This window comes from Nuphar pumila, chromosome 8, assembly GCF_984573655.1.
Source record: "Nuphar pumila chromosome 8, dmNupPumi1.hap1.1, whole genome shotgun sequence".
Classification (NCBI taxonomy): Eukaryota; Viridiplantae; Streptophyta; class Magnoliopsida; order Nymphaeales; family Nymphaeaceae; genus Nuphar; species Nuphar pumila.
This window is the reverse complement of record NC_143256.1, coordinates 6,981,918-7,054,006: the sequence shown is the minus strand read 5'-3', so window position 1 is coordinate 7,054,006 and position 72,089 is coordinate 6,981,918. Positions and strand designations below refer to the sequence as shown.

Sequence of the window (72,089 nt, the reverse complement as noted above, 5' to 3'; positions counted from 1 at the left end):
GTTATAAGTGAATCAAATTTAACAACCCAGTATAATCCTCGCCAAGTTCTAATTAGTTACAAGTGAACATATACAAAGAGTTTTGTTTGAAACAACAAGTACATGAAACAAAATCAACACATGAAGCTACTCACCAAGATTCAGAGCATTATCCTCTTCATTGTCTCGATCTGCCCCTCCATCCATGCCTCCATCAGCTCATCTACGCTGATCATCTCTAACATCCTACAAGAGAACCAAAATGTTAGTATTGATAAACAAAATATAATAAAATAAATTATATGCAATACACCTAATCTAAAGCAATCAAAGTAACATGGCTAAATGACACATAGACTAGCAATAAAGTGAAGGACATTAACAGAATTAAGAGGTTGTCAAAAAAATGTCATAGTTTTTGAAATCATGCTTATACATGTTCTAAGGTTGTTAAAAAACTTTCATAGTGATTCAATCATGCATATATGTGTTATAAGGTAGTAAAAAAAATTTCATAGTGATTCAATCATGAATATATGTGTTCTAAGGTTGTCAAAAAAAATTTATAGTGATTCAATCATGCATATATCTGTTCTAAGGCTCTAAAAAAATTTCATACTGATTCAATCATTTATATATCTGTTTTAAGGCTGACAAAAAAAAATCATAGTGATTTAATCATGCAGATATGTGTTTTAAGGTTGTCAAAAAAATGTCATAGTGATTCAAGCATGCATATATGTGTTTTAAGGATGTCAATAAAAGTTCATAGTGACTTAATCATGCATATATGTGTTCTAAGGTTGCCAAATAAAATTTATAGTGATTCAATCATACATATATGTGGTCTAAGGTTGTCAAAATTTTTTTATAGTGATTCAACCATGCATATATGTGTTATAAGGTTATCAACAAATTTTTATAGTGATTCAATCATGCATATATATGCTCTAATATTGTCAAAAAAATTTGTAGTGATTCAATCATGCATATATGTGTTCTAAGGTTGTCAAAAATTTTTTATAGTGATCAAATATGCATATATGTGTTCTAAGGTTGTCAAAAAAATTCATAGTGATTCAATCATGCATATATGTGTTCTAAGGTTGTCATAAATTTTTTATAGTGATTCAGTCATGCATATATGTGTTCTAAAGGTGTCAAAATTTTTTATAGTGATTCAATCATGCATATATGTGTTCTAAAGTTGTCAAATAAAATTTATAGTGATTCAATCATACATATATGTGGTTTAAGGTTGTCAAAAAAAATTCATAGTGATTCAATTACGCATATATGTGTTCTAAGGTTATCAAAAAAAAAATTACAGTGATTCAATCATGCATATATATGTTCTAATGCTGTCAATTTTTTTTTGTAGTGATTCAATCATGCATATGTGTGTTCTAAGGTTGTCAAAAAAAATTCATAGTGATGAAATCATGCTTATATGTGTTCTAAGGTTGTCAAAAAACTTTCATAGTGATTCAATCATGCATATATATGTTATAAAGCAGCCACAAAATTTTATAGTGATTTAATCATGCATATATGTGTTCTAAGGTTGTAAAACAAAATTATACTGATTCAATTATGCATATCTGTGTTCTAAGTCTGTCTTAAAAATTCATAGTGATTCAATCATGCATATACGTGTTCTAAGGCTATCAATTTTTTTTTATAGTGATTCAATCATGCATACATGTGTTCTAATGCTATCAATAAAATTTCATAGTGATTCAATCATGCATATATGTGTTCTAAGGCTGTCAAATAAATGTTATAGTGATTCAATCATGCATATATGTGTTCTAAGGTTATCAAATAAAATTTATAGTGATTCAATCATACATGTATGTGGTCTAAGGTTGTCAAAAAAAATTCATAGTGATGAAATCATGCTTATATGTGTTCTAAGGTTGTAAAAAAACTTTCATAGTGATTCAATCATGTATATATGTGTTATAAGGCAATCAAAAAATTTTATAGTGATTCAATCATGCATATATGTGTTCTAAGGTTGTCAATTTTTTTTATATTGATTCAATCATTTATATATGTGTTCTAAGTCTGTCTTAAAAATTCATAGTGATTCAATCATGCATATACGTGTTCTAAGGCTATCAATTTTTTTTTATAGTGATTCAATCATGCATACATGTGTTCTAATGCTATGAATAAAATTTCATAGTAATTCAATCATGCATATATATATTCTAACATTGTCAATTTTTTTTTATAGTGATTCAATCATGCATACATGTGTTCTAATGCTATCAATAAAATTTTATAGTGATTCAATCATGCATATATGTACTCCAACATTGTAAATTTTTTTTTATAGTGATTCAATCATGCATAGATGTGTTCTAAGGCTGTCAAATAAATTTAATAGTAATTCAATAATGCATATATGTGTTGAGGTTCTGAGTTGATAGGCATATACGCATTGAAATCTAACGACATGAAACTAATGACATAAAACTTTAAATATGTATTGAAGTAAATGTTATACGTATCTGACGGGCACCGACGGTCATGTTAAAGACAGACAAAGTTCCTCTGTCCTGAAAAAAGTTGCACAACTCATTATGGATAGGGTTCAAAATGACTTTATGTAAAAAGTCACGTATTGTGTCTTAAAGAAGCTAGCAGACACCATCCCAAGAAATAGCAGAGTCAATCAGACGGGGAGAGTTGATGCTGGCGGGAGAACTCTGAGAGCCCTGGCTAGAGGAGGCAACGACTGTTGTGGTGTTCATATTACTCCCAAACCCGAACACACAACCTTTTTTGGGTTCACCGGTTGCAGTCACCTATACTGCAGGATCAAAAAGTGGATGCTGAGTGGAGTCATCACCATATCGCTCTACCATCTGTTGCTCGTATGACTCCTACAAAGTAGTGATTACAATATGAATTAATAATTAAGAATTATAATGTTTATGACAATGTAATTTATGGTAACTTATATATTACAATGTTTATTAATAGAATAAATATATACTATTGTCACTCTTGCCTTCTCTGATACGAACTCTCCCGTGCTCTTATATTTATGTGTTTCAACAAGCACATCTTTGTAAGGCATAGAGTTTCCTTTTTTTGCTTCCTACAAGGTTAAATGATAAAAAAATCAATTAGAAAGTATGCAGAAATACTTATAAATTTGACTATATATATTGATGAGTTACCATTTTCTTCTAGTGGCTCCCAAAAGTCCTAGAACCACCTGTGTGTAGATGGGCATCGGGTATCTTTGCTCGGTTCTGTGCAACCTTTGTTGAGCGATTTCAAAATTCATGGTTCGCCCACTTGTCGCACATTGTATTCCAATAATCTGTCCTGATAGTAGAAGGGTCATGACCCTTCCAGTGCAGTGAATCATCTATCCAACCAATTACTTTTATTGCTGCAGTCTTCATATTGTGAAGCATGTCAGCAAATCAACTGACAATCACCTTCTGCCATACAAGCCTCGCATCCTGCTCCTTCTTCGCAGCCACGAAGTGATTCGAAGCCTACGAATAATTTCAAAAAGTTAGTACACATGACTATAATAAAAAATTAAATATAAAACACATTAGCTATGATAAACGATTATATACCATAAATGATGACCATATTCTATCCAACACCTCTTTCAGTCTTTTCATTGAGCGATTGGTCCTAGAAGATGCTGAACTAGTGACTTCTTAATTTCTTGAATCACTTGTTGTGGATCAAACCTCGCGTTGCATATTAATTGATACACATTAATAATCAACTATCGATATACACTATTTATAAGATAAGTATTGGACAAGTGATAATGAAATACTTATGGTCGACTATCGATATATACTATTTTAATGAGTCATCGTGTATCAGACTAAGAAGACCCAGCATCCGTACGACTCTCTTGGACTGTTGTACAAAAATAGGAAAATCCATGTACACATTCTATCTACATGTTGAGTAAATAGCTTTAACCATTATGAAACTATACATACCAATCAGCGTTGACTCGTGATGTGTATGAGTAGCTGGTGTAGGTGAGGTCATGTGCAGGCAAGACATTATCTATAGAATAATGAGTTAAGAATTCACACAATGCATATTTAAACTAATCAAGTATATAATTATTTAAATGATATACTATTGAAGCATTACGTGAAGACGAAGGCTGAGACTGACTATCACTGAGCTAGGATCCTATAAAGACGATTAACAAGTAACAATTTTTATATCAACATAAAAGCAAAAACATAATGAATACCTATATTTAAATATAACACAAAGACATCTACCTAATGTTGTCCCATGGCCTCCACTTGGTCCTCGACCACTACGACCTCCACGAACCATATTCTAACAAATAAAAATGTTATTTGGATCTGTTACATAACTCTTGATCTTAGCATAGACATGACATATACATGAAATATAAAGATTTAAAGGTCCTAAATGAATCCGTTTTATAACTATGCATGAACTGTGCATGTACATGCTAAGTATGCATGGAATGTAGCATGATATGCAAGATATAATGTTAAAATAGATGGTGCATATGAGAAAGTGATGTGATATATATTACAAGATGTATTTCACTAGTTCAAGTACGCTTCTTTATCACTTGTTTGACTTTCATATTCTTCTTCCTCCTCCTCTTCTTCGTCCGCTTCGTCCTCTTTGTCTTCTTCTTCATTGGGCAACCATTCACTTGGTATATCATTTAGATCACATTCTTTCATATGTGTGCTATTGGAAAGTAGAGATATGACATGCAGACCATATGTGACATCGTGACCATAAGAGAAGTCATACATATCATCTGATTGATAGTAATCACCATCTTCAATAATCTCGTCTTCCTGTAACTGATCATACTCGGGGTATAATTTAGACTTCACCTTGCAAACCACCCATTATTCATTTTTATCTGACTTCCTTGTATTCGGATATGAAGTATAGTAAACTTGTTGAGCTTGCAATGCTAATATGAATGGTTCATATGTTGCAAACCTTGATTTATGATTCACCTCCACAATGCCTGAGGCTTTGTCGACTCTTGTTGTTGTGGGATCAAACCAATGATACTTGAATAAAATTACCATCTTATTTATGCCTAAGTAAGTCCACTCTATTATTTCTTCAATAATACCATAGTAGTCAAGTTCATTTTCACCATAACTGCTACCCTTGACATACATGCCACTATTCATCATTGACTTGTTTACACCATAGTCTTTGTATGAAATCGATAACCATTTACGATGTACCCATTGTAATATTGCACAACTTTGGTCAGACCATTTTATAAATCACATATTCCTTGGTCATTAACATCATCATGGCGGACCTACAAGCATTAATAATGACTGTAAACACGATCAATTAAGTAACATATTGTTGTTTACATGGAAAGAATGTATGTCATCATCCTTACCAACTCTTTCAACCATGCTCCAAACTTATTTTCACGTTCTTTCTGTACTTCTTAATCAGTGAGATGTGAAAGTTTTCTTTACAACTCCAGATCAAATTGTCTACACTTAACAAATAATTATATTACCAAACCATGTACGTACGTAGAGAACTTAGTGTAACATATTATATATACTTACTTGATATAGGGGTCGATCTCTGAGCAATTAAAAAAGGATATAGATTTGTGTTGCATCTTGCTCTCGATCTTCTAAGAGTCTTGACCGGCAACTGCCAAAGGCATGCCCAAGTGGTTTAAATATCGATAGTTTGTCAGCCACAGTAACTTGTTCTCCATCATTATTACAAGGTGAGCAAGTATAATGTGTTGCAATGTGATGTTCAAAGTACATAGATGAGAAATTTGAAATCTCTTCTAAAGTATATGCCTCATAAATTAAACCCTCTACTCTTGCTTTATTTTGAACCTTTTTTTTGAGATCAAACATGTATCTGTCAATAATATACATCTCGTAATACAATAAATTCCCAATAGCATTAGAGAGAAAATATATAAATAAAAATATACCATTCAAATGGGTACATCCATCGATATTGCACAGGACCACCAACCCTAAGTTCATATGGCAAGTGTATGATCACATGTTCGATAACATAAAAAAATGCTGGCGGAAATATCTTCTTTAGCTGACAAATAGTAGTAACGACAGGATCCTTGAGATTCTTTACCTCAATTACTACAACTTCTGATGCACACAATATTCTAAAAAATCAACTCAACTCGGATAATACCCCCTATATAGGTTTGTCTAACATATCATAGAATACTAGGAGAATCAACCGTTGCATGATGACTTGATAATCATGGCTCTTCAACCCATATAATTGTCCTTCGTCTATCTTCACAGCCTGGGCAATGTTAGAGACGTATCCATCTAGAAATCTCAACTGTGTCAACCACTGACATACCTGCTTTACTTGATCTGGTCCAAGCACATACCTTGACTTTGGTTTCAGTACTTTGCCATTGTACTCTTGAAGTTCTAATTCTGGTCTTTTATATATTACTTTTAAATCCATACGGGCCTTCAAATTATCCTTCATTTTTCCTTTGACATTCATTACCGTATTGAACACATTATCAAACACAATTTTCTCTACATGCATCACATCCAAATTATGTCATATCAATAAGGTCGTCCAATATGGTAGTTCCCAAAATATAGATTTCTTTGTCTAATTGTGATCCTTTCCAAATTCAAGGAAGAGCATCGCACTACGGGCATCTGTCAGTCCATATAGAAAGTATCACAATCGTTTTAAAATTTCTATGCCAGACAACCATGTAGGTGGACCTATTTCAGTTGTGCCTGCTCGAAACACATTCCTTTATCATCAGAACGAATGGTCGCTAGGTAGAAATCGATGATGACAATCAAACCAACACAGCTTCATTCCATGTGTCAATCTAAAAGATTTTGTATCCTCCATGCAGTACGGACATGCCAACCTCTTATGTGTGCTCTAACCAGATAACATATCATATGCAGGGAAGTCACTAATTATCCATAGAACAACCTTCATATTGAAATTTTGTATTTTGTGGGCATCGTACATGAGAACACCGTCATCCCACAATATTTTCAGTTTATCAATCAATGACCTTAAATATACATCAAGATTTTATCCTGAAGACATCAGACCAGGGATCAATAGAGACAGAAAAAGATTTTGATGCTTCATACACAAACTTGGAGGAAGGTTGTATAGGGTGACAAATAACGACCAACACGAGTATGGGGTTGATCTACCCCCAAATAGATTAAATCCATCTATACATAAACTGAGTTAACATTTCTCGCTTCCATTGTGAAGGTTTGATGAGTACGATCAAAGTGCTTCCAAGCTTCCGCGTCAACAAGATGTGTGATCTTGTCTTCATCATGTTGAACTTTATTTGCATGACATTTCATGTGTTTAGCTGTCCTCGAAGACATATACAGTCATTGTAATATAGGGGTGAGAGAGAAGTAGTAGAGTGACTTGTATGACACTTCTTTTGACCTCGTGCTAGCATTGCCCCTTGTCTTTGGCTTGAACCATGGATGCCCACATGATGGACATGATCTGCTATTTTCTTGATCTTTGAAATACAACATGCAGTGATTTGGACAAGCATTTATCTTTTGATACCCCATACCTAGCACATTGACTATAACCTTCGCACAGTAGAAATTTTGTAGCAATTTCTCATCTTTGAGCAACATACTCTTTACAATAGAGCACAAACAGTCAAACCATGATTGACTCAAATTATACTTTGACTTCAAATTCAGTAGTTGAAGAACTGCAAACAAGATAGTGTGACTCTCACAACCATTCCACAGTGGCTCATCAACATCTCTAAGCAAGTCATAAAATTTACTAGCTGCATCGTTTGTTGCTTCTTCCTCTACCCTAGTTGGTAAATTACTAGGACCCATAGCAGAACCCAGTTCTGGTCTTGCGGCATCAAATATCAAATCCAGATATGGATTATTGTGCACCACATCCACCCGTGCACCAAAATTGTTCCAAAATTCTTCACCATGAAGCATCCAATTCTGATAACCACTGATAAAACCCTTCATGTATAGGTGATGTCTAACGCCATGAGGTTCTACAAATTGATTATTCTTACACATCATGCAGAGGAACCTGATCCGACTGGTGGGATCCACTATACTGACACTTACCATTGTAAATTCAATAAAACTGTCAACACCATCCATATATTAAAGTGACACCTCATTATCAACTATCCTACGGTACATTCATTCACGGTTTGCAGTCATTTTGTCCTATGATGTTACAGATATTATCTTAACCAGATAAAAGAAAAATTATAATAATGCTATGATGAAGAAAATATCTAATTTATCATGCATTGATGGTGAATATAATGATTTGATATATATATATATATATATATATATATATATATATATATATATATATATATATATATATATATATATATATATATATATGATGTCATTCACCTCCAAGAAAACTACTGTCAAGCAAAAGTAGTTTTCCACACATTCAGATGAAATTACAAAGTAGGTTCTATTTTTCGAAGTTAATGGGAATGAAATGATTGATTTCTCCTTGTTGGTTTGTTATAATTTGCATATTGTAGGTCATAAAGTCTTCAATTTGCTTGTTACTTGTATTGAGTTGGTTAACACTTTGTTGTGATTTATAAATATATTAGAAATTCTTGTTTGGTGATTGCTGGTGAGCAATTTCTTTGTTTCAGTTAATGCATAAATTTTCTTTCCCTCTCTACCACAAACATGCTTAATATAAAATGCAATTCCATGAACTATTATGCATGCATTGATAATTTAATATTTTCATGTATAACACCATCACATCATATTTATACACTTCACAAGGATATTTAGAAAGATGAAATCACATTCACAAACATGATACATTCATTTTAAGCATGTTTTTATGATACAATTTCACATGAAATGCATACTCAAATAAAAAATAACTTCATGCAAGCATGGATAGTCATGTCAAACATTGCAATACATTCAATCATTCATATCACAATAATATCAAACATGTACTGGCAACAAATACACTCCAATATCCCGCTAACTACAACCATGACTAGCATGGTCTCTGAACTACAAAAATAGAAGCACTTCTATTCCCATACATTCAAATCATGCTCAGCATGATCTCCAAACTCCAACAAAACAGTCCTAGATATCCACAACTAAATGAGTGTGTGAGCAGGAAAGTGTTGCATCCAAGAAAGTAAATAACCTGTGATACACTTGCATCACTTACTCACCACAGGTATTTACCCGATTTGCATGCTTTTGCCTTTGCATTTTTTTTATTTCTTTTTGCATGGCATTTTTTAGTCGCATGCGATGCTTAGCACTAAGCATCACACAATTAGCTCAGCTATGCACCTGCAAAGCATAAATATACAAAACAATATAATATATTTCTACGTTGTGCCTGTGGTGCGAATTCAGTGTACGTACAAACTAACTTTGAGAATCTATCATACAACTCAGTGATCCTACATAATTTGAATTCAAAGTAGGATTTTATTTTTGGATTCCATTTGAAATTCAAATTTGAACTTCATCCAATTTCAATTCAATCTCGAAGTGAATTCAAATTTGAATTTAAATTCAAAATTCATATTCGAATACTATGCCAAATCTGATATTTGGATTCAATTTTGAACTTAAACTTAAATATTGAAATTTAGGTTTGATGTTAACTAAAATTTAAACGTTAAAATCAAATTAGAATTTCAAATTCAAGTTCAAAGTTAAAATTTAAATGTAGGGTCAACTTACTTTTAATAAAGTATTAAATATCATAAATAAAGTATTTAAATGCTATATAGATTTAAATAGAATTAAGAAATAAAAAAATGCAATTGCATTAAAATTTTAAATTTCTCAATTTCATCTAAACATTACATTCTTTTAATATTAAAATTTTATATAATTTATTCTTTTCATAAGTAATTAAAATTTTGAATAACACAACTCAACTTTTTATTGAAAACATACAATTTTTATTGAAGGGAAACATGCAATAAATATATGGAAAACACATCTGTCTTTCCAAAATCTAGTGTTGGAGCCATCTTTAACACTAATATAAATTGCATCCAGGAAATCAGTAAGTAGTTTTTCCCAACCCTTCCATACGCCTGAACCCCGAACCCATTTGGCACAACCTATCCAGCCCAAAACCATCTCTTCAAGCAATACTTTTGTTTGAAAACCGTCACCCATAGCTTGTCTTGAGTAATGACCAGCCATAGCCATTTCATAAACAACAAGTTATTCTATCTCCCCATCTCAGAAATTTCAATCCACCCTCTTCCTTACAAGAAATAAAGGTTTCCCACAAGATTAAATATATCTTTTCTTTTTTGTTCTTTCCTAACCAGATGAAGTTTTAGATGCTCTATTGATCTATTTTTTTGGTCTTACATGGGATTTGAAAATTTTGCAAGAAATGTAACTTACATAGGGACTCTGTTTTCCCTAGATGTGCACTAATGCAAGCCAGAAGAACAAGGAGATACCCTTCGACGGTCGTGGAGAGGTGGCAGAGATGTAGACGTCCGGTGTCGGTGGTGGAGGCACAGGGTGCAACTTGCTAACAGGCAAAATTTGGGGCTCAGCTAGGTCCACGAGCGACAACAGCTCAAAGATGGCTCCCGGTGAGGGATTTACCTCCGATGATAGATACCCGAACAAGGTAGGAACGCAGGTGGCGACGGGAGACCCAGGCGGCGGCGACAAGTCATGGCACCACTTCTGGTCAGCGCTCGAATGAAAAGAGGAAAGCAACGACATGACAAAGAGGAGAGAAGAAGAAAAAAGGGGAAGAAGAAAAAAGAAGGGGAAGAAGAAAAAAGAAGGTAAGGAAGGGATGGGGTCCGCCAGTGGAGGTCGGCGATGACCCAATTCTGTTTGGTCTTTGGTCGAGGAAAGGAAAAGAGGAGGAGAAAAGGAATCTGGCGATTGCGTGTGACGGGGAAGAAAGGAAATAGAGGAGGAGGCGGTGGTGGTTACAGCAGCGACACGACTCCAGTCGATTTGGGGGTAATCAGAGAGAGAGAGAGAGAGAGAGAGAGAGAGAGAGAGAGAGAGAGAGAGAGAGAGAGAGAGAGAGAGAGAGAGAGAGAGAGAATTTCGTGCCCTAGATGGTCCATTTTATATCGAAAAGTAGCGATGAAAAAATTCTGTCTTAAAATTCATCGCTAATTAGTGACGGGGTAGTGACAAAAAAATTCTATCGCTCATCCGTCGCGAAGTTGTGACAGAGTTTGAGATGGAATGTTTTTGTCGCTAATCCATCGTTAATTAGTGATGTAATTTTGGATAAATTTTTTCCATCGCTAATTCTATAACTAATTCCAATTTTAGGGACAACTAGTTTTCTCTAGCTAATCTGTCACAAATTTGCGATGGATTATTTCTGTCATAAATTATTGTCGCTAATTAGCATTTTTCTTGTAGTGGACGTTTCTTTTATAAATGACATTTTTGTGGGTTGAACATATAACCTGCTTTGTCACAAAGAGAGTATCGATGGTGAGGAAAGAGGCTTCAATAACTACATGACCAGCGACGGTGAATCAGGCGTATATTTTTTAAACTGAGTTACGAGTTTCTTCAAAATTTGTCTCTTTTATGTTGTATATTTGATTTGTTTTGTATACTGTAGAAATGAATTGCAATATAATGCGACAAATCATTTATTGAATATTTTGCTAATGTCAGTGGAACATCCACAAAAAAGGTGCTCGAAAACTCAGCAAAAAGCTCTAAGAGAACATCAAGCAGTTGCAAGATGAATTTGCAGACGAAAACACTGATAGTGCAGAAAGCTTCGAGGCAGAGCTGACGAAGTTGCAGAATGTATGGGATCTCATCTTCATCGATATGTTTCTACAAGCTGAGAAGATGGAACCACAGGATTGTAACATATTTGTCATTGTTATATTCTGCGTAAACTTTGATATACTTCATGATAAATATGCCACAGTCATGGTCCCCTCGTTTGTTTTAGATTGAGCACATATAAGACTTCTCATGCATTCATGCATGCGGGCTAGTGTAGAAAGCTTTGAGGCAGAGCTGACAAAGCTGCATAAGGTATGGATTGTAATAGGCAGAGAAGATGGAGTCCACACGACTGTAGCATATTTCTCATGAAGTATATCAATGAAAAGTGTAAGAGAGGTTAAATATATTAGCGTTTTAGACCTGGACAATATATTCTTTTTTTAATAAGTGTAAAACACTAGTGCCAATAAACAAATCGTTGTAATGTTTAACCTTCATTAATGAAAATCATAAAAGTGATTAGCGTTGTGTATAGTGGAAATTATGATTTGCTTTTACGGTATTTCCATCGCGATTTATATAATGATTTACAGTACAAATTATGATTTATACGTATGAAGGATACATGCTATCGCGATTTGCTTGACACCGATTGACTTGCAACCAATTATAATTCATTATGTAACATAACATTCTATGATTATATAATTCTTTCTATAATAGATTGCGAATTGTTTTTCATAGAGGAAGTGTCCAATCACGACATGTACCTCCATGGACATAAAGTGAAAAAGATTTGTCCTATCACGATTTGCTTTTATGGGCTTTGTCTATGTCAACGATATGTCTTTGTGAACAAAATCAATTTGTATTTATAAAGTTACCTCGATTTGTATCATTGAATGATTCTCAATTTGCACTTTACTAAGTCTAAACATCGTGTCGCTTTGTTTATTGTTTTTCTTTTCTGTCATTTATGAATCAGTCATTGTGTAAATCGTTTCATGGCCAAACCATTGGTCATGATGTATTGTAACTAGATACTCATATTTTTGGTAAATGAATATGGTTATAAATAACGTCAATTTGTATTTAAGAAGCTACCGCGACAATGATATATTTTTGTTTGTCTTTGTGAACGATATCGATATGTAATATCACGATTTACTCATATCGATTTGCAATTGTTACTAAAATATTGTTTTTGTATAAAACGTAAATCAATGTCATGTTGTAAATCGATATGTATCATTGAATTTACCTCGATTTTTATCATTGAATTTCACGTCGATTTGTATTTTGGGGTTTAGGTGGGGGAGTGATTGAACAACGATGTGTATATATGAAGGCTAGATGAGACAACGATTTGTCTGTGCACTTTTACTGCAACGTGTACTCATGCACAATGCGATTTTTATTTAGTTGTAGCCAAGTTGATGTCATTGTGTAAATCGCGATAGGACACTATATAGTATAATAATTTATAATCACCATAGAGGCGATTTACTAATGATGTAAAAATTAAGCTACAACGATCATGCACAAGTAGTAAATCTAACAACTTTTTACTTTTAAGATAGTTTATTTATAGAACAACTTTTTGCACAACGATTTAACTACAATATATGTATAACGATTTATATATGTGAAGGCTAGATGAGACAATGATTTTTACTAATGGTATAAGCACTAAACAATGACAATTTACCTACGATATCAAAATTGTAGCTCTGTAGGTTAGATGAGACAACAATTTATACATGTGAATGATACATATTACAATGATTTATACATGTGAAAGATACATTATTAAACAGAATTTACACGCGATTCCTGTGTTTTATAGCTCACTTTCGAATTGAACTAAGTCTGTCATGAAACAGAATAATATAAGACACTACATTAAGTTTTACAAGAAATGCAAACATCCTCCTAACATTGATTACATACCAAAAGATTTGTCAAACTGAAGTTATCGTTCCAGAACAACTGGTTGGGAGGATTGAAGGTTTCAACGTTATAGTGCACGTTTGTAGGGTATTGCTACATGTTGAAAAGTTAGATATTGATAAGCTGCACATAATGCAATTTACATGGAAAGCAATATAATGTATTACATACATGTTCATGCAAAGGGCTTGGTTGCTTTTGCTTAGAGGTTGGTTGTTTCTTAGACCTTTTCTTGCCAACCAATTCTAGTGCACCCTTTATCCTCTGGCGATTGCGATCAGAGGCAGGTTTCTTTTTGATACCCTTCGCTAAGTGAATTTTTCCATCATAATCTATAATGTTGACTCCTTACTTGTTGAAAATGATGTTTACGTTTCGACGCAATTTCTTATGCGGGTTAAGGAAAACATGATTTTAACCTCTACTATTCGCTCCCATTTTCTTAGACTAGTCTTCATGAGCTGCAACAGAGTGATGGTGAATTAACTGAACATTTTCAAGTAACTCCCTTGACACTTTTCTCATGCATACATAGGCTTCTACACTTTTTGATGCCAAATCTGCAACATGCATAAGTGACCTACATAGTTGTTGGTAACGGGAGGCTATATGGCACTTCTTATCAACACCAGATTGACTAACATTATCTGTATCCAGCAGTTTAATCTTTGCTTGTCCCGTCCATCTTCGCATTAAATATGACTCAGGTATTTCTTATATTTTCTCTTGATTAAGTGCCTTTAATGCATGACAACATAAAATACCTTTGAATTCATACATTTTGCATGTACATTCAACTATTCTGTTGTCAACATTATACGTAACATGTGTTTCTTGCCTTTTTGGATGCTCTTTGCCCTCTCATACAATATGGTATTTGTGCATATTCTCGGTTTGCATGCGTCCTTCTATGTTGCAATTCATGACTTGTATAACCTCCTTCTTAATCCATTCAAATACAGTTAGTGTATACAAATCTGCAGGTCACATTAATATTTTCATGCCCAAAGTTACAGGGCATGTATTGAAACATTTCACATCTTGTTCAAGCTCATTCTGTCTAAGACCGTCTAAAAATGATTCATATTGTTTCATGAAGCGAAACATTGCTAAACATGAATACAGGGTTTTCTTGAGTGTAGCATGCATAGATTCAGCTCTTTGTGTGCTTATCATACCTGCACAAAAGTATTATCTTCCATATGCCAATGCCCACTTCTCTTTTTTTATATATAAATTTTGTAACCACACACAGTCTTTAAGGTCGTACATTTGAATCATTTCCTCCCAATCAGACATAAAGGTGACCTCGTCTACACCCTCAAGTACACAACTTGTAAACTTTTTGTCAAACCCTGTCTTCTGATTAAATATGTGTCCTATGTTCTTTGTTGCATTTTGAAAGATATGCCACAAACATAGGCGATGATGTACATCTGGCCATACATGAGACACTGCAGTCGCAACTGCGTGATCACCATCTGTAAGTACAGCTTCAGGTTTCTTCTCATTCATTGCCTGTGTAAATACTCTAAACAACCACTCAAAGCTTTTCTTAGTCTGGTCATACAAAAAAGTGCCACCTAATATACAACTCTATGAGTGATGATTTACTTCGACAAACTACGCAAATGATCACTATTCAGTATTAATCTTCATTGTCGTATAAAAAACAAGCACATCATTGAAGCATTCATAATCTATACTTGACTTTGAATCTGCCCAAAACATATTCACAACATATCCATCTTCATCCAGTTGCATTGCACTAAAGAAACAAGGATCAATGCTTGATTTGTTCTGTAAGTAATCAATCAAAGAACATATTTCTCCATTTTTCATATTATCTGTCCTCTTCCTTCTTAAGTGGTTTCATAGATTCATAGGTGTGAATGGTATATTCTCGTGACCACCATCTATGTGTGCACATAAATTATATGTCTTTCTTAGTGCAATGCCGACACTATCAACTATTTCAGCAATTACAGCATACGCTTCAGTTATTTTACGATGTGACCTTAACATAGGAGTCATAAATGAAGCTGCTAATTCATGGTTATGATCACTGATTAAAGTATGAACTACATATTTCTCATTCAGAAGTCTTCTTAATACCATTTTTGCTGGACATCCACATCTTGAATTTGGCTTGCCCCTTGTTGGATTTCCACTTAACTTCTTCCAACCTTTCTTAGAACAATCATATGTCTTTCTCACCACGGCACCCTGTGCATTTTTTGACCAAGAATACCTTCTAACATTGAAGCCAAGTTTTAAGGCATAATCATTGTAAAATTTATATGCAACTTCCTCATTATTAAACTGCATTCCTTCTACGGGAACAGAGTCAAGTGTACTATCATGTACATTCCCAGTGCCTGCACTTTTATCAAGTGTATTGTCATGATCGTCTACCTCATTATCGAATTGCATTTCTTCTGCTGGAACATTCAAGTCAAGAGTGAATCCAATGCCTGCACCCTTCTTATCATATACATCATTAGTGCACATGTTCACTTCTTCAGGTGCATCATTAGTATAGATGTTCACTTCTCCATAACTTTCCAATGATTAAGATAGATCATCTTCACTACAACTAGATGATAAGCTCACCACTATCATAAGCAAGATATCAATTTGCGTTAGCCAGCACATACATTTACTATGATTTATTTAAGATGCATATAACTATGAATACTGATAAGGTTAAGGTTAAGTCAAAGAAATGAATGAATGAATCACAGTATAAAAGCAACACTGATTTGTTATTTGCTTATACTATGCATCGAGTTGTTATTTACCATGCCAATAAAATAAACGATTTGTCATATATGTGTGTTGATGATAGCGATTAACGTGACAACGATTTAATTATATCTATGATGCGTCATACTATGAAACTTTGGAAGAGGGTGATTGAGTATAGGTTGAGGAAGGTTGTCATGATATCAGAGAATCAATTTGGTTTTATGCCTGGAAGATCAACTATGGAAGCTATACATCTTAGACAACTTATTGAGAAATATAGAGAGAGGAACAAAGATTTGCATATGGTTTTTATTGATTTCGATAAGGCATACGATAGAGTACCTAGGGATGTTCTTTGGTGGACAATGATGAAGAAAGGTGTTTCTCTCAAGTACATTAGTATAATTAAAGATATGTACGAAGGGGTAGTAACCAATGTCCGCACTCGTGGAGGGGTGACAACCAATTTTCCTATAACGGTTGGGTTACATCAAGGATCTGCATTAAGCCCTTTCTTATTTTCTATAGTGATGAATGAGCTTACGAGATCAATTCAAGAAACTGTGCCGTGGTGTATGTTGTTTGCTGATGATATTGTTTTGATTAATGAGTCTAGAGCTGGGGTTAATGCTAAGTTAAAATTATGAAGACATGCATTGAAAGCAAGAGGTTTTAAGTTGAGTAAGAGTAAGACAAAATATATGGAATGTCAGTTTAGTAAGCAACGAAGTAGTGATGGGAGTGTAGTAAAGCTTGGTTAGCAGAAAATACCGGTGGATGACTGTTTCAAATATTTGGGATCTATCATTCAAAAGTATGGAGAAATTGATGGAGATGTAAGTCATAGGATAAAGGTTGGGTGGATGAAATGGAAAAGTGCAACTAGAGTGTTGTGCGATCGTAGAATGCCATTGCGGTTGAAGGGAAAGTTTTATAGGATGACAATTAGGCCCGCTTTACTATATGGTATGAAATGTTGGACTGCCAAGAGACATTATATTCAAAAAATGAGTGTAGCTGAGATGCGTATGCTTAGATGGATGTGTGGAAATACAATAAAAGATAAGATTCAAAACAAGGAGTTACGTAAGAAGGTAGGCGTTGCATCCATTGAAAATAATATGAGAGAGGGTCGTTTACGGTGGTTTGGACATATTCGACGAAGGCCTAATGATGCTCCAGTTAGAAGGATGGAGAAATGAGAAAATATATTAGTTAAAAGAGGTCGGGGTAGGCCTAAGAAGACTTGGATGGAGATGATAGAAAAGGATATGAATGCTTTGAACCTCACCGAGGACATGGCATTGGATAGAAATGATTGGAAGAGAAGGATTCATGTGGAAGACCCAGAATGATTTTCTTTTTTGGTTCATATCGCCGACCCCAATTGTTTTGGGATGAAGGAGTAGTTGTTGTACGATGATGTGAAGCAATTTCAATAGAAATCGCTAAATGAGCAACGATTTGAATATGAAAATTGCCACTATAAGCGCGCAACAATGTATTTTCAAACACACACATTTTAAATTTTTTTCTATAAATATCTTACAAATTGATACTAAAAAACACATAATATCTTACAAATCAATATACATATCGCATAATATATTACAAATCGATACGATAATTCAGCATAATAGCTTATAAATTGACACTACAAAACACATAATATCTTACAAATCGATCTACATATCACATAATATATTACAAATCGATACGGAAATTTAGCATAATAGCTTACAAATCGATATTAACAAACAAAACATTATCTCACAAATCGGTAGTATGTTACTACAACCGCGATTTGCATTATATTGCATATACTGAGTGAATGGACGATACCGGATGGGGTAGAGGCCCTTTCTCGCATCTGTAAACAACCATTCTTATTAATAGGTCCCAACATCTTACAAATATCTTTAATTTTCTAACCATCAAAAAGACAACATTCACCTGCAATAACAAAGCAACTTTTTAATGGCACTCACGATGACATACATTCTTCAACAATAGCATGATGACATGAAAAGGTACTCACGATGCCTTAATGGCACTTGTTGGAATGTTTGTGCGTCATTGCTTTTTTCCATACTGCCTAACAAAAACGAAGAAGAAGAGAATACTGTAAAAAGAGATGACCGACAAATGCCCCTATGACGCCCACCAATGATCAAATCGATTTATAGTTATCTCCATGAGGTAGGAACAAACTCGGGAATGTTTTGTAACACAAGGCAGGAACGAGAAGCCGGCAATGTGTTGTAACACAAGCTAAAAACCAAGGCGGGAACTTGGACTCGAGACGACGACAAAGGGTGCTCCGGCGGCAGCAGACGACTGTAAAGGGTGTAAAGGGTGCGTCGTCAAAGGGAGATCCTGTTACAATAGATGGTGCATCGTCAAAGGGTGATCCACTGGTAACATAGGAGTTTACTGCTTAGAGCGAAAACAAAACGTTTGAACTTTTTGAAGAGTTAAGATCATCCTCCCTTTTTTGGATGGACGACATTTTTGTCCTTTTCTCGAATCATCATTTCATGACAAGAATGGCGGGAAAGAGTACTTAAGTCTTTGCAACCGCACTGGACTCCGATGCTAAGTGATGCCGACACACATGGGGATACGAGCCCCACATGCTTTTATACATGGCGCTCATTTGGACCCCCGAACATGCACTGTAGCAAACCCTGCATCTTCGGGGGAGAACACACAACACCCTCCCTAAGTTTTGGTTTGAACACCAAATAATATACAAAATCTTGTTTTGATCAGTTGTAATACCTATTTTTTTAGTTATAGAAGATAAACTATATTGTTAAAACTTCTGCACACACGTGTGTGTGTGTGGTTCAATGAGGGTCATTCCTGTTAAAACTTTTGCACATATGTGTGTGTGTGGTTCAATCAAATGTCATTACTATTAAAAAGTTCTGCACACGTGTGTGTGTGTGGTTTAATCAGATGTCATTACTGTTAAAACTTTTGCACACATGTGTGTGTGGTTCAATCAGGGTCATTCCTGTTAAAACTTCTGAACACATGGGTGTGTATGTGTGTGTGTGTGGTTCAATCAGATGTCATTACTGTTAAAACTTTTGCACACATGGGTGTGGGTGTGTGGTTCAATCAGGGTCATTCCTGTTAAAACTTTTGCACACGTGTGTGTGTGGTTCAATCAGATGTCATTACTGTTAAAACCTTTGCACACGTGTGGGTGTGTGTGGTTTAATCAGGGTCATTCTTGTTAAAGTTCACATGGGTGTGTGTGTGGTTCAATCAGATGTCATTCCTGTTAAAACTTCTCACATGTGCTACGGTTGATAACTGACAAGACTTTGTTTGAAACCTGCTTATGGTTACCATTCTTTTTGCTATACTTCCATCTGCTTATGCATATGATTTGCGGGTTCCATTGTACCCTGGTCACCATTAGTATTTTCGACATTCCATCTAGGGCAGAATGCAGGTTTCAACTTGTGTACAATGTAAAGCTTGGTAGATATGGCCCTGTAGGAGTCATGGTAATATGGCAGATGATGTCACTCGAACTCCTTAAGAGCCTAGGATGATGCAATTGATGCAAACTAGTATGCAAGGAAAATGCAGCAAATCCTTGAAGTGCATTGTGGTCTCTATAATAATTTGAGCAAACCTCAATTGCATTAGAAGGCACACTTTTGTGTATGATGCATCTTCAAAGTAGGCTTTGACCTTATGTCATACCAATTAGTTCATGTGACAGCAAATTTTAGAGAATTTTAAAATTTAAATTCATTCCTTTCTCTAAATAATTTGAGTGAAGGGATCACTTTTGAAGTTGCACTTGCCTTGTTGACCCAACTACAAAGATGATGTGCTCATGTGCCAGCAAATGCAATTATTCAGCTTCAATGTATATAATAGGTGAAGTATTGTGTTTCCTGCCTTTACTTTTTGACAAGCATTGTGTAACCCTTCTTAGTGTCGTTTAGGCTTTAGCTTGTGCTCTGCTGATTCTTCCAACAACTTGTCCTGCTACAGAGGTGGCATATGCCTACATTTTCTTGGCATATATTTCTTTAAACATCATATAAAAATCCATCTCTCTAAAGCACATTTATTGTGATTTATCAGTATGAGAGTTTTTTTTTCTGGATCCTTTGGTCATGAAAGGATAAGCAGAAGAGGGCTCATATGCGAGCCTACGGTTCGGGTGAACCATCATGGTGCTACATAAGTGCATGCTATGTCATTAGGTGTGCATTGGTTGTGATGGTGTTGTAATGCATTAATGCATGCACATGGGTTGCTCAGCATTGGGCATGTAAATAAAAAAGATCGTAGGGTACGACACATACACCTAAAATTTTACAAAATTAATATGCATGCACACATAACCATAATTAATGTCTGACTGGTTTAAAGATACTAGAGCACACTGAATGAGTGTACATATATAATATAAATTTGATGTCCTATCTGGGGTGGGAATCTTTAGGCACATGCCACCTAAAATTGAGCATTTATCTATTTTTCTACAACACTTAGTCAAAATTTCAAAAGTCTTTGAATTTAACTAAGTGTAAAAGTACATGATATTACATCCTTACTCCCTTAAAAGAATTTCGTTCATGAAATTAGAACGTACCGAAAAGGTATGGGTAGTGCTCACGCATATTGGCTTCGGGCTCTCAGGTGCACTCGTCCAGTCCGTGATGCTGCCAACGCACCTTTACGAACAGAATTGCCCTATTGTGTAGTGTCCTCTCCTAACGATCCACATTCTCCACCGACCTCTCCTTTGTCATCAAATCAGGCTGTACCTCGACCACCTCATAGTGGATCACATGTGAGGGGTCAGACACATACTTTCTCAACATCAAGATGTGAAAGACATTATGAATCTCAAAAAAACAAGGAGAAAATGTCACATGGTACGCGGTCTCCCCAACACGCTCAAGGATCTCGAAGGGTCTGAAATATTGAGAACTTAACTTCCTCTTCTTTCCGAACCAAAATATACTCTTTGTAGGAGAGATCCGAACAAACACGTGATCGCCCACATCAAAATTGATCTCCCTATGCCATTGATTGGCATAACTCTTCTGCCTGCTCTATGCTGCGATCAACCTCTACTAGATCAACCTCACCTGGTCTGAGTAGTATTGGATGACCTCTAGAGACTCCATTGCTCTCACTCCAACCTTATTTCAGCACACCAGAGATCAACATGGTCTGCCATTCAGAGCTTCATATGGGGCCATACCAATACTGACATGGTAACTGTTGTTGTACAAAAACTTTACAAGCTTCACATGCCTATCCTACTCTCTTGTCCAATCCAACGCGCACACTATAAGCATATTTTTGAGTGTATATATCGTGCGCTCTATCTGCCTGTCTGTGGGTGAAATATTGTACTAAACTTCAACGTGGTGTCCAGGACCTTCTGTAACTGATGCCAGAATCGAGACATGAAATGAGGGTCTCTATCTGACATGATCGAACATGGCATCCCGTGAAGTCAGATTATCTTGACTGATCCTGATCGATAGAAAATGGGCACTTTTCATCAACCTGTCCACTACTACCTAGATGACATCGTGCTGACGATGGGTTCTTGACAACCCTACGATGAAGTCCATCGAGATGTCGTCCCACTTCCACTCTAGAATGTCTAGTGGTTGAAAAATTCCATCAGGTCTCTGATGCTCAATCTTCACTTACTGACAGGTGAGACACTAAGACATGAACTCTGTGACATCCTGCTTCATTCTGTTCCACCAATAAGTCCTCTAGAGATCCTTTAATATCTTTGTGGAAACATGGTGAACGAAATACCTCGACCTGTGACCCTCACTCATCAGCGCCTTCTGCAGTGCCTTCGAAATCCTTCATCTATCTCTGAACATGATGGTCATGTCCTCCTCATGGCGAAAATGTGCATTAGGCTTCTGAGCACTTATACACAACTTCTCGAAATCTGGATTGACTGACTGAAGCTCCTCAATACGATCTATAATCTTAGGCTATGCCTGCATCCCCACACAAAAGATGCATCCAAAATCGTTGGCAAATGGCTATCATATGACAAACTCCTCGATCAGATCTCAATTTTGCCCTATCAAACTGTTTGTCATGACTGATGACTTCCTGTTGAGCGCGTCGGCCATTACGTTCGCCTTACAAGGGTGGTAGGCGATGAAGAACTCATAATCATTTAGAAACTCCAACCACCTGCGCTGCCTCAAATTTAAATTATGCCGTGTGAATATGTACTTGAGGTTCTTGTGATCAGAAAGGACCTGAAAGTATTTCCTATACAAGTAGTGATGCCAGATCTTCAGCATGAAGACAATTGCCACTAACTTCAAGTCATGCATGGGGTAATTCTTCTCATTCACCTTCAGCTATCGAGAAGCGTACGCGATGACCTTTTCGTACTGCATCAAGACACGAACCAGTCTGGTCCTTGAAGCATCATTGTACACTACGAATCCACCCATCTCAGAAGGCAAAGTCAACACTGGGGTTATAGTCAACCTCCTCTTTAGCTTCTGAAAGCTCTCCTCACATCGAGGTGACCAAACAAACTTTACTTCCTTCTGTAAAAGCTGAGTAATCGAAACAGCTATACATGAGAAGTCCTTAATGAATCGACAATAGTAGCATGCCAATCCTAAGAAGCTTCTGATCTTTGAAAATGTCTTCGACTGCTCCCAAGACAACACTGCCTCTACCTTAGCTAGATCGACCTCAATGCCCTTATCGGAGATCACAAGGCCGATAAACATCACCTTATTGAGCCAAAACTCACACTTTGAGAACTTAACATAAAGCTGATGTTCTCTCAGTGTCTGCAACACAATCTGCAGATGCTCTCGGTGCTCCTCCATGCTCTCAGAGTAGATAAGAATGTCATCGATGAATATAATGACAAAAGAATCCAGTCATAAACTGAAAACCTGATTCATTAGGTCCATGAATATTGCAGGGATATTGGTGAGTCTAAAAGACATCACCAATAACTCATAGTGCCCGTATCTGGACCTGCATGCGGTCTTCAGAATATCATTTGCCATAATTCGCAACTGATGGTACCCGAAACAAAGATCTTTTTTAGAAAATACATTTGCCTTCCTCAGCTGGTCGAACAGATCATCAATTCTAGGCAAAGGGTACTTATTCTTCATGGTCACCTGGTTCAGCATATGGTAGTATATGCAGAGTCACATGGACCCATCCTTTTTCTTAACAAAGAGAACAGGTGCACCCCAAGGGGATACACTTGGTCTGATGAAGCCCATGTCAAAAAGCTCGTGTAGCTGCTTTTTTAGTTCAATTAGCTTTGCAAGTGCCATGCGGTAAGGTGCTTGGGAAACTGGTGTCGTACCCAACACTAGCTCGTTCGACAACTTGATTTCTCTGTGAGACGACAAACTCGACAAGTCCTTAGGAAAGACGTTTGAAAACTCATGAACCATATCCAACTGCTCCATAGGTATCGCTTGACTGTCCGTCGCAGACATACTGGCCAAGAACACCATACAACCTTGCTTGTGGTACTTGGAGATCTTCAACGCTAAGACAACCTTTACCTCACTCGCTGGTCTAGTCGCGTGAAACACCAATGCAGACAGATTGGGGTACTCCAACAAAACCTTCTTTTCTGCATACTGAAGGGTATCATTGTGTCTAGACAACCAGTCCATACCCAGAATGACTTCATAAAAAGTCATGTCTAGTATGATCAGGTCGGCAGACAACTCATGCCCCTCGATGACCACATTGACTGCTGGAAAGTATTTCCCATAAGAAGATGATGTATCCATCGAAGACATCACATCAAAAGCCTTCTTGAGGCTAGATGAAACCAGATCAAGCAAACTCACAAATGAAGAAAATATAAAGGAATGGGTAACATCCGAATCAAACATCACACAAGCATATTAGTCAAAAACTATGAAAATACCTTCGATCAGGTCACTCTGATTGCCCTGTGTGGCAACTATGGTGGCGTATACTCTCTCATTGGTCCTTTGTTGTGCCTGCTGTTGCTGTTGTCCTCCCTGAGCCACCGGTTTGTTTAGACAGTAGGTAGCGATATGCTCATGCTGTTGTCACTGGTAGCAGACTTCCTTGAAGAGTGGACAAGAGCCCAAATGACGACTCTTGTTGCACCTCCGATACACAAACAACGCCTTCCTTTGTTGCCTCTGCTGGGGTCGACTCTGCTGGTGCCCCTGATGTGTCCTCTGCCTCTTACCCCCCTTCGCCTTGCCGCCCGTAGGTGGGTTCTTCCTCGCTCTGCCACTGGTGCTACCTCCATTGCCACTCCTCTTCTATGATCCACCCTTGAACCTCTCACATTTTTCATTCAAGATAGATGCAGACTCGATCACATCGCTGAGGGTAGTAGGATAGTTCATCATCACACGAATTCAGAGTTCGTCTTTTAGACTACAAACATACTTTGTTGTCCTTGCCTTATCAACAACAAAAAGGTTCGGGCAATAATGCTCCAAACTCCTGAATTTGGTGGTGTACTGTACCAAACTCATGTTCCTTTGAGCCAACTCGAGAAATTGTTATTGCATATGTTCCCATGCATAAGCAGGGAAGTATGCATCTAAGAACTCCTCCTTGAAAGTCTTCTAAAGAATAACCTCCACTCTATCGTACTTCGCCCGTCGTAAGGTGTCCCACCATTTCTTGGTATCACCCTTCAACCGATACGTGCCAAAGTCAATCTGCCTATCATCAGGCACATGTAAGATGATGAATGTTCTCTTGGTCTCCTTGACCCAGCTCTCAGCAGCCTCTGGGTCAGCCTTCTTACAAAAAGTTGGCGGATCCAACTTCAAAACTTTCTCGTAAGTATGCCAAGGTTGGAGTGACCTCAATAAGATGGACACACGTGTTCTTTTGAGAGAATTTTTCTCTAAAAGAGTTTTTGTAAAAAGTACACATTTTTATAAGAAACATTCCTATATAAGGGTGGAGGAATGTTTCTTATCAAGAAAAAATGAGTATTTATACTAGAGTTTGGGTGTTTGGGAACGAATCTTGCCAGAAATGGGAATACCACTAGTAGCGACCGACCCTATAACAACAACTTATCTATAACAGTGACATTTTTGTGTCGCCATTATAGCCTGTAATGGGGAGAATTAACTCACTATTATAGTCTATAACGAGGAGAAGTAAGTCATTGTATTAGGCTATGATGGCGACAATTACGTCGGCGTTATAGGTTGTAACAGTGACACAGTGTTAAAGCTTATAAGGGAAACACTAAAATGTCGTTGTTATAGGTCGTGAACCTGCAAAAATAAATTTTTATATTAGTTTTAAATTTTGTTTTTATATTACATTAAATAAAATAGAAAATACAATTCAAATATACACTTCAAACATCCTCAAACATACATCCATTCAAATATAAACATAGACTTCTCCAACCTCCTCAAAATTCAACTTCAAACATACATTCAAATATAAATATACACTTCAAATATCCATCTTCTCCATCCCCCTCAAACATTCAACTTCAAACATATATTCAAATGCAAGCATACACTTCATCTTCTCCAACCCCTTCAAACATACATTCAAATATAAACATACATTTCAAAAAACAAGCACACTTCTCCAACCTCCTCAAACATTCAACTTCAAATATATATTCAAATATAAACATACACTTCAAAAAATAAACACACTTCAAAAAACAAACATACATCATCTCCAACCCTCTCCCCTATATCCTCTTTAAACTTGCAACAAACACACTTCTAAAAACAAACATATATCACCTCCAATCCTCTCCCCTACATCATCTTCAAACTTGCAACAAATACACTTCAACGATAATCTAACAATTCAAAAAAAATCATAAAAAGAAACAATTATGACAATATTAATGATGATGATAGAAGTATGGGAATTCGGTCTGATAACTTACAGATATTTTAATCACATTATGATTGAAGGCTCAATAATGCTTTAGCCTTTTTTTTGTACTTTCATAAGAATCTGGAAAGCATAAAGATAACATTAACAAAACATCTTGTCATATTCAAGAGGATATCAACTTCAATTCAATATATATATATATATATTTAAAATCAGTTTATATATATATATAATCAGTTTAATTATGGTAAAAATTAATACAGGCCAAACATCCTCAAATATACATCCATTCAAATATACACTTCAAACATCCTCAAACATACATCTATTCAAATATAAACATATACTTCAAATATCTCTTCTAAAAAAAATAAACTTACGAAATAAAAAACCTACCCTCGTATGATACTTCTGTAAGTACGAAGATGATCCACTATTTTATATAATAGGTTCTACAAACAACAAATTAAGAATCTATTAGATTAAACATGTTTAGAATTATACTATATGAAAAAATAAATTTAAAAAATAAAAAACTTACTCTTGTATGATAGTTTTGAAGGAACGAAGACGTACCAAGCTTTATAGTTACTAAAGTCTTTCATTGCTTGATTTGCTTCTGATGCACGAAAGTCAGTCTGATTGTGGTGATAATATTTAGATTTAGTTTCAACCTTTATCTTTTACAAAATTATGCATCGTAATATTTATCATTCATCCTCTTAATCATCTCGATGTAACATCATGGGATTTTTGTCGATGGTGTGGAAGGTAATGAATCAACTCTTTCACAATCGTCCTCCTAATACACATCATTGTCCTGCTCTTCATTTCATTCAGATGAAGATGGTAAAATCTTGTATACATTTCTTAGGGGGGCATGTTTCTTTCTTCTTATGCTCTTCACATAAATTCACACAGTCATTCACACATGCATCTATCTTCATGTAACTAAAGCTGGTGCGATTCACAAATTTATTTGCCTCGTAGTAAAAGTTTGACAATCTTTTTCACTCAGGCAATGCCTTCAACAAATCAATCAGCAAGTCGAACGATTTATTGCTTCAGTTGTTCATTAATTTGATATGTAATAACTTGAGAATGAAAGCTAGTTTTGTTAACTTTGTATAACCTGGATATAGATTGCTTTGAGTATCACCCATTAAGTCTTGAAGGGGCACGTGTTCGCCATCATCATCTGCAACTGGATCTAATGTTGTTCTCATAATAACGTCGTTCAACATCTCTTTGACCCGATCATGAATCTCCGTCTTATCCTTTCTCTCATCATGATGTACATGCACTGCTTACGCCAAGTGTAAAGAGTCTGAAACTCTATTTTGAATAAATTAGATTTATTGTATGCATCTTGTATTTCTATTTTTAATTAGGATGGTTTTGATGGCTGTTAGGATTTGTTTAGGCCATCAGAGGGTGTTGCAGGTTTTCGGATAGTTTTGGCTTAATTTTCGAATTCAGCCATGCTGCAGCATGCAACCATGTTGGTCCAGCTAAGGGAGGCACATTTAAGCCCACCCACTTGTTGGACCACCAAAGACCCGCTATTGGGTCCTTGGAGAGTGCTTGAATTGTTGAGAGAGAGAGAAAGAAAGACATTGGAAATGTATATACCTCCCCCTCTTCTCTCTTCCTCTCTCCCTTTCCCTTTGGTTTTAAAATGTCCCCCCCCCCCCCCCCCTTCGAATTTGATATTTTGTTGTTGCTAAAAAAAAGTCTCCTTTTTGGAATCACCCTTCAGAAGAAACAGATTGGAGGTGCCCTCCATCATGCTCTCATTGGTGACCTCGTGAAGACACTTTGGTGGTCGGTTGTATGACCCTTTGGTCTGGCTGGAGCAGTGTTGGTGCTAATGCATAAAGGATTTGGCCGGCATTCATCGTGGGAGCTAAGAAATCCCATTCCCCCTTGGTCGACACCCTCTTTTTCTGTTTTATTAGTTCTCTGCTTTTGTTGTTTGCGTAAACTTGTTAATCTGTGCTAAATAGTTGGTGACATGATTGCATTTGATTCATATTGAATCAAATACATTTATGGTGTGTTAAATTTTAGTTTTGCAAAATAGTTTGGTGAAAACTTTGTTCGGATTTGATAAATTGTAATGCATATGAATTGATTTGAATGAATAAAATCTCATTTTTATGTGTGAATGATCATATATCTGTTTGAAATTGTTCTATATGTATTTGACAAATTTTTTGGGTTGAAACAAATGGAAAATACCTTGTCAAAATTTTGTTTTTTGAGGCGTTCACCTAGTGTTCGGTGAAACGCCTCAACGATTCCAAGTTCCTTATTTAAATTTAATTTTTTATGAGGATTTTAGATTGATTTATTATTGTGATTGCATGTGTTTGGTAAACATTTTAAAGTCTTTTGAGTTTCCAAACTGACATCCCAAAATCAACCTATAGTATTTTTGTTTTGGCCTTGTTTGCGTGTGAGCATTCATTATGCGTTTAGTGTTGGATTTGATTCCGTTCCCATTGTCCCAATCAGGGCTCCGTCAATGACAATCAGATGATTTAAGATTCAGACCCTTTAAAACCAATCCATGTCACATCATTTTGGTCAGATTAATCTAAGAAAAAATAAATTAACCCATAAAAATCTCAAATGACACTCTAGTTCTCATATTTCTAGTCCATATTTCACAATCTATTTTTTAAGAGCCAGTCCTTTAAACCTAAGCATTCAAATCACATCATTAGGGTCACATTAATCTAAGCAAAAAATAAATGAACCCATAAAAATCTCAATTCACACTCGTTCTCGTATTTCCAATTTCCATATTCTAGGATATATATGGGTTAATATTTGTGCTATTGAAGGCACATAATTATTGAGCAAAAAATCATAGGTTTAAGCTTTATCTTCTCAATCCGATTGCCTAGATCATATTATTTTGATTTAAAATTATAATTTTTTGAATCATAAATTTTAGCGCATTGTGAGCTGTTGTTTTTTAAATGCCTTAAAAAACCTGCTTATGTGTCATAATCACATGATTCAAAGCTCATTTTCACCAAACAAAGGTTGTAGATATCATTCATAAGGTTAGATATACACATCTAGAAGAAACCAAGGTGATTTATACTAGATAGTTTTATGCCTTCAATATTACCAAATATTACCAAATATTAACTCTACATATATAAATAATATATATATATATATATATATTATTTATATATATATATATATATTATTTATTTATATATATATATATATATATATATATATATATATATATATATATATATATATATATATATATATATATATATATATATATATATATATATATATATATGTAGTAATGTGTTAGGCTTCTTCTTTTTTATTAGGTCCTTTCAAAAATCATAGTTTTAAGTATTTTTTTTTCAAGTCTAACACCGTAAATGTGATCTATAGGTTTTGTTTAGTGGGAACCAGTTTTTGGATAGTTGGAATTTGATCTAATTTATAAATTTTTGATACTTCAAATATCATGTTCTTTCATTGAAAACATATGATCCAAGTATGGATTCCTCGTAAAACGACCATGCCCAACACATTTATACGGTCAAAACTATGAAAAGAACACCGGAAGGGCTGAAAAACCCATTTAGCACATATCATTTAGCATCTAACGAGTGAGCAACTACTCTCTCTCTCTCTCTCTCTCTCTCTCTCTCTCTATATATATATATATATATATATATATATATATATATATATATATATATATATATATATATATATATATATATATATATATAGTGGTAGCTGCATAACCTTTAGGTGGCAGCTACTTACGGGACTCTGTTGGCCATCCATTGTAGCATTGATGGATGACAAAAAAACACTAAAAAAGATACTAAAACATATTTTTTTTGCATTTTAGACCCTTAGAGATGATTTTGACCTCGCTAGGGATGGCAATGGACCGGAGGAAAATGAGGCCCCGCCCTGCCTCACCTCGTTTGGACCAGAGATGAAGGTTAAAATCAAAACTCATGCAGGGAGGGAGGTAAGGATGGACTTACTCTTGGCCCTGCCCCGAGTTAAAAAAATTACTAATATATATATATATATATATATATATATATATATATATATATATATATATTCTTAACCCTAACATAAAACAGTTTCTCTCCTTCTCCTTTATCCATTTCTCTCTCGCCTTTCTCTAATGGGACAGGGGTGGAGGTACAAAGTCTTCCTACTATGGGGATGGAGATCGGGACTAGAGATAATAATAGACAAAAAAACGAGGCCCCTCCACGCTGCACCTCATCTCATTTGAACCGGGGATGAAGGACATGAAACGAGGAATGAACCGGAGATGAATGTTAAAATCAAAACCCATGCGAGGATGAAGAGCAAAAGTTTGAGATGGGACGGGGGTGGAGACCTTGTTCCCCGCACCCGCCCTGATCTATTTGTTGATGTGTTAAAACTTTCTAATATGTTGTTGGTCTTATCCCAAGAAGTGTCAGACAGTTGCTATTTTGTTTCACTTCTCAAAGAGAATGCTTACTGATTGAACCTCCCTTCTTGATGTGATACTGCTGACATATTTCATGTTAATTTTTTTTTAAAATACCAAGAAGATTTATCGCGCAAGGTGCAGGCTCCAAAGATGAAGCCTTTTGATTCCAGGAAAATTGATCATCTAGGCGAACTTGAGTCCGATCACCTGAACCCTGCTTACGCCAAGTGTAAAGAGTCTGAAACTCCATTTTGAATAAATTAGATTTATTGTATGCATCTTGTATTTATATTTTTAATTAGGATGGTTTTGATGGACGTTAGGATTTGTTTAGGCCATCAGAGGGTGTTGCCGGTTTTCGGGTAGTTTTGGCTTAATTTTTGTATTCAGCCATGCTGGATCCAACATGCAACCATGTTGGTCCAGCTAAGGGAGGCACATTTAAGCCCGCCCACCTGTTGGACCACCAAAGACCCGCTATTGGGTCCTTGGGCAGTGCTTGAATTGTTGAGAGAGAGAGAGAGAGAGAGAGAGAGAGAGAGAGAGAGAGAGAGAGAGAGAGAGAGAGAGAGAGAGAGAGAAAAGTAATTCAACATTACCACTCATGAAGATCAACAAAATGTTGAACCCATGAACTGAACAAGAGCAAAAGCCAAAACAAATAAAGAAAGCACAAGAGAAAAGAACATCTGACAGATAAAATGGGCTCACGTCGGAGCCGCTTGCCCAGATTACGCCAAAGGATAGGTAGCATCAACAGGAGGGAGTGGAAGATCACTAAGATGCATACGCAAGATCGCATAAACATCTACCAAGATTTTATGCACCAGGTTTTGAATGTTAACTAGAATATGACGAAAATGAGCATCGTTTCGCGCCATCCAAACAAACCACCAAGAAGTAAGCAACCACGTCCGCCAGATGAACCTCCACCTCTTGTTGCGCCTAATACAAACCGACCCCAAGATCAGATCTAGCGCAAAGGAATCCTCCTTAACAAATACTTCCGGATGCCTCCAGGTCCTGCTAAAGATTTCCACAAATATTGGGCAAGACCAGAACAAGTGAAACATAGATTCTTCTGCAGCTTGACAAAGCACGCACCAACTCGGGAGTTGAATGCCCCACTTCTTTAAATTACTGTGGGTCTGGATCCTATCGTGCAAAATTAACCAAGCCAAGACTCGAGAATGGGGGGAAGGACCCTTCGCCCAAAGCACATCCTCGGGCAACCAATCAGCCCCCGGCGGTAGCAACGATCTATAGACTTTTTTGGTGAAAAACTCTCTGCTTGGTGCCAACGCCCACTGCAACCACTGACCAAAATTTCCGGAGACCTCAAAATGGTCTCTAAAACAGGCTAAAGCCCTCAACCACGATTTACGCAAGTGCAAGAGCGCCAAACCTCGGGTTCCCAGACGAACTGGGATAAGAGCTGGATCCCCATATTTAGCAAGAAGCAAACTAGCACAAGGGTTATCCGGTTGGTGGGCCAACCAACATTGCTTGGCGACAATAACAATGCTTCGCAGTCTGGGCGCAGGAATGCCAAAACCAGCCATACGCCGAGGTAAGACCACCGAACGCCAACCAATCAAGTGACGCTTACCCTTGAGTTGAGACTCAGATCATGGAAAGCCTGCCAGCAAGCGCGTCAACTGCTTCTCTACTCCCACAGGCATCACAAACATAGACATGAAAAATTCTGGAATAGTTGAAAGAACATGTCTGACTAAGGTTAGACGACCAACGATGGAGAGATAAAATGACTGTCACAAAAGCAATTTGCGCTTCACTTTTTAAAGTGTCAGAGCCCAAGCAGCTGAAGAGATGTGCTTCACTTGTAACGGCAAGCCAAGGTACATAATAGGCAAGTCAGAAATAGTGCAATTAAAAATTCTCTTTCCAGCTGCAAGCATATTGGCATTAACATTGAACATGGTAATAAAGCATTTGGTCTCATTTAGAGAAAGCCCGGATAGGGAGAGAAAGAACTGAATGATAAGCTTGAACCTAAGCATCTGTTGAACATTTGCACGACCAAAAATGATCATATCATCAACATAAGTAAGAATATGACCCTGGAAGTCGAAAACCTGCAAAGGATCAATGAAACCCGATACAACAACCCACTAAAGTAAGACCACAAGACCCTCAACAACTGCATTGAACAACAAAGGTGATAGGGGGCACCCTTGCCGCAAACCCCGCCCTAGCTTGAATCGGTCTCCTCTAATACCATTGATATTTAACATGGCCTGGGCATTTGAGACCGACTTTCTAACTCAACCAGAAAAACGATGACCAATACCGAAATTTGCTAACATTTAAAATAAGAATGACCAATGCACAGAGTCAAAAGCTTTATGAAAGTCTAATTTAAGGACAAAGTGAGGTTGACCGCTATGCTGCAAGGAATGGACAACCTCGGACGCCATGATGAACGTGTGTTGAACCCTCTTATTACGGATAAAGGCGAACTGAGAGTCTAAAAAAATCTAGTTTTCCACCGATTTCAGCCTATTCGCCAAAACCTTGACAAACATCCGATAGAGAGCACTCATAACTGAGATTGATCTGAATCAAGAAATATCAGTGGCCTCATCATCTTTCGAAATGAGCAAAATAATAGCAACATGCAAATGATAATGCAGTCTGGAGTTACGATGGAACTCATCAAACATGCTCACCACGTCTGATTTAACACAGTCCCAAAAGATTCTAAAAAAGTCGACATGAAACCCGTCAATGCCAAGCGCTTTCCAACCCGACAGATCCTTAATGGCTGAAAAAATCTCATCGTCAGAGAACCTTCTTTGCATAGATCTGGCTTGCTCAGGCTGAATTGAGCCAACTAGAATATTACCAAAGACACCCTCCGCAGTTAACGAAGTAGAATATAAGTCGTTAAAGTATAGCGAGACTGCCGGAGTAATGGGTTGATTGAGATAAGAAACACCCTCAATAGAGATAGAAGAAACAACCTTCCTCCTATGACGATGGGAAGCATATGAGTGAAAAAAATTAGTGTTGCCATCACCAGCCGCAAGCCATTTCACCCTAGACCTTTGCTTCCAACGAATTTCCTCTTTGATCCTCCAGCTTTTCAAGAGCATAGTTAATTCTAAGGACCTAGCCTGAAGATTGAGAAGTTGCAAATCAGAAAGAGAGTCAGGAGAAGACATAGACTGATACAACGCAGCAATCTCTTGATCCCATGCGGCTATTTGCTGAAATTTCTCCACCTTACGACTATGAAGCCAAGCTTTGATATCCTTAGCCAGACAAGAAAGCTTATTTTGAACACGTAGCACGACCCAATGCTCATCAACAGTTTTGTTCCAAGAATTAGTAATAAACGAGAGAAAATCTGGCTCCTGAAGCCACCATTCTTCAAACGCAAAGCTCCTAGTGGGTTGAAAGCCATCCCCTCAATGAGTGATGATCTGCCCATGATCCGAGATAGAGGGAGCAAACAACACACACTTAACGTCGGGAATGAGGTCCAATAAATTAGGGGTGACAAAGACCCTATCAAGGACCCTACAGCACGGACGAGACCGCATATTCGACCAAGAGAAGCGCTCCTCGGTTAAAGGAATAGGGTAGAGAAAATGACGATGAACAAAGTCTTGGAAACCTCACATAGAGGGATTAGGAATTACAAGGTTATTAGAGTCATGGATAAATAACAAACAATTGAAATCCCCCATAAGAAGGTGACAATCCGCACTGGAAACAACAACCCTATCCAAATCATCCCAAAAAGCGGGCCTCATGGCGGCGATATTAGGTCCATAAACAACAGAAACCACTACTCTTCTATCAACTGCCTGCAAATTGAAAGCAACAGACAGAGAAAAAAGACTCATATCTAGCTGAGATAAATTTAAAGACTGCTTTCTCAAGATAAGGATACCTCCTGCATGATTTACTGCTGGCTTAAAGAAATAGTCAGCTTCCTGCCAGATGCTAGAGACTACCACGAGCGAGATGACCTCCATTTTAGTTTCACATAAAGCAAGAAGGTCGGGCTTTTGCTTCCTAACCCAATTAGCCAGAAACAGGCATTTAGTGGGACAATTTAAGCCCCTAACATTCCAACAAACAATCTTCATGGAACAAAATATGGAAAAACCCGTGGTTGGTGGCACCGAGATGACCTTCTTGGGGACCTAGCATCGGTAGCCGAAACAATTGATGAAAGCCTCCTTCTTCTTCGCTGACCACCAACACTGACAAACGACCTCAAGTGATCATCGAAAATGCCCAACTGCTCGCAGTCTGCTCCACCGGAGTTGCAGAGAGAGTCCCCAATAATCGCAGAAATAGCTGAAATCGTAGAATCCATAACAACAACTATAACTTGCAGTTGCGAAGAGGAGAGAGAGATATCCAGCAACTTAGCTGCATCGACAACCGTGACACCCAGGGGTTGTAGACTAGGATGCTGCTGACCCTGTGTTGGACTAATGGAAGAGACCTCGTTTGGGGGAATACCAAAAGATTTGGTAGAAGAAAAAACCTCAGAGACATAATGCGATACAGGGAGAGGACGATGAACCGAGGAGCCAAGCACCATGTATCTGATTGCCAGGTTGGTTCTAACATTAAATGCAATAAGATTGATAACCAGATAGTTAGAGCGTCTGGAGGGAAAAATAATAAGGGACGATTGCAGATTCGCCCTTTGTCCATCATGCGCAAGCCTACCCAACCGCGCCTCCAAGTTGAAATGGCAATTGGTACAAAGAGAAGTAAATACCTGGCCCCGAGCTTGAGAAAAAGCTAACGACTGAACTCCAATAGATAAAGCATTGCTATCATGGTTAAATTTTTGTGGGCCCACCCTAGTCAGAGCTCGTGATAGCGAGGATGGCAAAAAATTTCTCTGCTTCCCACAGGCATGCCTACCCAACCGTGCCACCAGTCTGCCACGAGAATTAGAGCAAAAAGAATCAGACGTCGAGCTCCGTGCATTATAAATAGTGAGCGGCAAATCTCCAAGAGAGTAAGCATTGATGGCAGAGCCAAATTTATTGGGTCCCACCCTTGGCAGAACTTGCAACGGTTGGGAGATGCCATCAAAAGCTGGCGAAAAGTTTAACATAGCTAGAGCAATAGACGGAAAAGAAAGCCCAAAGTGCTGCGGTCGGACCAGGACCCAGATAGATCCAATCTTGACAGCATTGAATGAAATCGCCGGGTTATGGAGATTGCCAATCTGCACACATGGCGAGAAGGATAATTTTTGGGAAGGCTGTTCAGGATTCCGACTTGCCCGATGATGCACCACCCCAGAAAAATCTTTAGAGACTAGATTCATCCCCGATGAATGAGAATGTGAGGGGTTAGATTGTCTGCGCTTCCAGACTGGGTGCCAACGAGAGAGAGAGAGAGAGAGAGAGAGAGAGAGAGAGAGAGAGAGAGAGAGAGAGAGAGAGAGAGAGAGAGAGATTGGAAATGTATTTACCTCCCCCTCTTCTCTCTTCCTTTCTCCCTTTCCCTTTGGTTTTAAAATACCCGCCCCCCTTTCGATTTTGATATTTTGTTGCTGCTGAAAAAAAAAGTCTTCTTTTTGGAATCACCCTTCAGAAGAAACAGATTGGAGGTGCCCTCCATCATGCTCTCATTGGTGACCTCGTGAAGACGCTTCAGTGGTCGGTTGTATGACCCTTTGGTCTGGCTAGAGCAGTGTTGGTGCTAATGCATAAAGGATTTGGCCGGCATTCATCGTGGAAGCTAAGAAATCCCATTCCCCCTTGGTCGACACCCGCTTTTTCTGTTTTATTAGTTCTCTGCTTTTGTTGTTTGCGTAAACTTGTTAGTGCTAAATAGTTGGTGACGTGATTGCATTTGATTCATATTGAATCAAATACATTTATGGTGTGTTAAATTTTAGTTTTGCAAAAAATAGTTTAGTGAAAACTTTGTTCGGATTTGATAAATTGTGATGCATATGAATTGATTTGAATGAATAAAATCTCATTTTTATGTGTGAATGATCATGTATCTGTTTGAAATTGTTCTATATGTATTTGACAAATTTTTTGGGTTGAAACAAATGGAAAATACCTTGTCAAAATTTTGTTTTTTGAGGCGTTCACCTAGTGTTCGGTGAAACGCCTCAACGATTCCAAGTTCCTTATTTAAATTTAATTTTTTATGAGGATTTTAGATTGATTTATTATTGTGATTGCATGTGTTTGGTGAACATTTTAAAGTCTTTTGAGTTTCCAAACTGACATCCCAAAATCAACCTATAGTATTTTTGTTTTCGACTTGTTTGCGTGTGAGCATTCATTATGCGTTTAGTGTTGGATTTGATTCCGTTCACATTGTCCCAATCAAGCTCCGTCAATGACAATCAGATGATTTAAGATTCAGACCCTTTAAAACCAATCTATGTCACATCATTTTGGTCAGATTAATCTAAGAAAAAATAAATTAACCCATAAAAATCTCAAATGACACTCTAGTTCTCATATTTCTAGTCCATATTTCACAATCTATTTTTTAAGAGCCAGTCCTTTAAACCTAAGCATTCAAATCACATCATTAGGGTCACATTAATCTAAGCAAAAAATAAATGAACCCATAAAAATCTCAATTCACACTCGTTCTCTTATTTCCAATTTCCATATTCTAGGATATATATGGGTTAATATTTGTGCTATTGAAGGCACATAATTATTGAGCAAAAAATCATAGGTTTAAGCTTTATCTTCTCAATCCGATTGCCTAGATCATATTATTTTGATTTAAATTTATAATTTTTTGAATCATAAATTTTAGCGCATTGTGAGATGTTGTTTTTTAAATGCCTTAAAAAACCTGCTTATGTGTCATAATCACATGATTCAAAGCTCATTTTCACCAAACAAAGGTTGTAGATATCATTCATAAGGTTAGATATACAAATCTAGAAGAAACCAAGGTGATTTATACTAGATAGTTTTATGCCTTCAATATTACCAAATATTAATTATATATATTAACTATATATATATATATATATATATATATATATATATATATATATATATATATATATATATATATATATATATATATATATATATGAGTAATGTGTTAGGCTCCTTTTTTTTTGTTAGGTCTTTTCAAAAATCATAGTTTTAAGTATTTTTTTTCAAGTCTAACACCGTAGATGTGATCTATAGGTTTTGTTTAGTGGGAACCAATTTTTGGATCGTCGGAATCTGACCTGATCTATAAATTTCCGATACTTCAAATATCATGTTCTTTCATTGAAAACATATGATCCAAGTGTGGATTCCTCATAAATCGACCATGCATGCCCAACATATTTATAGGGTCAAAACTACGAAAAGAACACCGGAAGGGCTGAAAAACCCATTTAGCACATATCATTTAGCACCTAATGAGTGAGCAACTACTCTCTCTCTCTCTCTCTCTCTCTCTCTCTCTCTATATATATATATATATATATATATATATATATATATATATATATATATAGTGAGTGGTAGCTGCATAACCTTTAGGTGCACAGCGACTTATGGGACTTTGTTGGCCATCCATTGCAGCCTTGATGGATGACAAAAAAACACTAAAAAAGATACTAAAACATACTTTTTTTGCATTTTAGACCCTTTAGCGATGATTTTGACCTCGCTAGGGATGGCAATGGACCAGAGGAAAATGAGGCCCTGCCCCGCCTCACCTCGTTTGGACCAGAGATAAAGGTTAAAATCAAAACTCATGTGGGGAGGAAGGAAGGGATGGACTTACTCTTGGCCCTGCCCCATCCCGTCCCTGATCCCTGTTAAAGAAATTACTAATATATCATTATACATATTATAAAATCATATATATATATATATATATATATATATATATATATATATATATATATTCTTAACCCTAACATAAAACACTTTCGCTCCTCTCTCCTCCTTTATCTAAAGAGTTGCACCGGCTTTCATTTCTCTCTCTCCTTTCTCTAATGGGACAGGGGTGGAGGTACAAAGTCTTCCTACTATAGGGATGGAGATCAGGACTAGAGATCATAATAGACAAAAAAAAATGGGGCCCCTCCACCCTACGCCTCATCTCATTTGAACCGGGGATGGACATGAAACGAGAAATGAACCGGGGATGAATGTTAATATCAAAACCCATGCTAGGATGAAGAGCAAAAGTTTGAGATGGGACGGGGGTGGAGACCTTGTTCCCCGCACCCGCCCCGATCTATTGCCATCCCTAGACCTCGCTAAAGGTCCTAGCAGGAAATGAGACCTTTAGCCGTGGTCAAAATACTATCACTAAAAGCTCAGCTTTTTGTTGGGGCCTTTAATGACAGTATTTTGACCTTCGCTAAAGGTTTCATTTTTCGTTGGGACCTTTAGCAATGGTCAAAACTATCACTAAAGGGTCTAAAACATGAAAAATATGTGTTTTAATTAGCATCTTTTTTGCATTTTTTTGTCATCTATCAAGGCCGCAATCGACGACCACTGTGTTTGCGCAGGTAGCTGCACACTTAAGGGTTGCTGGTATGAATCAAGATTTTTATAGTTTTTTTGCAAATCTAACCCTTCTGATGTATTGGGTGTGGTTTATTTACTAGGAATCAACGGTTGGATCATTGTAATCGGATCAAGAAATGCAATTTTTTGTGCTTTAATATTTCCGATCAAGAAATGCAATTTTCTGTGCTTTAATATTTATGAAAATTCTATGAGATTGATTTTTAACGCTTAAAAAATCTTTCTTATACATATTAATTAGATGATCTAAGAATCTATTTTTATAAAACCAAACGTCTAATAAAAAATTTCAAAAAAAATTTATAAAAATCTTAATTCATTCCAGTCAACATATTTGGTTGGTAACCATATTTTAGTTACCCTATATAATATACTCAAGTTTCACCCACTCAATATAGAACACAAATCATATACGAAGTCGTAGCAAAGTCTACAACCCCTTGTAAGCCAGGAACTTGTTGTCCCTGCTAAAGTTTCACTCATTTTCTATGGCTTTGGTCGCCTTAAGGCACATCTGGTTACTCCACAGCCACGCACCTCTATGCATGTGGCAATTTCCATGGAGACGTGTACCCCTTTGAACCATCCAACGGACAAGAGGACGTTGTCTGTGGGGTTATCATGTACCATCGCCATTTTTTTTTTGTGGCTCATTGTTTTTATCATTATCGGCTCCCTCATGAGTAGGGATGGCAGTGGGGCGGGGCGGGGGACAAGGTCTCCACCCCCGCCCCGCCTCAAGATTTTATCCTCCACCCCCGCCTCCATCCCCTGCGGGGATGGATTTTATCCTCCACCCCCGCCGTCATCCCCGTTTCATGTCCTACATCCCCGGTTCAAACGGGGATGAGGCGGGGCGGGGATATTGTGGGGAAAAGTGGTCGGGGCGGGGATGAGGTGGGGAAAAGTGCATGTCCATCCCCGCCTCCATCCCCGGACGGGGATGGATTTTAACCTTTGTCTCGCCTCCATCCTCGTTTCATACCCTTCATCGCCGGTCCAAACGGGGCGAGGCGCTTTCCCCAAGTCCACTGCCATCCCTACTCATGAGATAATGCAGTACCAAATATTTTTTTGACACTATGACTTGATGCAACTGATCACTGGTTGTGAATCATGACACATAGAACCAGTCGGTAGCTGGAAAAAGTATCACAAAGTGCGTCTAGCCTACTTGACTCTTATTGGCCTCATTGTCCAAAACAGAACCTGTGGCAATTGGTCAGTCGGTATAGACAAAATACTGGCCTCATTAGAAACCATTTCCAAGATGTGTTTCTTCACTAAATAAGTTATGTAGTTCATATCAATAATTCTTTTTGACCATTAGATCATTTGATTGAGTTGGTGGAGATCAAAATCTACAGAAAGCTTACCACTGCAGATACAAATAAATATTTGGTAGATAAAGTTGCCAGACTATTAAATAAAAATTAATGTCTAATATTTTTAATTTTTGTAGATCAGACCCCACAAATTTGTTCTACAAGCTTATTTAGTTTTTTTTTTTTATATTTACACAGATAAATCACTCCCAGGATCATAAAGACCTAGCCGCACTTACTATCACTGTCCTGACAGCGTAAAACTCTGTGAGCTTACCTCTTGCCTTCAGGGAGTTGCCACGCTTCTGCTTGCTCAAGGGATGATGACCATGAGATTTGAACCTAGACCGCTAGGCCTAGCGGTCTAGGCCCCATCCCACTATGCCAAACCCCTCTCGGACTACAAGCTTATTTAGTAGGAAATGGAATTTTGAATAATGTCATTGTGACGTAGGCTGATTTTTTGAAGGAGTACAAACTTATTTAGTACGATTCAGGATTTTGATCTTAAATTGCACCTATGGTTTGCGAATCAATTGTTCCGAAACCTCATTAGTATCAAATATTTACTCCCCTTTAAACCGTTGAATGGGTATCCTAGTCACTTGGGGGTAGGGATGGCAGTGGACCGGGGGAAAGCGGGCCCCGCCCCGCCTCGCCCCCATTTGGACCGGGGATGAAGGGTATGAAACGGGGATGGAGGCAGGGATGAAGGTTAAAATCCATCCCCGTCCGGGGGTGGAGGCGGAGATGGACGTGCACTTTTTCCCGCCCCGCCACGATCCCCGCCCCGACCACTTTTCCCCGCAATATCCCCGCCCCGCCTCATCCCCGTTTGAAGAGGGGATGGAGGACATGAAATGGGGATGAAGGCGGGGATGGAGGATAAAATCCATTCCCCGCCGGGAATGGAGGTGGGGGTGGAGGATAAAATCTTGAGGCGGGGCGGGGGTGGAGACCTTGTCCCCCGCCCAGTCCCACTGCCATCCCTACTTGGGGGACATCAAGTCGAGACAAACCCATGCTTAGGGCTGGTATAAACGAGCTGACCCAACCGAACATAGAATGTTCAAGCTCGGCTCATTCTTGTCATGAGAGGAGCTGAGCTTGAATGGGAAGCCGAGTGAAGCGAGCTGAGTTCAAGCTCACTTCATAACAAAAAAAAAGAATGCATATTTTATAATTGAAAATAATAAACATTGGACTTTGAACATCGTGAGCTAAGCTCAAAGTCATTTACAAAAATAAATGCATTGTTTTAAGGTTGTAATCAATAGGTTTTGAATCTAATTACAAGCCAAACTCTTGAACTATGTACTTTATATGGTACAAAATATACAACCCTCAAACAAACAACCCCCAAAAGGCACGAAGGACTGAGTTTGGCAATGGAACAAATGCCAATGATGAGTTGGTAATTCCTGCAACCACATCAATTATCAAAATCCCCAATATCCAATATCCATTATCCATTATCCATTTCAAACGAGCCCCCTGCTTCCCAACTACAGAGAGAGAGAGAGAGAGAGAGAGAGAGAGAGAGATGACGGAGTTGCTCAGAATTGCGGCTTACGGTTCGACCTTCTGTAGCGTTCAATGCCACGGAAGGCATCGCAAGCACTCCCAGCGGCCTCTCCGTTCCCTTGGTTTGAGGAATTTCGCCGGTCTCCGCCTCCACTCCCCCACCGAATTCCTTCTGAAGAACGCCCGTGGCTCGAGACCTGGAGCTCCTCTCTCTAATGGTAGATACAGAAGATGCTCCGTGGTTTCCATGGCTTCCGGCGACGGTGAGACCTCGAAGTTCTCCGCTTTCGCACCAGTTTTTCGGTTGTGATTGTCTGTAGTTCCTCTTGTTCATTTCTGCTTCTACTTATTACCGTCTTGTTTTGCAAATCCTAACATTGTGCTGATTCTTCAATCATGGTCCGTTCCTTCTCTCTTCTTTTTTTTCTCTCTTGTTCTAATCTTTGGGAAGGTCGAATAAGGGTTTTGTTGATTGTTTTCATTGGTTGGATAGATCCTTTTTGTTTTATGGATCTTAAGAAAGTACTAATTGTGTAATTTTGCATAATCTGGGAGTAATGGGGATGCTTCCAGTCAGTGAGAAAAGTAGGATGAGTTGGGATTATGAATTGTGGAGCATAGTTTAATATCCCAACTTCTTCCAGTTTTTTGGGTGCTTCCGAACAAAGCCTGAAGTGGTGTTTGTCACTTGTGTTTTGTTTATTTGGCGTGAGGAGATAGATTAATAACATCTTTGGTTGTTGGAATTGAGTACGATGTGAAGGAGATATAATAGAGTGGGGAGATGGTGATTGTGAAAATAGAGAGAGCGAGTTCACATTTCACCTTAAATGTTATCTCATCATCATTCCAAAGTATTTGTTGGCACCTTTTTTTTTGGTATTCAAGCATGCCAAACTAATTAGTTCACATCAAATTATTAATATGACCCAATATTTTAATTTACTGGAATATCTGGGTCTATCGGAATGCACCCTAATTCATACAACATGTTTGGTTTGTGGAATTGAAAGCTCATTTGATGGAAATGAAGATGGTGCTCTGTAGATTATGTGAAATATGGGATCTGTGCTCCGTAAAGAATGAGGAAACCGTTTCCTTATTCTATTGTGGTTGGTAGATGCACAAGCCTGCTAGAATTTTTCTTCCATGGAAATCAACATTCACAATTCCAAGAACTAAACATGCTGCGAGAATGCATTTCCTTAATTTTCTTTTGTGAAATACTAACTCTGTATTTTAAAGTATGATTTATAAGATACAATTGTTAAGTCCATGGAATGGATTGAAACTCCAGGGAGCAACATGTGATATAAGGCTCTCACACTTTGCTATCACTATTTTCTTTGGTTTGTCCAGAAATTTGATTTTCACATCTTCATAGATGCTGTAGGATCTTATCATAAGTCTGCAGTGAACCAATTGCAGCCTTATCATCTATTTTTTTAGTATCCCTTTCTTTTCTGGAACTACAGCATGCATATTTATGAATGCTAGTACATACTGAATTGACCAACCTTTTTTTGTCTAGACTTTTCTGGTGCTTCTCTCACATAGAATTTTCTCAAAAATGGACTTTGAGTATTGAACTTGTTCTCTATCAATTTGTTACAGAAACAAAACGTCTAGTGCCATTAAAGGATTACCGCAATATTGGAATCATGGCTCACATAGATGCAGGAAAGACAACAACAACAGAACGTATTCTGTACTATACAGGTAGGAATTATAAGATAGGGGAGGTGCATGAAGGAACTGCTACAATGGATTGGATGGAGCAGGAACAAGAAAGAGGTATAACCATCACTTCTGCTGCAACGACCACCTTCTGGAACAAGCACAGGATAAACATCATTGACACTCCTGGCCATGTGGACTTCACACTGGAAGTCGAACGAGCATTAAGAGTGCTGGATGGTGCAATATGCTTGTTTGACAGTGTTGCTGGTGTGGAGCCGCAGTCTGAAACTGTATGGAGACAAGCAGACAAGTACGGGGTGCCAAGAATCTGTTTTGTCAATAAGATGGACCGTCTTGGGGCAAACTTTTTCCGAACCAGAGATATGATTATCACTAATTTGGGTGCAAAGCCTCTTGTGCTTCAGATTCCATTGGGTGCAGAGGACAGCTTCCAGGGGGTTATTGATCTTGTGAAAATGCAAGCAATTGTTTGGTCTGGGGAAGAACTGGGTGCAAAATATTTGTATGAGGATATACCCAGTGATCTTCAGAATTTAGCTCAAGAATACAGGGCACAGTTGGTTGAAACTGTGGTTGAGTTAGATGATGAAGCTATGGAGAACTACCTTGAAGGTGTTGAGCCAGATGAGATGACTATCAAGAAGCTGATTAGAGAAGGAACTATCTCAGGTTGTTTTGTTCCTGTTTTATGTGGTTCGGCTTTTAAAAACAAGGGAGTACAGCCATTATTGGATGCCGTCGTAGATTATTTGCCTTCTCCACTGGACCTGCCACCCATGAAAGGAACAGACCCTGATGACCCTGAAATAGTCATTGAAAGAGCAGCAAATGATGAGGAACCATTCTCTGGTCTAGCATTTAAGATCATGAGTGACCCGTTTGTTGGATCTCTTACATTTGTAAGAGTATATGCTGGGAAACTAACAGCTGGTTCCTACGTACTCAATGCAAACAAAGGAAAAAAAGAGAGGATTGGACGGCTTCTAGAGATGCATGCTAATAGTAGGGAGGATGTGAAGGCTGTATTGACAGGTGATATAGTTGCACTTGCGGGGCTCAAAGATACCATAACAGGTGAAACACTATGTGATCCTGAGAAGCCAATTGTGCTGGAAAGGATGGACTTCCCAGATCCTGTTATTAAAGTTGCAATAGAACCCAAGACCAAAGCTGACATTGATAAAATGGCTGTTGGATTGATCAAGCTTGCTCAAGAAGATCCATCTTTTCACTTTTCAAGAGAGGATGAAACTAACCAGACTGTCATTGAAGGGATGGGAGAACTGCATCTTGAGATCATTGTAGATCGACTGAAGAGGGAGTTTAAGGTATTGCATGTTCAGAGATTTTTCTTTGCTCTAGTTCGTTGCACTTTTACTTTGATCCACATAGTCTTTCAGTTATGTATCATGGTTTCTTATAATTCTCTACAGTGTAAATTTGGAAAATCTAAATTTCATCTTTTTATTTTTCTTTGGAATAATTCATATAACTGTTTTTTAATATTTTTCTTGTTCTTATGTTAAATTTCTTATTGCTGCTATGATTGACCATATGCCTCATCCTTTAGATAGTTTTGCAAAATATGCTCTTACTTGCTCTCTTCCATGTAAGTCTAAGCTGGGGCTAAATCCCAATTCTGGAAACTATTGATGAGTATGATACCATTGCCTTTCTCTTTTGCTCTCCTTCCCTTCCGCCCCCCCTCATTTATCATTTGGCAACGTATACTTAAACTGGGTTTAAGAATGTAGTCCAGTTTTGTGATACCAAGGATAAGTATGATATACATCACCTTGGATTTCTTTTTCCCCCTCCATTTCTCTTTCTTGGTGCATCTGTCAGTCTGAGAATGTTCAGTGCTAAGTTAGAATAGTTATCCTGAAAAGAGTAATTGTTTTAGGCTGGAACAATGTGCTATCTGTTAAAATATGTAATCTCATATATGTAATCTCATAGGCATGTAATCTCATGTAATTTTCTTTTTTCTTTAGTTAGTATTTGGTTTAGTTATTTCTAGTTGAAATCTAACTAGAACTAGCTAAATCAGTCCATTTTAGGACTCTTATAACCTTCACCTTTTGACTAGTCAAAAAGGTACAGCCACAAGGGAGCCGTTAGACTCCCAACGGCTCTAATAGAGCCGTTGGGAGTCCAAAGACTCTCTTGAGGCTCCTCTCCCCTTCCCTATAAATATAGGGACTAATCTCCTTTGTAATTCATTCCTTTTGTATGGGATTTTATCCCAATTCATTAAATTTATTTATTTCATGTTTGTATACCCATTTTCGGGTAGTTTATGTTCTTGAGTTCTCTTTGTGAACCTTTGTGGTTCTTGTGGTGTATTTGTGAGAACTTGTTGAGAGATATTTTTGTAGTGTATTTTCACTTCCTTACATGGTATCAGAGCGAGGTCAGTGAACATGCATTGGGAAGCGTGCCATTCAAGTATTCTTCAAGAAAGTGAAGTCTCTTTGAAGAATTGATCGTGTGTAGCCTTAAAAAGCTTGGAAGGCTACCTATTCTCGCTCTTTGTGGTAAAAGTATTCTCCTTTCTTACTTGTTTTTCTCTTTCCCCTCTCATTCTCAAGCTTGTAAAATGGATGACAATGATAATGTCACCATTAAGCCCATAAAACTCAACAATTCAAACTATGTAACATGGGCTTTAATCATGAAGCATCTCATTTGGGGAAAAGGTCTATGAGGCTTAGTTAATGGAGCTGATGAGGAACCTAAACTCTCACTAAAGAAGAAGGAGGAAGAGAAGTACCTCTTTCGGAAGTAGAAAAAATTAAGGCCATCTCCACGTATGAGAAAAATTGGAAAGAATGGAGAATGGGTCACGCCAAGATCATATCTTGACTAATCTCTAGTGTAGATATAAAGAAGTGTTCAAGTCTTGCAAAATTTGAACACGCTAATGATGCGTGGGAGTATCTTAAGAGAATGTATTCTCTTAAAGATATTGCTCACATATGTAATTTGCAAGAAAAAGTTCGGAATATGGTTCAAGGGGAAAACAATATTAGAGAGTACTACAATAGCTTATCTGAGCTATGGGAAGAATTGGCTCTTCTTGAACAAAAGTGGCATTGTTCACAAGACATTGAGCTTCGCCAGAATCAAGTAAATGCAGAGCATTTCTTTCAATTTATCAATGGGTTGAGATCTGAATTTGAATCAACCAAGTCCGCTCTTCTACATCGGGGAAAGGTTCCCTCTATTGAAGATACAATTGAAGAGCTAAGTATGAAAGAAAATAGACTCAAGAAACGAGTCGCCAAAAGTGATGATGATACGGTTTTAGCTGTATCTAGACCCGGTAATCACATTCGCACATACAAACCTCCACATGTTGGGAGGACAAACAATGAAAGGCAAGGAGGCGATTTTGAAAAAAGAAAAGTTATTTGTTATTACTGTCATGAACCGGGACACGTTAAAACTTACTGCCCAAAGTTGAAGAGACCTTATGAGAAGAAGGTAGCTTCCGTTGAATCAACGAAAGAATCAAATGAGACATCCATTGAAAACATGTCCCTAACTCAGCTGGTGGAGGTTCTACAACCTCTTCTTAAAGGATCTTCTTCCTCTGCCGGAGTTGCTGCTTCTTCTGTTGGCATCTCCGATCCAGGTAAACCCCTGTGGCTCCTTGACTTTGGTGCTTCCTTTCACATGACACCAAATTTAAGGTTATTGTCACACTGTTATAACTCAAGTGGATCGAATGTTTTGACTGCGGATGGAACAACTCTTGAAATAAAAGGAATAAGAAATTTCGAAAATAGCTCTCAAAACTCAAAAGGATTTTATATTCCAAAAATTAGATATATCCCTAAACTTAATCTAAACCTTTTATCTGTCTCACAATTAACTGATCATGGGTGTAATGTTTCCTTCTCTTCTCATGATTGTCGAGTACATGATCACCAGTCATGAAAGCTGATTGGGGAAGGCCATAGAGAAGGAGGCTTGTATTACATGGACTTTTTGAAATTACCCAAGAAAACATCATGCTGCAATGTTCAAAAATTGGGCTTGGATCTTTTACACCAAAGATTTGGTCATCCTTGTATATCTAAGCTCCAGTATTTTCCAAAAATAGAAAATTTTTGTAATTTTGAAACTTTCACTTGTGAAAAATGTATTCTTGGAAAAATGAAACGGCTACCATTTCAAGAAAGAACCTTTGTCTCCACTCGACCACTTGAATTAATACATTCTGATGTTTGGGGTCCTACACCGGTTATGTCAAAAGGTGGTTTTCTATATTATGTAATTTTTGTAGATGACTTTACATGATATACCTGGATATACTTTCTCAAACACAAATCTGAAGTGTTTTCATTTTTTCAAATATTTTACAATATGGTCAAAAATCAATTTAAAAATGATATTTCAATATTCCGCACTGATTCAGGGGGAGAATTTTTATCAACTGAATTTAAAGAATATTTAAACTCATATGGAATTTCACACAAAAAATCTTGTCCCTATACCTCTCAACAAAATGGGTTAGCTGAGAGAAAATACAAACACATTATAAAAACAACTAGAACACTACTTATCACACATCAAGTTCCTAAGGTTTTTTGGGTCGAAGCAATTTTGACTGCTGTTTATCTTATTAACAGAATGCCCTCATCCTCAATAAACAATATCTTTCTCATTGAAAAGCTTTTCAAACAAACTCTTAATTATTCTAGATTGAGGGTATTTGGGTGCAAATGCTTTGTTTTTACAGATAGGAATGATAAATTCTCTCCTCGAGCTATCTCTTGTGCTTTCTTAGGATATGCAAGTCATCAAAAAAGGTACATGTGTTTTGATCTTAAAAATAACAAGTTATATGTCTCAAGGAATGTATCCTTTTTAGAAAATGAAAGTTTTTTTTGAAAACAAAGACTCTACTGAAATAGATGAGTATTCCTTCTTGTTGGATCTAGTTCTAAGGGATAGTGAAAGAGAAATTGATCTGGATGATCAGACGGATGTGACTGATTCTGATCCTGTTAGCAATAGTCAAGATTGTATTTAATACTCTAAACGAGTAAACTTAGAAAGACAATGTGCTTTGGATAAATACACAAGGGAACAAGAATCTGTGTCTTCATCTAGAAAATCCACTAGGATCTCGAGGGTTCCTGAAAAGTTTGTGTCATACGAGTCTTTTTTTCCAAAACATCAAGCCTTAATTGCCTTAATTCATTCCTATAAAGAACCTCCTAGTTATGATATAACCAAGGACCAACCAGAATGGGTCAAGGCTATGGAAGTCGAATTAGAAGCTTTAGAAAAAGCAAATACTTGGTCCATTCAAGACCATCCTCCAAACAACAAGAAACCTATTGGGTGTCGCTGGGTGTACAAGGTGAAAACTAAGAGTGATGGCACTCTTGAAAGATTCAAGGCCCGATTGGTGGCAAAAGGCTATTCCCAAGAGTATGAAATAGACTATGAAGAGACCTTTGCTCCACTAGCTAGAATGACCATAGAATCTTAATAGCGCTTACATCAATAAAAGGATGGCATATTTTTCAAATAGATGTCAAAAATGCATTTTTAAATGGAAATTTAGCTGAAGAAGTATACATGGACCCACCACCAGGAATGAATGTCCCTAAAGGAAAAAATCTTCGTCCAAACAAGGCGTTATATGGTCTCAAACAAGCTCCAAAAGCTTGGTATGACAGGTTTAGTAAGGTTATACTTGATTTTGGTTTTCGTTTTTGTCTTACTGACACAACTTTGTTTATTAAGAATTCTAATGCAGGTATTATCATCATTCTACTCTATGTTGACGACATGATCATCACCGAAAGTGATAAAGAGGGAGTTTATGACATTAAAGAATTTCTCAAAACACACTTTGAAATGAGTGATTTGGGTTTCTTGAAATACTTTCTTGGTATAGAAGTTGCATACTCACCTAGAGGATACTTGCTAACTCAATCTAAATTTGCATTGAATATTGTTGCTAGGTCAGGTATTTCAGATGAAAGACACGTTGATACCCCTGAAATTGTGAATGCCAAAATGAAGATTGATAATGGGGAACCACTCGAGAACCCAACTCCATATAGACAACTTGTCGAGGCTCTACAACCAGTCAATTTCAGCATGCTCCAACTTTTGTTCATATGGGCGCAGTTTTGCGCATTATTAGATACATTAAAAATTCTATTTCTCAAGGTTTATTTTTATCTGCTTCTTCTAATTTAGAATTGCTTGCTTATACTGATGCAGATTAGGGTGGTGATCCAAATGATCACCACTCAACTACAGGTTTTTGTGTCTTCTTAGGAGAATCCTTGGTGTCATGGCGATGCAAGAAGAAACAAAAGGTCTCTCTCTCATCAACAGAAGCTGAATACAGGGCAATGACTACAACCACTATGAAATTAGTCTGGCTTCGACGTCTCCTTTCCGATATGGGGGTTGAAAGTTCAAAAGCATCAAATCTGTATTGCGACAATAAGAGCTCTATTTATATTGCAAGCAATCAGACATTCCACGAACGCACCAAGCATATAGAAATGGACTGTCATTATGTTTAAGAGGAATTCTTGCGCGGCACCATTAATCTTTCCTATGTTGCTTCAGAATATCAGTTGGCTGATTTCTTCACCAAGCCTCTCGCTGCTCCTAGATTTCACTTTCTCTTAGGCAAACTTTCGGTTATCCAACCGTAAGTTTGAGGGGGAGTTAAAATATGTAATCTCATAGGCATCTGATAGGCATGTAGTCTCATGTAATTTTCTTTTTTCTTTAGTTAGTATTTGGTTTAGTTATTTCTAGTTGAAACCTAGCTAAATCAGTCCATTTTAGGACTCTTATAACCTTCACCTTTTGACTAGTAAAAAAGGTACAACCACAAGGGAGCCGTTAGACTCCCAACGACTCTAATAGAGCCGTTGGGAGTCCAAAGACTCCCTTGAGGCTCCTTTCCCCTTCCCTATAAATATGGGGACTAATCCCCTTTGTAATTCATTCCTTTTGTATGGGATTTTATCCCAATTCATTAAATTTATTTATTTCATATTTGTATACCCATTTTCGGGTAGTTTATGTTCTTGAGTTCTCTTTGTGGTTCTTGTGGTGTATTTGTGAGATATTGTTGAGAGATATTTTTGTAGTGTATTTTCACTTCCTTACACTATCGATGGTTGTCAGTTAGAAAACAAACAGAGAAAAATGATGTCTGCCTTCCAGAAATAGAAAATTAGGAAGAAACAGCTTAGCATCACTCTCTTTATGTTCTCCAGCTGTATGTTATGTGGCATGCTCATGCCTATCTAGAAATCACCTATTCAACATGAATGGGTCAGTTCAATGTATGCTGCCTATGTCACATAGACACAGCTATTGAGCAGCCGTACTCGTGTCAACACAGGTACCAGTACCAGTACCAGATGCAGCACAGGTATGTGCTGGTCCAGATCGGGTCGGGTCCAACCCTGACCGAAACCGTTTTTTTTTATGTCGGTGAAAGGCAGGGAGGAAGAAGAAAAGGAGGAGGGAGAAGAAGAAAAAGAAAGAGGAGGAGAAGAAAGAAGAAAGAAGAAAAAGAAAAAAAAGAAAGAGGAAGAGAAAGAGGAGGAGAAGGAAGAAGAAGACGAAAGAGGAAGAGGAAGAGGAAGAGGAAGAGGAAGAGGAAGAGGAAGAGGAGAAGGAAGAAGAAGACAAAAGAGGAAGAGGAGGAGAAGGAAGCAGAAGAGGAGGAGGAAGAAGACGAAAGACGAACAGGAAGAGCAGGAGAGAGAGAAAGAGCATACCCTCTTCAACCTTCTTTTTCTTCTTCTTCCAATCTGCCTTAGAGAGAGAGAGAGAAAGAGGGAAGGAGCGTACCTCCTCCTCTCCTTCTTGCAACAATCTGAGAGAGAGAGAAAGAGAAAGAGAGGGAGAGAGAGAGAGAGGGGCCCTTCCCTCTTTTATAAGATGTCTTATATATGGATCCACTGGATCCATATATAATCCAGACCAAACTTAAACTCTCTCTCTCCCTCTCTCTCTCTCTCTCTCTCTCTCTCTCTATATATATATATATATATATATATATATATATATATATATATATATATATATAGATGTGTTCCCGTACCCACATTTTTTTAAATTGTCGTGTCATATCCTCCGTATCCGCACCCGTACCCATGTGACATAGATGCTGTCGTTTGTCATTAGCATGTTTGGTTACTGAAATTGAAAGCCCCTTGGTGTGGGTCTGGAAATTGTGCTTTGTGCATTATGTCATGTAAAATTCTTATTTATTAGCTCAGAATATCTTTTTTTCAATTTTATGTAGCATTGATGCATTGAAACATGATTCTTGGTTCTATGATATCAACTTCCAATATCATGGATGAAATGTGAAACATGCACACATTTGCGCTTGCACACACACACAAACATTTTCAAACATGATCAATAGATGTACAAAGTTGGGTTTCTCTTTTTGCATCTGCTGTGTTGTTCTTTATGGTTTTTATTCTCTCTTTACAAATAATGATTTACCTTTACTTGTCTGGCTGCGTATTTGCTTGATTAAGGTTGAGGCAAATGTAGGAGCACCACAAGTAAATTACCGTGAAAGCATTTCTAGGGTCTCAGAAGTAAAATACGTCCACAAGAAACAGTCAGGTGGACAAGGACAGTTTGCAGATATAACTGTGAGGTTTGAGCCCATAGATGCTGGAAGTGGTTATGAATTCAAGAGTGAAATAAAGGGAGGTGCTGTTCCAAAGGAATATATACCTGGTGTGATGAAAGGTCTTGAAGAATGTATGAGCAATGGTGTGCTTGCTGGCTATCCAGTTGTTGACGTACGTGCAGTGTTGGTTGATGGTTCATACCATGATGTTGATTCAAGCGTGCTGGCATTCCAGTTGGCAGCTCGAGGTGCATTCCGTGATGGTATGCGCAAAGCAGGGCCAAGATTGTTGGAGCCGATTATGAAAGTTGAAGTGGTTACTCCTGAAGAGCACTTGGGTGATGTTATTGGCGATCTGAACTCAAGGAGAGGCCACATAAACAGTTTTGGTGATAAACCTGGAAGTCTCAAGGTAGATGACCTTGTAAACTCGCTGCTTTCGTCTTACAAGTTTTGACCTGTTTCATTATATAATCTTATAGCAGATTATGTGGACATTTATTGCTACAGTATGATGCTTAGTTTACCTGTTAAAAAGAAAATCACCTTAGTTAATGAGGGCACATGCAATACTTGTTTAGTATAATAGATTATAGATAGAGTAGTTCAATGGAAACATGATCATGATATGGAAACCAATATCCTTTTATATATTGGCCAGTGTGTGACTGTTGTATTCTCAGTCAGTTTGCCTTGCCTGGTTCCTTGATCCCTTGAGTTTGTGGCCATGGCTACAGTCTAGACCAATTACTTTTGAAGCTTATATGAATTTAGCATTTGTAATTCTGTCACAGTCCTCACCTCTAGCTTTATGGTAAGTGGAGATGCTCTGAGAGAGAGAGAGAGAGAGAGAGAGAGAGAGAGAGAGAGAGAGAGAGAGAGAGAGAGAGCACGGGCACAAACCCATGAAAAATAAAATGGGGCAAAGTGATTGCGTCTTTAAAAGATTGTGTATGGTATAGTTTGCATACCTGGATTGGTGCTTCCTGAATTTTCTTTTTCTATGTTTTAGGAGGTTTAGCTTTAAAATCTTGTTCACATTAAAAAAATTGCAACTCTTTTCTTGCTGAGCATGCTCGTAAGGCGCATTGAAGGTTTTATCTTTAAGATATTGGTGGGGTGATGTTATCTTGAATACCACTGGTTGGATGCAGGTGGTGGATGCTTTGGTGCCACTAGCAGAAATGTTTCAATACGTGAGCACACTCCGTGGAATGACAAAAGGGCGTGCATCTTATACCATGCACTTGGCCAAGTTTGATGTTGTTCCTCAACACATACAGAATGAGCTTGCATCTAAAGAGCAAGCGGTTACTGCATAACATAAATCATCATGCATCAAACACAGCGCTGCTGTTGGCACTTACAATATTCTCGCTCACCTGAGTTGGAGCTTCATAATGCTGCTGGCTTGTAATTTTGTTCAATTTTAGTTGTAAAGATAGGTAGACTTTCCTTCAATGAAGGTTAATTTTTTCCTCTCTAATCTTCTCATCCAGAATTTGAACTTTGAACAGTAAATGCTTGCACGAGAGCCACCAACATCAGATCAGTTTCGATGGCCCAGCGACTAACAGATGACCAACAAAACCATCCACTTGGCCATAAAATCATTTTCCGTGAATATTTGTGTTTGAAAATCAAGACTCTATAAAGTCATGAGCCTTGATTACCTGACATTACTAAGGCTGGTAAACGAGCCGAACAACCTGAACACAAGGTCTTCATTCTCCGCTCCTTTACAATGAAAGGTTTTCGGGCTCGTGCTCATGTTTGTTCCTAGACAAGCCGAGCCTGGTTTGAGCTTCAAGTTTGGATGGCCCTGCAACTAACAGATGACCAACATGACCAAGGATTGGCCATTAAATTATTTTCCTTCACTGCTTGTGTTTGAAAATCAAGGATCTAGAAGTCATGAGCCTTGATTATCTTGTTGCTACTTAAACATCATACCTGACAGTTGGGCTGGTAAATGAGTTGAACAATCCAAACACGGTTTTCTGCCTCAGCTTGTTTTCCTACTGAAGGTGTTCAGGCTCGTGCTCATGTTTGTGTCTAGACAAGCTGAGACGAGTTTGAGCTAGATGATCTAAAAAAGGGTGCATGTACCACTTTGACCTAGGGTGGGCATCGGGCCAGCTCGAGCCCGTTTAGAGCTCGGCCCGCTGGGCTTTAAGTGTGGACTGGCCCAGAGATGACCTGGCCCGTTTACTAACAGGCCGGGTTTTGGCCTGGTTCTTAATAGGTTCGGGTTTGAAGAGCAGCCCATAGCACGGCATATTGGCCCAACAGGCCAATGTGAAGCAGGTCGGCTTTGGCCTAGCCCGACCCAAATCTATTTGTAAATAGTAATAATTAACAAGTTCCAAACTTTCATGTAACCAACTAATTATCCTTCTAGTTTTCATAAAATTAATGCAACTAATGAAATTGGGGAATCCACTTGGCTAGCTAGGCTCATCTAGGTTGAAATTGGGTTTGGGTTAAATGTACTTGAGTGGGTAATAAAGCCATGACAAAAGGGGTATAATGGTCACTTCATGTAGGGGAAACCTATAAATAAGGCCTGTGCCTCTCATTTGCATGAATGCTTGATCATTATTAGAATTGACTCATTGAGCCTTGGTCTCTCTAGCTTGTTAGAGTGGATTGGCTTTAGTTAGGATCTCTTTGGCTAGAGATAGGCTCAAGCTAGGGATGGCAGTGGACTGGAGGACAATGGGGCTCCGCCCCGCCTCGCCCCATTTGGACCGGGGATAAAGGGCATGAAACGGGGATGGAGGCTGGGATGAAGGTTAAAATCTATCCCCGTGCGTGGATGGAGGCGGGGATGGACTTAAGCTTTTCCCCGCCCTGCCCCGCCCCGCCCCGTCCCCATCCCAATCCCCGCCCCGCCCCGCCTCGCCCCCATTTGGACCGGGGATGGAGGACATGAAACGGGGATGGAGGCGGGGGTGAAGGTTGAAATCCATCCCCGTGCGGGGATGGAGGCGGGGATGAAGGTTCAGATTTTGAAATGGGGCGGGGGTGGAGACCTTGTCCCCGCCCCCTTCCCGGTCCACTGCCATCCCTAGCTCAAGCGCTAGATCCTTCTAGTGTTTGAGATTTCTATACATCTCTTAACCCTTTCCCACACCTTCCCTAGCCATTGCCACTCCATTCCTTTCATTTCCTCACTTTTTCATACTAGCTGATCCCCTACTTAAACCTCTACTTTCCTACCTTTGCTTTTAAATTTTCCTACCTATGGGGCTAGACTGGTATTACTTAATTCTTTGGGTTGTATGTAACAACACTCGACTTGACCAAACCTCCCTCATGCATTCAACTCCCTGCCCTCTCTGGTCTTGCAAACCCTATCCAAGGAAGTTGTACGGCCGACATTTGGTTGCGGGTATCCAATTAATATGGCTTACTAGTGATAACTCTCTCTCTGCATTTTATCTCTTTTATTGTTTTAATATAGCTTTTTCCTTTTGATTGCTATGAAGTTTAGATGCGCTTCCTTATTGTTGGGCAAGTAATCGGTTTCTTTACATCTTAGGGAGGGTTTAATCTGATCTTGAAAGGTCACATTTGGGGTATGGGTTCATTTAGCATGTCGTTTTCTTGTGCTCTATCTGGATATTTTTTTGTTTTCATATCTGGTTTCATTTAGTAGGTCAGATTAGAACTTTTAGCTGCATATTTTCTTGTTAAACTTTTGTTTTCCCCATATGTTTGATCAAGTTTGTGGTTGTTATTAACGAGAGAGAGAGAGAGAGAGAGAGAGAGAGAGAGAGAGATCCAATACAAAAGTTGAACTTGGAATTAATTCCACTTTTATAGGTGAATATAAACAAAGGAATGAGATTTCAATTCCATTTTATTGTTTGTAATCCAAACACTATAATTGGAATCCTTGGAAGTTCCTAAAATTGAATTCTACATAATTTCATGAAGCCGAGCAGCCCTTAGGAAAAATTTCAATAACCAAAATTCTCAAGTAGCCAACAAACTTCTGAGTCTAATTCATGTGCACACCAAATGTTTGAATGTTTTCAATTTCCCACCAATCTATGGCATGCCAACGAAGGTTTTCACTTCCTGCGGTCCAATGGGAGGTTGAGCGGGATTCTTGTCATGTGGCAAAAAATGAGTCAGCCGATAATCTTGTCGCGAGGTCATTCTCATGTTGCAGTGCTCTTTTCAGAAATTCTTGAGGGACCAGGTGTATTCATAGTTGTTTATGGCTCTATTACCAGCAAAAGAAAAACAATGCTCTGGTCAGAGTTGGAGGGGTCTATCCGATTCTTGTTAGCCCCTGCATCCTCGTTGATGATTTGATCAATGCGGTGCTTTACCAGTATGATTTGAACAAACCGATCGGTAGGAGGGGTGCAATCCCTTCAAGACTTTCATTGATAGAAACTCCCTTGTCCACCTCCCTCTTGGAGGTGACCTTTTTTCATGGTTAACTCATGTCTCCGTAAAGGGTTCTTCTCTTTAGTGAGATCCTTGAGCATGCATATTCAGGACTTTGAGGAAAGCATTCATCTGAGATCTATCTCGAACTACGGGCACCTAACCTTTTCTTGGGTGTCGGTTTCAATCATGGGAGGCACTTTTGTTTTGAGAGGTGGTGAATGCAAGAGCCAGGCTTCCTCATATTCGTTAAGCCGCTCGTGATCCATGCCGATGCAAGGGACATGGGCTACCTATCGCCTGCACCAGAAGCTCTCTCGTCTCAAGGGTGATATAAAGCAATGGGTGCATTCCCACAAGATTATGAAATTCCATTTGCTCGCCCACCACCCTTGGGCAAGGCCATGGTGTTGTAGCAATTTTGGCTTCAGTTTTTTATTGGACCAAGGAACTCATTACATTTATAAAGTTCAGATAAGAGTTGAAGTGGCATCAACGATCATGCAGCGTAATATGGTGTAAACACATTTCTTTCACTTGTTTGTGTCTGACCAAAAGCCATTGAATTGCCATGAATTCATTCAGATTGGGAATGGAATCATATCAGTGGCGGAGCCAGAAGTTTTTCGTTGGGTGGGCAGACTTCGGGTCTTAGGGACAATGCCAGAAGTTCCCGGTGATGACTCCATCGTAGGTGGGCTTGCCGAAGGTGGGTCTGTCCGGGTCCTCGGTGGAAGGGAGGGCCGCCCTCTTCGAAGATGGGTGGTCGTCGATCTCCATGGCGAGGGGCTGATCACTGTCGTCGGCAGCCGATCTCTTCCGCTTGTTGCTGTTCTGGTCTCCCAGCCCTTCATCTAGACGCCAAAAATTGATAGTGCAGGCCATCGGTTTCAGAGAGAGAGATGGTCGTCTTCGCCTGTTCTATTTCGGCCTTGGCGGCAGAGGGAGAGCAACATATAGAGAGGGCGAAAGAGAGAGTCTAAGGCTGCAGGTCAGACTACAGTTCAGACCCGCGTGAATTTAGGTCCCAATCAATTCATTTATGGGCTAATCAAAGACTCTTTTAAGCTAATGTATGTAAAAATATAAGGTAAAGTAACAGAATTATTGGATAATGTGCAAAAAACTATTACTGATATTATACCTAACACTTGTTGGAATTTTTTTTTTTTCGGTTTCTAATTTTGGGGTGGGCGACCGCCCACCCATGCCCACCCCGGGCTCCGTCACTGAATCATATAGAGAATGCACATGTTGTCAGTTATCTCCATGTTTTTTAGTCGCTTGTTCTCCATGCCGGCCTTGTAGGGAGTATCCATCTCAGACCTCAATTATCATCGGCTCGACCCGATGCAAGCGTCTATGCTGGACGCCCCCTTCCAGCTATTTGAGATACGTGAGCGCCAAGACAGGTTCCTGGTTGATTTCTTATCATGGTTTTGGGAAGTTGTGAGGGCTGATCTATTCATATTTTTTGTAGAATGCTATCACAACTCAAATCTGCTCAAGGTGCATGGGCGATCAGAGCTTGTGTTGATCTCAAAGGTGGATGGGGTTGTCGACATATCCTCTTTCAGGCCAATTTTCACACTGGGTGCCTCCTACCGCATTATTTCAAAAGTCCTAGCAAACCAGATGAAGGGAGTTATTTTTTGACATGATCAACACATCTCAGAGGGCTTTTGTGAAAGGCAAGATGGTACAAGACTGCATCATGCTTGCATAAGAAGCCATCCATAACATTTTTGCCTCTCAAAAAGTGTATTTCATATTACCACTTTACATCAAGAAAGCTTTCAATTTTGTATCATGGCTCTTTCTTCAGCCTCTCTTAAAAACATGGGATTTGGCAACCGATGGTGCAAATGGGTCAAGGAGCTAGTTGAGTCGGCATTGGTTGTAGTTAGCCTTAATGGAGAATTGGGCCAACCTTATCGGTAGGGCTGCCCGTTATCCCCTTTACTTTTGGATCTCTTCGTGGAGGGTCTCACAACCCTATTTAATTCGGCATACTGCAGCGATTGGCTTCATCAACACAGCATATTTTTTTGGTTTTGATTTCACACTATTGCAATTTGCCCATGATTTCATGATTTTTGGTGAAGCCTCCACTGAGCTGATGATGAGGATCATCTTATGCATCCTAAGATTATTCGGGATGTTGTCAGGTCTACAAGTAAATGAGCAAAAAAGTGAAGTCTTCAGCTTCTGACCCCCATTGCCATTGTTGTTGCATCCCACATTTTTTGGTTGTCTATCTCCTACCTTGAGCTCCCTATCGATAGCTGGATGATATTCACTCATCATTGGTCACTGGTCCTAGATAAAATCGAGTTTCGATTGCAATCATGGCGAGATGAATATCTCCTGTGCAGGTAAGCTTACCCTCATTAAATCAATCATTTCGGTTATTCTCTCTCACTTCATGTGAGTTGATAGGATGCCTGCTAAGATTCAGGGGCATGTTTGGGCTTTCCTATGGGGAGGTGACTCTAAGCATTCAAAGATAAGGGGAGGTTTGGGGATCCCAACCTTATATATAAAAAAATGATGTGTTGTTGTCCAAGTGGTGGTGGCCTGTGTGACCCAAAACCATACTTTCACGTAAAATACGCCTTACAAGGCTCCCCATACGAACTGGACTCCGAATAGGGGGACTCGGGCATGCTCTGGGATTTGGCTACAGTGTTGTAGGTTTTTGTCAAAGTTCTTCTTATTCAGACTGGACGTTATAGGCAGATCTTAGCCGGAGTGCATTTGAATTCATTTTTCTTCAAGCGTATTCACTGTAGTGTCCTTCTGCCGTGAAATGGGTGTTGACCGTTCACTACAAGAAATCTGTGGATTAGCGACGACCTCAATCCTTCGCTAATTCATCGCTAAACAGTTTACCAACAAAGTGTGTGGGGGCTGAAGGGCTAACACCGAGATCTAGATTCTCTGCCTGGTTGGTGCTTTACGCACCAGAACATGTCTAGGAAGGGCTTCTTCTTGGTCAGTATATGTTGTATTTGTGGTGCTGATGTTGAATCTACCCCACTTATTGTGGTTTTTTTTCTTACTTTTAGACCATGTTCTCAACTCTTGATTCATCTGTCTTCTTTTGTCAGGGACCTCCTCCTCCAACAGACACTACCACCTCAGACCAGCAATTGGTACTTTGTATGGCATTGCCGGTTATTCTCTGCTTGGTGGGTTGTTTGAAGGGAAAGGAACACTATGACGTACATCTTCTTTGCTCTTTCAATACCTCATCACCCTAAGTTTTTTCTGAACTTATCTTTGAATAAAACTAAGTTCCCCCCTTCCTCAAAAAAAATTTCTCACCAAAGTGTTTACTTAGGTTAAGCAAATGCCACCCATATTGATAAATGAATATCAAGTTCAATTCTATTAGCATTTCAGCACACAAACAATAATTTCATTTTATAAATGCAATAATTTTATTAAGATTTTCAATATTATAATTTATAAAATAATTATTATACAATAATTAATTGATTTATATATTATGTTTAACTATGTTAACTTATAGATCTTTTTAAAAATATACAATTTGTATCAGTTCTTTAGAAATTAGTGCCAATTCTTTTAAAAACCATATTAATATTTATTAGAAACCTGTACCACTATTTTTTGGAATCATATGGATACCTGTTTTTGAATAAAAATGTACTTGAACCTTTTTAGGCCCTGACGTGCCCGTACCAGTAGCTTGTACCTGTTTTTAGCAACCATGCGACAGACGTTTACCCCAAAATTGTGGCTAAACTCTATCCGCAAAAAAACACAATTTTCTAAAGTGATATCCATATATACTAGGGACCTTCGGTTGGATAATTCAGAACAGCTTTTTCAGGCCTAATAGCCTGAAATCTCATGTTCAACCAGGCAAATCAGAATTCTAAATCCTGTCGAGTTGAGGCAACCCCAACGTACCCTAGGACTTGGATAAGCCATGGTCCGGCTTACATCAAACTTGCTTTTTGCGCCTAATGTAGAGCCACTAAGATTGATTTGGAATGGATTTGGATACTCCTTTAGGATAAGATACTAAGCCTTCCTCAATGTTGTTCATTGGTATATTTGGTTGAGCCCATCAAAACCAAAGCATATGTGTCCTACACACAAAGCTAGGTTGGTGGCTAAGAGGTACACCGCATGAGTATGAGCTTTATTACGAGGAAACCTTGCACCAATAGCAAAGTTTCGTTAGAACCCCTTTTATAGTGTTGTTGCTGCCACTAGAAACTGCCTAAGTATTAACTTCAATCATGTGTTCCTTCATTTCATGGTGAAAATCAAACATGAAAGAACTATTCTAGACTTCCTATCTCATCATAATGCTGGATTTTTAAGCATGTCATCGAGTTTGGTTTGAGTCAGTGGTTCATTGTCACACACACACACACACACACACACATATATATATATATATATATATATATATATATATATATATATATATATATATATATATATATATATATATATATATATATATATATAGGTACAATTTAGTTGGAATCTCAAGATTGCAAGTTGTTTTGAATCAATCTAATCTCATAGATATGTTCAACATAGTCAATTTAAGTAGGAATTGATTCTTGGATCATGTTTTTCTATAAAATTTTCTTTTTAGTCAAGAAAAAATAATATATTATAACAATTGATTTTTTAAATTGCTAGGCAAACCAGTGCATAAATTAGATTCTAACATTTTAACAGTTGGTTCACATTATAAACAACATATAGATCACATCCATGGGGTTGTTTTAAAAGAAAAATAGAAAAACATAGTTTATTAAGTTGTTTATGTAATATAGTGTATTTTTACACTTAATTAAATTCAATAAATTTTAAAATTTTGGCTAAGTGTTGTAGAAAAATTGATAAATGCTCGATTTTAGGTGGCGTCAATTGAATTTGGGTTCGGCCCAGGTCTCATTGACAAGACCTAAACAAGTCAACTGAAATGTGATAAAAACTCTTTTTTTTGACCTTTAAAATCAAGCAAAAAATGAGTAAAATTTGAGTTAAATTCAGAAAAAATTTAAGTTATATATCGTTAGATGCACCTCAAAATTCTGAGTTCAACAATATTCTATTTTTTTGAATTTGGGCTACAGTTGACCCAAAAATCATATTTTTTCAAAAAAGGCCAGCCTCGATGGGATTAGGTCTGGGTTGGATCAGACTGGATTTGATCCGTATAATCTAAGCTAATATGAATCTAGACTTAGTCTAAGACCCATATTAATTGGGATCTGATCCAGTTCAAGATCTATATGGATTTTGGATATGGATCTTAGATCTAAATCCAAATCTAACAAAATTAAAGCTCTAAATTCAATATATAGGTTTAAATTAAAGAATTTTAAAGTTAAGAAGACTCCCAGAGGTATAAGACACCCTTTGAAACTTTTTAGATATTTTTTTATTTAATAAATAAATAATTAAATATTAAATAATAGTTAATTCTAAAAATCTATTTTGATATGACAGTTACCTATTAAAAAGGAATTCTAGGACCCCCATCACTCTTTAGAAGAACCCAAAAGGATAATTAAATAAAAAAATAATAAATATAGAAGATAATAAAAAAAAAGAGATAGAAATGGTTTAAGAAAGATAGAGAGATAGAATTCTACTCTTGTAGAACTCAGAGGGGCATCACCCTTTAGAGGATCCAACCTCTATTTAAACCAAGATAACAAAAAAAATAGTGAGCAAGAGAGAGAGAGAGAGAGAGAGAGAGAGAGAGAGAGAGAGAGAGAGAGAGAGAGAGAGAGAGAGAGAGAGAGAGAGAGATTGGCATGGAGAGGGGCAACTACAACTCCATCAACGTCTCCTTCTTCTTGTACCGTCTTCGAGGTTTAACTCATAACAAGAAAAAGGTATGGGTTTGTCTTTTGATTTGGATGAGGAAAAAAAGCCTAAATCAGATTTAGGTGATACATTTAGAAGGAAATCATGAATCTGATTTGGTTTTTCATGTTCAACCTATGAAAAATCGATATATGCATGGCTGGTAATGTGTATTTCGAATTTAAACTTTTTTTCATGGCAAGAACATGTTTTATCTATGATCAATGCACACACACACACACACACACACACACACACACACACACACACACATATATATATATATATATATATATATATATATATATATATATATATATCTTTTAATGGGCCAAGTCGACTGCAAGTCGGCTAGGCAGTTTCATAAGCTGTTAAGCCCAGCCGACCTGCACCGGCTGGGCAAATTCGTGATCTATTAAGCCCAGCCCACCTGTGGTCGGCTGGGTAGATAGACTCATAAGCTGTTAGGGCCCAACTGACTGTCGACTGGGCATATTCATAATCTGTTAGCTGAACGTAGGTCGGCTTAAAAAAAAAGAAGGAAAAGGTGGGCTTCTGTTAAGCCTAGTCGACCTACATTGGCTGGGCAATTTTCAAAATAAAATAAAATAATAAACATGTTAATGTGTATGCATGTTAATATTCATGTTCATACTAAAATCGCAGAAAATTAAATTTGTATAAAAAAATTAGATGGAGGCATGCCTTAGCATAAAATTACTAATTTTGTCCTCTTTGACAAAATAATGATATTAATTGATGGTCCTTGAAATTGCTTGAAGTTGGATAAATACTTAGACATGATGATGGGTTCCTACATGTACACATTATTTGATATATTGAATTATCATTATTTGAATAGAGCATGATTAGACATGTTATTTATTTATTTAATATTAGATAATAAGACTTGCCTTAAAGTGGGAGTAAGTTAATACACCTTTATGGGCAAATGGAAGAATCTCTGTTATATGTTCATAAAGTTAATAACTAATTAAGGTTTATTATGAATTTAAATATTGCCAAGGTTGAATTTCTACCTTGAATATAATGAATCTGAATATAGATCAACGATTAAATTTAGATTTATAATGATTGTACCTTGATATTTACTTCAAATTGCATACATGTTGATGTATGTGTAATACATTATTTGATCTTTATATGAGAGTTATTGATGGGTATGATAATAATACATATAAAATTTTTGATGGGTATGATAATAATACATACATGTGTTGCACACTGATTATAATGTTTCATGGTGCATATCTTTTGCCATTAAGAATTTGAAAAGTAATTTTTTTTGTCAAAGTTAGCCATAAAACCATGATAATTGATAAATATGATCATAGAGCCATGCTATCATTGATATGTATGTAAAAACATGTTATATGAATAATCATATGTCAATTAGCTTTTGAAATTGCCTAATTCGTGAACATGGTATAGTTAAATAGGTAGATATTGATGTAGTGTATCCAAAATAAAGGCAAAGATTCATATTTATTTCAACAATTGAATGTGACATATATTGAAATGAAACATATTTGATTAAGAACTATATCAAGTTAGGATATGAATGTTTTCTTTCCTTTTTGTTTTAGACCAAACATAATAATATTAAATTTTCTTTTGTATTATCCCATCCATATTTAGATCAGTGTATAAGTCTAATTTGGACTAAACATCAAAACTTTAAAAGTAAAATAACATTAATGCATGTTGAGCTCCCAATATTACTTTATTTGATACAATATAAATATAAATGACCTTGTTTTTTTGCTTGAAAGTACAAGACATGATTGAATTCTAAAATGTTTTCTTTAATCAAATCAACTATTATAAAAGTGGAAGCAATATTCTTTCTACTTGAAATGCTTTCAAAATGACCTAATTGCATGAGGACATGATTGCATGCTTTTAGCATATTTTGAATATTGTACAACCTGCAATCATGTGTATAGATAAAAATTGAATTTGGATATCTAGGTCTAAAGTTGATATGTTGATATAGTGAATCACTTTGTCAAATTAGAACATTACTCCAAATGTGCATGTTTGAAAAGAAATTTATTTAAGTTTTTTCATTATATACATGAAAGGTGAGTAAAATTATTATTGAAATGCTCTTTAAATGAATAATTTGGATGGAAACATGATTGAACATTCTTGACATACTTTGAGTACTTAATACATGACTTTTATTCATGCTTTTGGATAACAAAACATAATTATTGGATCCGGATATATAGATCCAAAGCTAATATGATTAGGTAGTTATCAAGTTGTGATTTACTTTGAGAAAGTGAGCATATATAACTCAGATTGCATGTTTAATATACAACATTATTATGTTTTTCACAATGCACATGAAAAGTGAGAGCATTTGCCACAATTTAAGAATTGATTAAATAAGCTTGGTTTGATATATTTAAAGCTTATAGATGTAAATTGCATGCAATATGACTAAATTTTTAATTTGATTCTAGATAAGAGCCTACTAGCATTGATTTTAAACATGAATATGCTTGAAAATTACTATCAATATAGATGTTGATATGGATAACTTGCATCAATGGGCAAATGAATAGTTTAAAAATGAATCAGCTATTGGAGTTGAATTAATTAACAATATGACAAACAACATACTGCTGGTGAGCAATATAAGCAGTTTTAAAATGAATCAGCTGCCGGATAATCAACCCAAGGGTGGTCATAAAAAGACATGCATTTCTCCTAAAAAAAGGATATGTCAGGAAAAATGGTGGCCATGATGGACTTTCTTAGAACTCATGTGGTTAGTGTAGGTTGACCTCTTCTAGTTACTATGTGAGGAGATTTTTTTACTAAACAAGATGAAAGGAAAATGTGTCATTGTAAGGAGTAGAAAAATAAGAACTGAATTATAACTTGCACATGCATGCAAATATTTATCATGGTTGCTTGTATGAATGCATGAATGAGTATTTTTTAAACTTTACAAGCTTTATGCATAGTATGCAACATGATTGTATTCAATTTTATTTGCTGTAATTATATTTATGCTTTTTGGATTTAAATATATTAATCTAAAATGATCAAGTAATGGTTAACCTGATAAGAGTCTAAGCATTTTGCATGTGGTAATGATGCACATGGATAGTAAGAGTATTGTCTATGGTGAAATCTTGAAAAGTGAGAGCATTAATTATATTTGACAAATCATTTTGAATTATATTGAATATACAAAATAATTCACCATGGTTTATTATAGACTGAATCTAGTGGATACAAAAACAAAAATAAATTTTGCATATGATATTATATATTAAGGGTTATGATTGAGACTTTAGATATGATATGAAACCCATATAATTATGTGAAATGAGTGCATGAAAGAATCATGATAGAAAGTCAACTTAGTTTGTGAATATCTTCATGATAGAAATAGATCATGAAGGAAAAGTCCAGCTAACAGTTTAGAAATGAATCAACTATTGGATTTGAATTAATTAACAATATGACAAACCACATACTACTGATGAGCAATATAAGCAGTTTGAAATTGAATTAGCTGCTGGATAATCAGCCCATGGGTGGTCATAAAAAGATATGCATTTCTCCTAAAAAAAGGATATGTCAAGAAAATTGGTGGCTATGATGGCCTTTCATAGAGGTCATGTGGTTAGTGTAGGTTGACCTCCTTTATTTACTATGTAAGGAGATTTTTTTGCTACACAAGATACACAGAGAATGTGACACTGCAAGGAGTAGAAAAACAGGAAACGAATTATAACTTGCACTGTAGATATTTATCATGGTTGCTTGTATGAATGCATGAATGAATGTTTTTAATACTTTAGAAGCTTTATGCATAGTATACAACATGATTGTATTCAATTTTATTTTTTGTAATTATATTTATGACTTTTTGAATTTAAATATATTAATCTAAAATGATTAGGTAATGATTAACTTGATAAAAATCTAAGCATTTTGCATGTGGTAATGATGCACATGGATAGTAAGAGTATTGTCTATGGTAAAATCTTGAAAAGTGAGAGCATTAATTATGTTTGACAAATCATTTTGAATTATATTGAATATACAAAATAATTCACCATGGTTAGTAGTGTAAAACCCGCAAAATTTCGATAATTATCAAACTAAGTAAAGGATAAAATCCTTTGAAATAAATACGATAAAATGATATAGAGTCGATCCAAATGGATCTTGAAATCCAAACTGGGTCAAATGGACCCAGTATTTGGATTTGGATATGACGTATGGATTCAGATCCTGGATGGATCCGAAACCCAATTAGAATCCAATTGGATTTTAATGGATCCAAATATGGTCGAATTTCGATTAAGAGACAAAAATCTAGTTAGAAGATTTAGAAGATCTAAAAATACAATTCGTGATTGAAATTCGTCGAAAAATCAATTCGTATATAAAAGAATTAAACATGTCCAATAGTGCAACAAGATGGGAAACAGTGTTGTGGTGGGGTGTATTGCCTAGTGATGAGGCAACCTGAGTTCAAATCCCATGAACTACACTCACACAGATTTTAGAAAAAAAGATGTGTCTCTTTGTCAAAAATGTTATTTTTGGAATTTCCGCCAAAACCTTACTAAAGGTTCAATAAATTAACGTTGCAAGAATATGCAACGAAATTCAAAATAGCACACTGGTGGGGTTCGTTGCCCCTTAGGGAGTAGAACCTTGGTTCAAGTCCCCTTGTGTGCCAGGGATACTTTTTACAAAAAAAAAAAAAAAAACGAATTTGGCAAATTCGTGTGCTTTTTAACTTAAATGAAGATAATTTAAGAAGGACTTAAATGGAGAAATCATGGGATCATAACAAGGGGACGGCTGGGTGGTTTTGCAAAGAGGAAACCCAATAGTTTCTTCTTTTGGAAAGGCCCTTCCACTAATTCGACAATTAAGAGGGGGTTTTAAAATAGTAAAGAGGAACACTCCTTGAAATGGGCATGGGGGAAGTTTCAACGACAAAAAAAAAAGTATTAACGTCTCCCACGATTTTAGAATTGGGAGAAGGAGGTCGGTTACTAAGAGAAAAAGAAATAAATACATGAGACGTCATTTTTGGAAAAATCCACCAGACGTCTATAAGTGGTTAAATACAATTTCGTTGCAAAGATATGCAATGAAATTGTGTATGGCACACTGGTGGGGCTTGTTGCCTTGTACTAAGAAGGTCCCCAACTCAAATCCCCCTGTGCATTAGGATTTTTGCAGAATAAACCAATGATTTTTTTTTTGTAACTCCTCTTGAATTTTGAATATGGAGGAGGGAGTTACAAAAACGTGAATGGTGGACAGTTAAAAATCATGCTTAAATAAAGGAGATTAATTAGGGAAATGTGGGCCTTGAGAAAAGAAGAAAACATGAACTCATTTTGGGTTCTCTCTCTCTCTCTCTCTCTCTCTCTCCGTAAGTATGGACTCCATTGCTGGACGGGTGGTTCATCCTCGGGAGTTTTGCTCTATTACTTCCAGCAAGAAGCTTGCTTGAGGTCGTTCAATGCCCGAGTGAAGGAAGCACGACTACCTCCGGGTTCGATCCTCATCGAGAGGTAAGGGGTACTATATCTTTATGGGTGTAGTTGATGCCCTGTAACACAAGTATATTGCAGCACCCTGCACATCTATGAAAAAAAATTACATACATCCATTTAAAATGAAAAATGGCGAATGGGAGATCCAATCGGTCCTCGTTGCATAGGCTATGTTTGAATCTCCTATCATGGAATGTCGATCTGCCCTTCTAGGGAGATTATAGACATAGTTTAGATCACCATGTCATAGACATCATTTTTAGTTTATAATATATATATATACATATATATAATAACCCCGATGGTTTTTATAGCGAGTATATTCAATTACGTTTGAAATTGTTCATGCGAATACATTCTGGAGGAACCCATCACCAGTTTATTTTTATCATCGGAGTCTATACACTCTTATAATAGAATCATGTTTATGTAAATACATTATGAACGACCCCATCACTTGGTTTTTTTTTCACATGGGTCTATAAAATCACATAAAAGGTTCGTGCCTATTGATTAGGATACATAGAAATTTCGTTGTTTTTGAATTTTTCCTAGGCATAAATAACCACGTTCATGCCTATTGATCTGGTCATAAAGAAGAAAAAAAAATATTTATACACAATGAGCCATACACTCATGTCGTGGTTTGTGCACTTGTAACCGGTGATAGGTAGATACACACGTTCTACCCTTTAGATTGAATACTTTGACTGCTGAAAATGAAGAAAAGAAAAACGAGAAATTTATTTTTTTACTTCATGGTTGTTGGTCTTGCCCCTATCGTGGGTGTTTGGAAGTTAATTTGAAACAAGGCAGGTTGCATTGGACATTAAACAAGTATGCACTGGTTGCTGATTTATTTTTTTCAATACGTGGCTGAGATTTTTCCTTAGGGAAACAACATGTGTTTAGTTGGGAAATAAAATATTTAGTGGGTAGTTTAGTGGTTGCTGATTTATTTATTTTTTGACATTACATGGCTGAGATTTTTCCTTAGGGAAACAACATGTGTTTAGTTGGGAAATAAAATATTTAGTGGGTAGTTTAGTGGTTGCTGATTTATTTATTTTTTTGACATTACGTGGCTGAGATTTTTTCTTAGGGAAACAACATGTGTTATGTTGGGAAATAAAATATTTAGTGGGTAGTTTAGTGGTTGCTGATTTATTTTTGACATTACGTGGCTGAGATTTTTCCTTAGTGAAACATGTGTTAAGTTTGGAAATAAAACATTTAGTGGGTGATTCACCCAGGAATATTGGCTGCACCTAGACATACAAAGGTATGCTTAAGAGTTTCAAAAAAAAAAAAGAAAAAAAGAAACAAGGTATGAAACTAACATTTAGGAAAGGCTCATATGCATTGTATTTTATTTTGAAACAGTACATGTGTTTCTTTGTGACAGAGCTATATGTTGTTTAAGCATATATGAAATAATATCAGGTGTTAGACGTTGTATATGAAGATAATATTATCATATTGTGATTTGGTGCATTTGTTTTTTTCTGCCATATATGTACCTGTGAGTTTATTTGCATATTAAAATAAATTTGAAAATGGTGTTGCATGCAGCTATACACTTAAATGTGTTTCCAGCATGTGAATAACCTACATACATGATATGTTACTTGGTGGCTTTTGCAATTGTGTCGATCCGCCTACACGATCTGCATGCACATCATTGAATCAGTCAAAATAAATAAATAAATTCCAGATTTAAAATAGTTGCAACAAGTGTGACTCTACTATGAACGAAAACCTGTCATGGGATTCATGATAGTCACATTACAGTACATGCGAACTTATAATTGCCATTGAACTTATATAACTATCATGTGATAGCATATGCAAATTCTCGTAGTATTATATGGAAGCACTTATGAAGATGTCATATGCCATGAGGGCGTACGAATAATAGGGTATGAAAGCGTACACCCTAGCCTAGAAAAAAAAAATTACAGAATATCAAGCATATATATGTATGTACTAGATAAAATACATTGATATAGGTCTCAACGGCCATTGCCAAGTTATCACAAAATGATTGTTAAATTGTCGCACGTGATTGAATATGCATACATATCAAGAATGCGTGATCTTGACCATGACACAGATAAAGGTGAAAAATATGATAATATAGAGTATCATTTCATGTGATGAATACAAATCTATTATCTAAATTTTGACGGTCATATTGCCTATTTATTATGAACCTGAAGTTGTCATAAGATTTCCTTATGAAATATGTGTTACATCTGAGATTCACTATTATGCACATACTCAGAGTGGGTCAAAGATTTTCTTGTAGGTATATACATTAGCTATGGTAAAAGCACGTCGCAGTACACATGTTTAGATAGCATGATGATTTTATTATATGCTTATGAAAAGAATGTGATATGTTGATGAATGTGTCAAGTGAATGGGATATCCATGACGTTTTCATGTCGAGCATAGTTTGTATGTGGTTGAAATATAAAGGTTGCGATAAATGTTTCAGTGCATGAATCGTCTATTGTTAAATGCATATTTTGTTATAATTGTACAAAGAAGAAATGCTACAAAGGCACGATAGTACAAATTGAAACTCAGCATGTCAAATCCTTGTGGTGCCATATGGGCACATATGATACTAAGTGAATTGCATAAAATTGAATCATGATTGCATGTAAATGTTATGACATGTCTTGTGCCGATTGATATATGCTTGTTCTGCAAATATTTGCATAAAAAAAAAGGGCAATTGTCTTCTCATGACTATGTGAAAGCTCAAAATAGAGCTTGCGGTCTTGCGGGACCATCTTAGTGCCATAAAAGCACCTATGAAAAGTTGTACTTGTGACGTGCCTTATGAGTGCATGGTTAGTGGGGTATGAAACATACACCCGAGCTCAGAAATAAAACTTTAAAATGCTTAAGCATAAGTACTCGGCTCATTGTTGAGCCAAAATTCTAGAAAGAACATGGTTGGTGCCTATGGGGCATTCGATGGGTAATGTGCATACACGGATATCACCCCGAGTGTGGGTTAGGATTTTGGAAATCCTCTGTGGTGCAATGACTTGCACATAAAAAAATAAATAAAATGGAAAATTTGCACACATCAAATAAGTGTGGGATTCTGGGTATACCTAAAAGACGGTATATGTTACTGGTTTCCCGGGATACTGGGTATACCTGAAAACGGTATATGTTACTGGTTTCCCAGGGCTCTGGGTACACCTGAAAGACGGTGTATGTTACCGGACCCATGGTCTACCTTGGAGAGGGTGAATGGTACAAACTCCGTGGGACATTCTAGTTTTGTGAGAGCGAGGTGTCTCGCCCGGTCCCCAGTCCTCGGAGTTAGGGGGCCAGGACTACCAATTCGTCCTAGGTGGTAGATCCAAGTCTTCTGCAGAAGTACAGGATGCATCCTAATTCTAGTTCTAGCCATTGGGGAGTACTCTCTCGGTCGTGAACTGTCCCCTTTGGATATCCGTACGGCTAGTCATACGGGTTATAAAATAATAAACCCCCGTGTGGTCTTGGTTCGCTACGATGTCGAATGTCTGTGCGTACCCACAGGGTAATTAACAAGATGAAACATAAAGTTAGTGCATTAAGAAAAATCTCCAAGTAGTTGCATACTGCT

General features: G+C 37.3%; 1 protein-coding gene across 1 annotated transcript; it reads left to right on the top strand.

The window, feature by feature from the left end:
- Window positions 1–42,191: 42,191 nt before the first annotated feature.
- On the top strand, window positions 42,192–54,102 carry LOC149829528 (elongation factor G-2, chloroplastic-like). The gene is made up of 4 exons (XM_090016007.1): window positions 42,192–42,525; window positions 43,877–45,291; window positions 52,516–53,028; window positions 53,771–54,102. The coding sequence occupies exons 1-4, from the start codon at window positions 42,282–42,284 to the stop codon at window positions 53,936–53,938; spliced, it is 2,340 nt and encodes a 779-aa protein (XP_089872133.1). The 5' UTR covers window positions 42,192–42,281; the 3' UTR covers window positions 53,939–54,102.
- The last annotated feature ends 17,987 nt before the right edge of the window (window positions 54,103–72,089 follow it).

What these genes read in the sequence shown, in the direction of transcription:
- LOC149829528 (XM_090016007.1), top strand. Translation starts at nt 42,282, where the DNA reads ATGACGGAGTTGCTCAGAATTGCGGCTTACGGTTCGACCTTCTGTAGC. An exon ending in TTCCATGGCTTCCGGCGACG is followed by an intron (nt 42,526 to 43,876) that starts GTGAGACCTCGA and finishes AATTTGTTACAG; the next exon opens with AAACAAAACGTCTAGTGCCA. An exon ending in GACTGAAGAGGGAGTTTAAG is followed by an intron (nt 45,292 to 52,515) that starts GTATTGCATGTT and finishes TGCTTGATTAAG; the next exon opens with GTTGAGGCAAATGTAGGAGC.